We start from the raw sequence: 71,405 nt of genomic DNA, 5'->3' as shown, positions 1-71,405 counted from the left end.
CTCTGGTATGCTGTTTTCTACACTATATGGTGTATCACACACACTTCAATCTATTTTTTCAGTGTAGTACTCATGGGCAAATCAAGTGTTTGAAATAGCTGGAAGTAAATACATTGCTTGACATTGTTTTTCTAGCTAACAATAAACAATGGCTTGCTCGGGGAATACTGGGACAGTAATTTAATTTAAGGGTAAGGACTTGGCGTTAGCATTTTCTGAATCGTAGGCTAGCAAGCCAGCTGGCTAACGTTAGGTGGTGAACATGACGTTATCGCCACAATAAATTTAAAAAAGCTAGCTAGCGTTACCTCGATTGAGTTTACTTAACAAACACCAGATACATAAAATAAAACATTCGCTTTTGGAATGAACCACTAGGTAGGTGAAATTGGCGCAAGCAATTCGTGATGAGGGACAAAATAACTACACAGGAAATGCCTAAGCTAATGCTAACCTGCTAGCAACTCATCCAACAACTGGTGGGGGGACGACTGGGCGTTGGTTACTCAGACAACTAAAAAGCCACGAACAACCATTACTTTAAAATAGCCATTCTGATACAACAAGTTATGAATGTAATTTCCAAAGCAGTTTTCTGACATTTTTGATACAGTAAGTAGGCTCACCCATAATGTTGACGTTTGCTGCCGCTCAGAAACCGATCATTCACAACCCGACATTCCCCTTCTCACTAGCGCATACCTACGTACTATGGCCGACGTAATGTCACACCTGAACGACGGAGAGTACGTCAGATACAATGCGTACTGAGATTATGAATAGCAAAAATTAAGGACCCAACGTCTCGCGGTAGTTTGTTCATTGCCTGAGTTATCCACATGCTATCGCGACAACATTCTTACATTTTTGCTAAAAATTTAGATAATCTCTGTTTTCATCTTGTTTATTTTCCATCAACAGAAACCTGACAGAAACTCTGCATCTACTTAAGTTTCCAAAATCGGAAGTTTATTTTGCATATAGATAGATGCACACAGGTTAGTAGTGTATGAAAAATAAATATTTATCAAAATGAGAGTTATAAACCTACTTGTTAATTTACAGTTATTTAGTATTAATGTGTTTATTTATGCACTTGGTGAAACTGGAACAACCACTAAGCTATAATAACAGGAGAACAACAAACAACTACATTCCAAAGACACAATTATCTGGTGACGGAATGCGAAAAGGCGTCAGTTGTATCCATAGAAACTACCACATAATAATGTTGCTTCCACCTATTGGTTAAAACTATCATCAATTTCAGTATGACCTTTTCCAATTCGGGCACATACTTTCCCATAATATGTCCATGAATAAACTGCAACCTTGAGGGGGAAAACAAGCTTGAAAAATAATAATAAAATAACAGGTGTATCCTACATATTTGCCATGGTGAAGGAGGGTAAGGGACTGCTCAGTGGCTCAAAGGAAACATGTTTGTCATTTGTTTTGTGTTCCCTTGTAGTGGATGGCTGCATTATTCCTGAACTATGTCGCACCTGTTGTTGTTCAGTGTTACTAGCTACCGCTAGGCTAATGTTTCTAAAACAGACTATGTTTATTTGTATATTGAGAGCAGGTACAATGTACCAAATGCCATGATATTGAATGCATTGTTATATATTGTCAATTACTGGAAGTTGTACCTCAGGTATGACCCATGGAAGCAGAAGGGAATTTGTATAATGCCCAACCCAGTTAAAAAGGTGAGAAGAGCAGACAAACTAGTCCAGAAGTTAAAGGGACCAGACAACAAGTAAGTTGTATTGAAGTAATTTCAGTTTCAGTCAATTCAGATACTGCACATACATAATGTCAAAATAGGCCTAGTTTTTTTGGGACATTTTCAACTAAAATATTCACACACAACTGATGTCCTGTTATGACTGGAATAAAAGGATTGACCAAAATGTATCATTTTTAGAGAATCACATGATCTCAGGAAACTACTGTCCCTGCTTGAAACTAATGCTCACAGATACCAGGTAAGGACATGTCAATTCAGCTGAATGTCGAAACCTCTATTTTGTGTTGTACAGTTGTGGCCAAAAGTTTTGAGAATGACACAAATATTAATTTTCACAAAGTCTGCTGCCTCAGTGTCTTTAGATATTTTTGTCAGATGTTACTATGGAATATTGAAGTATAATTACAAGCATTTCATAAGTGTCAAAGGCTTTTATTGACAATTACATGAAGTTGATACAAAGAGTCAATATTTGCAGTGTTGACCCTTCTTTTTCAAGACCTCTGCAATCCGCCCTGGCATGCTGTCAATGAACTTCTGGGCCACATTCTGACTGATGGCAGCCCATTCTTGCATAATCAATGCTTGGAGTTTGTCAGAATTTGTGGGTTTTTGTTTGTCCACCCGCCTCTTGAGGTTTGACCACAAGTTCACAATGGGATTAAGGTCTGGGGAGTTTCCTGGCCATGCACCCAAAATATGTTTTGTTCCACGAGCCACTTAGTTATCACTTTTGCCTTATGGCAAGGTGCTCCATCATGCTGGAAAAGGCATTGTTCGTCACCAAACTGTTCCTGGATGGTTGGGAGAAGTAGCTCTCGGAGGATGTGTTGGTACCATTCTTTATTCGTGGTGGTGTTCTTAGGCAAAATTGTGAGTGAGCCCACTCACTTGACTGAGAAGCAACCCCACACACATGAATGGTCTCAGGATGCTTTACTGTTGCCATGACACAGGACTGATGGTAGCGCTCTCCTTGTCTTCTCCGGACAAGCTTTTTTCCAGATGCCCCAAACAATCGGAAAGGGGATTCATCAGAGAAAATGACTTTACCCCAGTCCTCAGCAGTCCAATCCCTGTACCTTTTGCAGAATATCAGTCTGTCCCTGATGTTTTTCCTGGAGAGAAGTGGCTTCTTTGCTGCCCTTCTTGACACCAGGCCATCCTCCAAAAGTCTTTGCCTCACTGTGCGTGCAGATGCGCTCACACCTGCCTGCTGCCATTCCTGAGCAAGCTCTGTACTGGTGGTGCCCCGATCCCGCAGCTGAATCAACTTTAGGAGACGGTCCTGGCGCTTGCTGGACTTTCTTGGGCACCCTGAAGCCTTCTCAAAAATTGAACCGCTCTCCTTGAAGTTCTTGATGATCCGATAAATGGTTGATTTAGGTGCAATCTTACTGGCAGCAATATCCTTGCCTGTGAAGCCCTTTTTGTGCAAAGCAATGATGACGGCACGTGTTTCCTTGCAGGTAACCATGGTTCCAAGCACCACCCGCCTTTTGAAGCTTCCAGTCTGTTATTCAAACTCAATCAGCATGACAGAGTGATCTCCAGCCTTGTCCTTGTCAACACTCACACCTGTGTTAACGAGAGAATCACTGACATGATGTCAGCTGGTCCTTTTGTGGCAGGGCTGAAATGCAGTGGAAATGTTTTTGGGGGATTCAGTTCATTTGCATGGCAAAGAGGGACTTTGCAATTCATCTGATCACTCTTCATAACATTCTGGAGTATATGCAAATTGCCATCATACAAACTGAGGCAGCAGACTTTGTGAAAATGAATATTTGTGCCATTCTCAAAACTTTTGGCCACGACTGTACAGTATGATGTGATCAGGTTTGTCTGCCTGACATTCCAGGTGGCAGTATTGAGTCAGTCATGTAAGGTCCGCAACAGTGGAGGAAGATCTCAGACCACTCTCCAGCTAAATACTGCCAGCAACAATAGGAGTCAGATTCACATAACCTCTGAAGATCCTGAGCTGGAGAAATTCAGGTATATCCCTAAATAATGCATTTAGGATTCCTTGAATATGATTGATCACATAATTTACTTTTCTTACACATCTTTCCTTCTAACAGTGCAACATACAGAAACCAACATTGTTTCAACAGTCATCCTCAACATAAGCTTTTTTTGGAGATCCTTACCTCTTTGGTCAAGAACAGGCTGTGCAGGTAGTCTCATATGGTTTCAACAATTTCTGTGCAGCTGATGAAGGTCTTGAAAGTTGCTCAGTTGTGTGTGTACTTCCTTTGTAGTGACTGGGTCGACCATGCACCACCTGAGTCTGTCCTTAGAGTGCTCATCTGTCTACGATTGCTTGTAAGAGAACCACTTTATCAGGTAAAACGAATGACGGGCCTTTTCTTCCTTCAACTTCGTATGATGTAAAATAGATATGACTCGTGCTGCCTTTCTCTTTTGACTTGTTGACAAAAACCTGACAAGCAAGCAGGACAATTCAACACTCTGATTTCAGTTATCTTTTTCATTCTCGTCATACCCTATCTTTTCAGAGAGTTTTTCATCAACTCCAAGGTGTTGATCTTCTCGCAAGGGTAAATGTACTTTAAATCTATTTAAAAAACCTTCTAGTCTGACAGTCCTGTGTTGCTTTTTATAGCTGTCACTTTCTATCCCTTTCCCTCCCTCTTTAGTACATGGAGTCGGTGTGCAGCAGTTATCTGGGGTGTGGAGAGCAGACATTTGTCATGGAGAAGTTGGTCACCATGACGTGTGAGTTATCAAATCCCCCCTAAAAAGTAGCCTGTATTTCCCTCAATGTCCTTCCTTATTGTTCCTTGTCTCTTCATTCCTGAATAGATATGTTTCAGAAACTGTCTGCAGTGGAGGACCAAAGGCAGTGGGTTATTGAGAGTGGCGCTCATAAGGTAAACAATTGTACAAATTTCACTGCCTCATACTGTAGGATTGTGTTAAATGAAGAACTGTACTCCTAACTGACTGTTAGTCCAATGTCTGCTCCCCATTACTTGTGGATAGGTTTTTGTTTTTTTCTGTCTTGGAAAGTAGTAACTAATGAGCATATAATGATGTAAGATTTCATGCTCATGCTCAGACCCTGGTAAAGCTCCTATCAACACGTGACAGCAGTGTATTACTAGGTGCCCTCCTAGCACTCACCTCATTGGCTGAGAGGTAACTGCTCTTATAAAGGGACCTTGGGACATCATGCATACCTTTAGTAAAAGTATACACTGTAGCTAACACTTAAATACATCACTTGATCTATCCCCTAGTTCAGAATGCAAGAAGAAGATAGGAGAGTTGTCAATCGTGGAGAATCTTCTTGTTATACTACAAGATTATGACTTACTGTCCAAAAGGTACGGTACCTACCTCCCTAATCAGTCACACTCTATGCGTTCATCTTTGCACAACAAAGTTGCCTCAAAATAACAGTTTGCCTTACACCCCCATCAACAGCATGACTATATCACTAGCAATAACATGCATCTTCCAATGTCTTGCTTTGATATGTGTTTTGCGTATCCATTTTTCTTTGTGTCCCTTTCAGGATGAGTGCAGAGTTGCTGCGGCTGCTTTCCCCGGTGCGGCAGGTGCGGGAACAGGTGAGGGAGTGCGAGGGACTGCCGGTGCTGCTCAGCCTGCTGCACGGCGAGCACCTGAAGCTGCTGTGGAGCGTAGTGTGGGTCCTGGTCCAGCTGTGTGAGGAGCCAGACACCAGCGCCGAGATACGCACCTGGGGAGGGGTGCAACAGCTGCTCCACATCCTCAACAGGTGAGAGGCTGCCTCTGGATAGACTAAAGAAGTATCATAAAAGGTCATGGAAAGCATAGACTACTCAGGAGTTCACTGGGTCAAATGCAGTATATTGGGTGAGGCCTAGGTTAGTGTATATTATGACCTTGAGAAAATTGTGATTATGGGAAAATGGTATGCAACCTCTGGTTAAGCTAATATAGTATTGTCAAGAGTTACTCGAGAGTTTAGTGGGTCAAAGACAGTGGTTGAAACATTGGTTAGTGATTATTATGACCATGAGGAAATTCTGATGATGAGAAAGTGGTATGCAACCCAGACCAGTAGGGTTCCGTAATGTACTGTATGCTGTCTGTTCCAGTGAGCGGGCGTACTTTTCGGACCGCTCCTCTATCGAGGCCCTCTGCAGCGCCAATGCAGCGGGACGCATCCAGAGACAGCACGTCAGTGAGGAGCTCAGTCCACAGGAGGATGTGGACGACAACATGTCTCTACAGTCAGGTAGGAACATACACTGGACATGTTGGATATTTTGACTATAGATCATATAGATTGATCTACGTTCAACATGATCTTGTGTAAATGTCTGTCTTTATTGCAGCATGCTGTGCGGCTCTGACTGAGCTCGTTTTGGATGACACCACTGCACATCAGGTGGTTCAGGTAAAGGCACCTAGCCACAAACAGAAACAGAGTTTTGGCTGCCATTAGAACGGTCAATGAACTGGACAATATATAGCACTATGATATTGATTCAGAATTGTGTTAGTGGAAAGGGCATTTTTGAAATGTGTTCTCTTTGCTTCGTCAGGAGAATGGGGTCTATGTAATTGCGAAATTGATTCTGCCACAAAGCTTTCTCAATGGACCAAAAGCAATATCCCTACAGGTATTACACATGCATTACATAATGGTGTAATTACAATTATCATGTCATGTGTGTCCTTATACTACAATGATAGTCATTATGTTATTGTTGATGTTGATAGTGCTATGCATTTCGGACCCTACGTTTCCTCTTCAGCATGGAATGTAACCGGCATCTGTTTAAAAGGTGATGACATAAGACATTGTTTCTTAAAGTCAATGTACATATTTATTTATTTCAGAAAATGTATTTAAAAAAAATTATGTTTCAGGCTTTTTCCTACAGATTTATTTGAGCTGTTCATTGATGTTGGACATTATGTGAGAGACATCACTGTCTATGAAGCACTTCAAGCAAAAGTTTCTCTCTACACTGTGAGAAAACTGCTATACTGTAAAAACGACTATACGTAACATATAGGTAACTGCCAAAATAAAGGAAACACCAACATATAGCGTCTTTAAAGGGTGTTGGGCCACCAGGAGCCAAAACAGCTTCAATGCATCTTGGCATAGATTCTACAAGTGTCTGGAACCATATTGTGGAAGCATCTGCTTTCAATAGAGTTTTTATCCCTCATTTACTCAAGTGTTTTCATTATTTTGGCAGTTACCTGTACATTCAAGGGCCCTCTCCTGTCTCCTTTTAGATTGTAATGTAAAGCCCCGTATAATCAGAATAATGATTAATTTACTATTTTCATGAACTATTCTCTGCCGTCATTACTAACCTACTCCACTCTGTGAGGATTGTTTATTGGCGTGTGTTGGCTTGCCTTTAGCAGGAGGAATTGGACAGCCTGAGGGAGAATATTGAGACTGTCGACCAGAACCGCCCTCCTCTGAGAGTGATCAATGGCTACTCCATACTGGACCATCTAGGCACTGGGGCCTTCGGCAGTGTGTTCAAGGTAGAGCCTCCCACTGAGCCATTCCTCAGTGCCAACCTTAACGTGCATGAATGAGTGGACACATGACAACCATTACAATGTGGTTGTGATTGATGTGGCATGTCTGATTGTGCTTTAATTTCAAGGACTCATGATCACTAGAATGTTGCTACCTCTACATGCTTGAATTTGAATTTGTACCATTTGGCATGACCATGGAGTGATTTTAGTGCCAAAAGAATTTGAATCCGAAGTGTATTTTGGCAGTAATATCACTCCACACATTTCTTCAACATTCTTTCTGGTATATTTTCTACCTATTTGGTTTTGATTGTTGTGTGCGGTTGTGCTGAGAGGTGAGGAAACAGAGTGGTCAGAACCTTCTGGCTCTGAAGGAAGTGAATCTCCACAACCCTGCCTTTGGTAAAGATAAGAAGTCCAGAGACAGCAACGTGGAGAAGATAGTGTCGGAGCTCACCATCATTAAGGAACAGGTTAGCATTGGTTTACTATCGGCCAGATACAGTAGTTCATGTCTCACACGTAGCTTTTGATTGTTGATATTCTACCATGTGGTTATATACAATATTACCTACAACACACCAGTCAGTACTTCTTTTTGAATGATGAGCACTCATGCTTTTTTTCTCTGTTCCCTGGAGATGACCCATCCAAATGTTGTGAAATATTACAAGACATTCTTGAAAGGTAAGTATCAGACACACACCACTATTTTTTCAATTTCTGTATTTTTTATTTAACATTTATTTAACTAGGCAAGTCAGTTAAGCATAAATTCTTATTTACAATGACGATCTACCAAAAGGCAAAAGGCCTCCTGCGGGGACGGGGGCCTGTGATTAAAAATGAAAATAAATACAATATAAATATAGAACCAAACACACATCACAACAAAAGAGACAACACAACACTACATAAAGAGAGACCTAAGACGACAACATAGCAAGGCAGCAACACAACATGGTAGCAGAACAAAACATGGTACAAACATTATTGGGCACAGACAACAGCACAAAGGGAAAGAAGGTAGAGACAACAATACATCACACAAAGCAGCGTGTTAACATTATTAAGATACCAGCTTTTTAAATGGCTATGAACACCGTTTCAGGTGACAGGCTGTACATTGTCATGGAGTTGATAGAAGGTGTTCCCCTCTGGGACCATTTCAACTCTCTGAAAGAGAAGGAGCAGCAATTCACAGAGGAGAGACTTTGGAACATATTCATCCAGGTAAGTATCGGCCTCCATTGCTTTGCACTGACAACAAAGCTACTGTGACCGTGAATTCTCTCTTGGATAATTGCTATGAATGAATGAATCAATCAATGCTATGATGTTGTTTACTAAAGAATGCATATCCCTGTTTTTTTTTCTCCCGATGAAATTCCTCAGATGTGTCTGGCTTTAAGGTACCTGCACAAGGAGAAGAGGATCGTCCACCGAGACCTCACTCCTAATAACGTCATGCTGGGAGAGAGGGACAAAGTCACTATCAGTCAGTCAATCACAGTTGTCCTTTTCATGCTCTATTTCTCTCTCCTCATGGCATCTTCTACTAAAACCAGAGGCACACGTAAATATGAATGAGTCAAATTCTTCCGCAAACCACTTATCATTCGTTTTACGTACATCATGTCCTTATGCCTGAGGATGTACGTGTCGGTAAAACATTTGACCTGAATCCATTTCAGCTGACTTTGGGCTGGCTAAACAGAAACAGGAGAACAGCAAGCTAACGTCAGTGGTTGGGACCATACTGTACTCCTGGTGAGTTATGTGTATAATAGTTACTCATACTCAGGGGAGATTTCAGGTAGATCTGTCCTGATGATGAAGTAGGTCGTCTCTAAGGTACGACTGCCTTTAGCAAGCTTCATGACTGACACTCCAATATCATTTGAATGATCTCTACAACTGCCCCTTATTGTGTGTGTGTATATGTGTGAGTGTAGTCCAGAGATAGTGAAGAGTGAGCCGTATGGGGAAAAGGCTGATGTCTGGGCTAGCGGATGTATCCTCTACCAGATGGCCACACTGGGCTCCATTCTACGCGCAACATGCTCTCCTCGCCACCAATGGGACATGCAAACCACATAGACACACACATACTCACATAGGTTTCTCTATGTATCTAGGGCTATTGTTGCTAAATCTGTGTTGTGTTTGGTAGATTGTGGAGGCAGTCTATGACCAGTGGAGGAAGGCATTTTTCTCAGAGAGAGTCCAAGACATGATTAAATGGTAAGTATAAATATAGGATAAAAGTATACAAATATAAAGTTAATTAATTATGTTTCACTGAAATATCTTGATGTGGATAGCAAAGAATCAAATCAATTCGAAGTTATTTTGTCACTGCGCCCGAATACAACAGGTGACCTTACAGTGAAATGCTTACTTACCTTTTTTGCACTATTGGTTAGAGCCTGTATTAGGTGAACAATAGTAGGTAAAGAAATAAACAACAAGTAAAAAGACAGTGCATATACAAAGCGAGGCTATAAAGTAGCGAGGCTACATACAGACACCGGTTAGTCAGGCTGATTGAGTAGTATGTACATGTAGATATGGTTAAAGTGACTATGCATATAGTGATGAACAGAGAGTAGCAGTAGCGTAAAGAGCGGTTGCGGGTGGTGAAGTGGACACAGTGCAGATAGCCCAGTTAGCCAATGTGCAAGGAGAACTGGTGGTCGCGCCAATTGAGGTAGTATGTACATGAAATGTATAGTTAAAGTGACTATGCATATATGAATAAACAGAGAGTAGCAGCAGCGTAAAAAAGAGGGTTGGCGGGTGGGACACAGTGCAGATAGCCGGTTAGCCAATGTGCAGGAGCACTGGTGGTCGGCCCAATTGAGGTAGTATGTAACATGAATGTAATAGTTAAAGTGACTATGCATATATGATAAACAAAGAGTAGCAGCAGCGTAAAAGGGGGGGTGGGGGGAGGGCACACTATGCAAATAGTGCCGGGGAGGCCATTTGATTACCTGTTCAGGAGTCTTATGGCTTGGGGGTAAAAACTGTTGAGAAGCCTTTTTGTCCTCGACTTGGCACTCCGGTACCGCTTGCCATGCGGTAGTACAGAGAACAGTCTATGACTGGGGTGGCTGGGGTCTTTGACAATTTTTAGGGCCTTCCTCTGACACCGCCTGGTGTAGAGGTCCTGGATGGCAGGCAGCTTAGCCCCAGTGATGTACTGGGCCGTACGCACTACCCTCTGTAGTGCCTTGCGGTAGGAGGCCGAGCAATTGCCGTACCAGGCAGTGATCACACATTGCATCACACAAATCAATGATGGGCAATTCTTGATAAGATGCTACATTGTCTGATTACTACCTTTTATAACTCCCATAATACCCCTCAGGTGCCTGACAACTGACGCAGACTTGCGTCCAGACATCGTGGAAGTCAGCTCCAAGATCTCTGACATCATGATGAGGTTCATGGACAGTTTGTATACTTCCCAGAATGCTTTGGAGAGGAGGGCAGAGCGAGACAGGAAGCGAGCACAGAAGTACTTCCTGGAGAGCCATCGGGGCAGGGTCAGCTGCTGCCACTCCTCTAAAGACCAGGAGAAAACCACTAGTAGGACTGATGAGTCCATGGTACCATACTTCTCTTTAGGCCACAGCTCAAACCAAAGCAAAAAAATACACAGCCAAGGTAAATCTTCCTTGAATTATATGGCCGTAATTAATGTTTCTCATAAAACATTTGCTACCATGTTGATTATGATCTATGTGTTTATATAGATAATGGCTCAGATAAAGATCTAGATCCCTTTCATACCCACATCTCCACTGTCTCGGGGTATAAAGACGCTGGTGAGCACTTGAATTCAAAATGCTCACTTGAATTTTGATCATTCAATTACTAGGAGTATTTCCAAGTGTAATGTTTGGATTGGAATCAATGTATCTTTTTTTATTGTTAAAGGGCTGATAAAGAGCAGCGTCAGTGTTTCTGTGGTAGATGAACCAAACTTAGCTGGGTGAGTCTATATACGATCATACTCTGATATATTATATGTTGTTGAATGTTACCCATATCATCATTTAATCTGAAGAGTGCCTATACTGTTTGTGTCATGACAACAGTTTGTCAGTCAAGTGATAAAATAACCATCCTGTTTTCCTCAGTGGTGAGTTTGCTGTTCCGAATCCAAAACCTCGACCAGGTAAATTGGGTCATTTTGAAGGATGTTCTTCTTTCCTCCTTCAACTTTGGTTAAGTAGGATCAACTCAACTGATAAACATGTGGGTTTCGTAGTGTCAGCAGGAATCTGTGTGTCTCAGAGGAAGGTTCGGCAGATCGATGATCCCGTCCAAAGACTCCTGGTACAACTGCATAAAATCATTTACATCACTCAGGTAAGTCTATATGTACTTTAGATTTTCATTTGATTTAGAGTTCCGGTAATAATAATGAGAACTATGTACCAGTTGGTTGGTGTATACAGTATGTCTAGACATTTGAGCCATTATATTTTAAATCGTACTGTTTTTAAACCATTTTATGTTCAGCTTCCCCCAGCTCTTCAGCACAGTGTCAAACGGCGGGCGATTGAGAGATTCAAAAAGTCCCTGTTCCACTACGAAAGCAGTCCCTACAATCTCAAGGTGGAGCTTAACAAGGTAAATACAAGACACCAGGAACTTACAACAACGTTAGAGCGGTCTGCCTCAACTATGGAGTTGCGCTGCGGTAGTCAACGTGGCATTGTAAGCCTATATACCAGTCTAGTTCATCTAACGGGTTAAATCCGTATGTGTTGATCTCCATTTTGTTTCCAGCTGCTCCAGGGGTCTCCAGAGCTAATGGAGTCAGGCTCTGCCAGCTCAGACTGGTGGTCTCTGGTCCAGTCTTTTGGAGGAGACCATCTAGGTGCTGCCAAGCAAGCAGGGTTGGGTAGGTTACTTTCTAAATGTAATCCGTTACAGTTACTAGTTACCTGTCCCAAATTGTAATCAGTAACGTAATCTGATTACATTCGGTTACTTTTAGATTACTTTCCCCTTAAGAGCCATTAGAAGAAGACAAAAATGTATGTTACCAATTGAACCACATCTATTGCAGGATAAATCAATGTTAAAGTTGACATAGCTGGCCATATATGGATGTTACATTTTACTTTATGGGTTGGTTATGTAGGCTTCTTCTAACCCATCGCTTTCTACTACATATAATAATACCATTAAATTATATCTAAAAACCAAAGTCTATCAGAATTCCAGTCATTCCAATAAATGTTTTACACCCTGGATCTTCAAGAATAGGACTTGGAAATGTGTAAGTATAGGTTAGCCTAATTGTTTTACCTATTTTACCTATTAGCCAGCCCTACTCTGTTGTTTATGATTTATGATTGTTATCATGGAGGACTGATTGGGCTTATTGATTCGAGTTGAAAAATAAATTCTGCTCTCATGGAATGGCATGCTTTGAGCACTACTGAAAAGTGCTATTTACATGTGAAAAATGAATGCCATATGCTACATTTGCTATAGGCCTATTGTTTACCTTTTTGTTGGTGACACTTTGATATCTTGATAATATGCAGCTGTTTAAATCCACAGATGAAACATTAACAAAACGGGCGCTCCCGCCTCTGTTTTGGTAAAAAGCTGAGGGATGGGCCTGGAGAAATGTAACCACTCTCAGATTAATAGACAGAGCTATGGATGCAAGGACTGACCATCCATGATATCAAAAGTATTGTTTTAACCATGTTATGAGGCTATACAGTGTTTGTTTACAAACAATGGAGTAAAACAAGCTTATATTTTGGGTTCTCATGGAGTGTGACAGTTGAACTAAGCTCATGAGGCATTTATATGTTTTTTCATTGGCTGTCCACTGGTTTCAAAAATAATGATTGATAGGCATCTTAAACTTCTTAAATTCAACCATTATTGGGTTCAAATACACATTTAGGTTTGTGAACAGCCATCCACAATAACCACAATCCGTACGGCACAAATAGCTAGATGAGAGAGCAGCAGTGTGATTCACATCAATGCGCTATGTAGATATCAATAACAAGTGATATCCGTATCGCCGTAGACTAAACAGCTACTGTCATCCTTTCCTTCAAGTTGGATAATCTTTGGATGCCGACAGCAGTCGCACCATTGGAAGACATAGCTTGGACTGTGGCCTAAAAAAGCTTATTCCTGCTCTTTTCCCACGATCCATCAAACACATTTGGAGTGTCATCATAGTGGTCTCTGTCTTGTGGTCAGGTTCGCTCAGGTGGAACAAACTTAAACTTGCACCTTTTTTCAATGCTGATTTGAACGTCATTGAGAAAACAGAGAAGTGTCAAAGATTTTGTTTTTTCACAAACATCCTTTCTGAATTTAAAAGTAATCCTTGAAGTAATTATCTAGTTTTTTCAAAGTATCTGTAATCTGATTACAATATTTTTGCTCGTAACGTAATGGATTACAGTTACCGTTTTTTTTTAAATCCCTTACATGTAATCCATTACTCCCCAACCCTGCAAGCAAGGTACCCTAACCTCAGTGCTAGTGCATACTGGTTAACGTAGCAATCTAACAGAATACTGAGCCAAGAACCAAAGCTAAGTGATGAGTGTTGTGTTCTCACGTTGTCTCCCATGGGGGTTGCTATAACTCTTGTCTAGGTGTTTAGAAGCCTAAAATGTAACTTTGTGCTACAGGTGATATGGAAAATGGTGATCTCAAGGAGGGAATCACCTATGAGCAGATGCAGGTTAGTATCAGTTTTTAATGTATAGAAATAAATACAGTAGGATAGCCTGTTGTAGTTGATATATTTCTGGACATGTGGATGTCTATGTCTGGCTGAAACTGAGAAACTCGTTAGGAAATATGAATGCTATAAGTGATCTTTCATTTCAGGCCATTATAGAGGAGGTTCTGGAGGAGAATGGATACTACAACGCAATGAGGATTGACCAGGGTGCAACAGGGACAAACAAGTGACCTTCATCCTTATAAATCATATCTTTATTAGCATGCTAGTGTTTTCCAGTCACACCGTCGAAATGGGCTAGCATTGCATTTCTTTGAGAGGCTGATAACCTTGAGAAGGAAGTAGATCAATGATACACAGTCTGCATAAAGGGGAAGTGTTTCACGACAGGCTCAAACAGACAAACAGGGTAAGAGTACTGATTTCGGGTCAAAGAAAGCAGTCATCCTTCTTCAACACATATGCATATTAGACTATTTATGGCCTAAGAAATTGAAGCTGTATGGTCACTTGGAGTTTTTCCTCTTTGAGTTTGCACTGAGCTAATGTACTCATGCGTTGATCATATGTACAAATCTATACAGTTTCTAGGGTCTTTCTCAGTGTTGTGTGCTTGTGTGAGGTTTGTGTGGTTATTTTGTGATCTCTCTCTCTCTCTCTCTCTCTCTCAGGTTACACTTTCTTTAACTCTAAGTAGACTCAGGATAGGGATTTTACTGCTTTATCTCTGGTATTGTCTGACCTGCATCAGACGGCATGTTCGTAATGTCGCTATAAAATGACTTGTTTGTTGTTGTTGTCGAGGCGTTTTGCACAGTTAGAATATCATCTGGATGTAGACTATTTATGTTAAACGTTAGTAATTGTACATTTTAATTTGTTTCTAAACAGCTATGCTTTGAGGAAAGCTCAGGTGAAGCTAGATGCACTTTCTACCTATGTTTAACTTTCGTCAGACAGGTATTCGTGTCCTCAGGTCTGTGTGTTAATAGAAACTATTGCATGTATTTCCATTACATGGGAAATAAATCTATTGCTGTGGAGAATTCTGTGTGTGTCCGGCTTTAGATTATTCAATCAAATGTATTTATAAAGCCCTTCTTACATCTGCTGATGTCACAAAGTGCTGTACAGAAACCCAGCCTAAAACCCCAAACAGCAAGCAATGCAGGTGTAGAAGCACGGTGGCTAGGAAAAACTCCCTAGATAGGTCAGAACCTAGGAAGAAACCTAGAGAGGAATCAGGCTATGAGGGGTGGCCCGTCCTCTTCTGGCTGTGCCGGGTGGAGATTATAATAGAACATGGTCAAGATGTTCAAATGTTCATAGATGACCAGCAGGGTCAAAAAATAATAATCACAGTGGTTGTCGAGGGTGCAACAGGTCAGCACCTCAGGAGTAAATGTCAGTTGGCTTTTCATAGCTGAGCATTCAGAGTATCTCTACCGCTCCTGCTGTCTCTAGAGAGTTGAAAACAGCAGGTCTGGAACAGGTAGCATGTCCGGTGAACAGGTCAGGGTTCCATAGCCGCAGGTAGAACAGTTGAAACTGGAGCAGCAGCACGACCAGGTGGACTGGGGACAGCAAGGAGTCATCTGGCCAGGTAGCCCCGAGGCATGGTCCTATGGCTCAGGTCCTCAGAGAGAAAGAAAGAAAGAAAGAGAGAGAATTAGAGAGAGCATACTTAAATTATCACAGGACACCGGATAAGACAGGAGAAATACTCCAGATATAACAGACTGACCCTAGCCCCCCGACACAAACTATTGCAGCATAAATACTGGCGGCTGAGACAGGAGGGGTCGGGAGACACTGTGGCCCCATCCGACGATACCCCCGGACAGGGCCAAACAGGCAGGATATAACCCCACCCACTTTGCCAAAGCACAGCCCCCGCACCACTAGAGGGATATCTTCAACCACCAACTTACCATCCTGAGACAAGGCAGAGTATAACCCACAAAGATCTCCGCCACGGCACGAACCCAAGGGGGGGCGCCAACCCGGAAAGGAAGATCACGTCAGTCACTCAACCCACTCAAGTGATGCACCCCTCCTAGGGACGGCATGGAAGAGCACCAGCAAGCCAGTGACTCAGTCCCTGTAATAGGGTTAGAGGCAGAGAATCCCAGTGGAGAGAGGGGAACCGGCCAGGCAGAGACAGTAAGAGTGGTTCGTTGCTCCAGTGCCTTTCCGTTCACCTTCACACTCCTGGGCCAGACTACACTCAGTTATAGGACCTACTGAAGAAATGAGTCTTCAATAAAGACTTAAAGGTTGAGACCGAGTCTGCGTCTCTCACATGGATAGGCAGACCATTCCATTAAAATGGAGCTCCACAGGAGAAAGCCCTGCCTCCAGCTGTTTGCTTAGAAATTCTAAGGACAGCAAGGAGGCCTGCGTCTTGTGACCGTAACGTACGTGTAGGTATGTACAGCAGGACCAAATCGGAAAGATAGGTAGGAGTAAGCCCATGTAATGATTTGTAGGTTAGCAGTAAAACCTTGAAATCAGCCCTTGCCTTAACAGGAAGCCAGTGTAGGGAGGCTAGCACTGGAGTAATATTATAAAAAAAATTGTTTCTAGTCAAGATTCTAGCAGCCGTATTTAGCACTAACTGAAGTTTATTTAGTGCTTTATCCGGGTAGCCGGAAAGTATAGCATTGCAGTAGTCTAACCTAGAAGTGACAAAAGCATGGATTAATTTTTCTGCATAATTTTTTGACAGAAATGTTCAGAGTTTTGAAATGTTACGTAGATGAAAAAAAGCTGTCCTTCAAACAGTCTTGATATGTTCGTCAAAAGAGAGATCAGGGTCCAGAGTAACGCCGAGGTCTTTCACAGTTTTATTTGAGACGACTGTACAACCATCAGGATTAATTGTCAGATTCAACAGAAGATATCTTTGTTTCTTGGGAACTAAAACAAGCATCTGTGTTTTGTCCAAGATTAAAAGTAGAACATTTGCAGCTATCCACTTCCTTATGTCTGAAACACAGGCTTCCAAGGAGGGCAATTTTGGGGCTTCACCATATTTCATCAAAATGTACACCTGTGTGTCATCTGCATAGCAGTGAAAGTTAACATTATGTTTCCGAATGACATCACCAAGAGGTAAAATATATAGTGAAAACAATAGTGGTCCTAAAATGGAACCTTGAGGAACATCGAAATTTACATTTGATTTGTCAGAGGACAAACCATTCACAGAGACAAACTGATATCTTTCCGACAGATAAGATCTAAACCAGGCCAGAACTTGTCCGTGTAGACCAATTTGGGTTTCCAATCTCTCCAAAAGAATGTGGTGATCGATGGTATCAAAAGCAGCACTAAGGTCTAGGAGCATGAGGACAGATGCAGAGCCTCGGTCTAACGCCATTAAAAGGTCATTTACCACCTTCACAAGTGCAGTCTCAGTGCTATGATGGGGTCTAAAACCAGACTGAAGCGTTTCGTATACATTGTTTGTCTTCAAAAAGGCAGCTTTTTCAATGGGAGATTCGATATAGGCCGATAGTTTTTTATATTTTCTGGGTCAAGGTTTGGCTTTTTCAAGAGAGGCTTTATTACTGCCACCTTTAGTGAGTTTGGTGGATAGAGAGCAATTTATTATGTTCAACATAGGAGGGCCAAGCACAGGAAGCAGCTCTTTCAGTAGTTTAGTTGAAGTTTTAGAGGCCATGATTATTTTCATCAATGTGTCAAGAGATATAGTACTAACAAACTTGAGTGTCTCCCTTGATCCTAGGTCTTGGCAGAGTTGTGCAGACTCAGGACAACTGAGCTCTGGAGGAATACGCAGATTTAAAGAGGAGTCCGTCATTTGCTTTCTAATGATCATGATCATGATCTTTTCCTCAAAGAAGTTCATGAATTTATCACTGCTGCAGTGAAAGCCATCCTCTCTTGGGGAATGCTGCTTTTTAGTTAGCTTTGCGACAGAATCAAAAATACATTTTGGATTGTTCTTATTTTCCTCAATTAAGTTGGAAAAATAGGATGATCGAGCAGCAGTGAGGCTCTTCGATATTGCACGGTACTGTCTTTCCAAGCTAATCGGAAGACTTACAGTTTGGTGTAGCGCCATTTCTGTTCCAATTTTCTGGAAGCTTGCTCCAGAGTTCGGGTATTTTCTGTATACCAGGGAGCTAGTTTCTTATGACAAATGTTTTTTGTTTTTAGGGGTGCGACTGCATCTAGGGTATTGCTCAAGGTTAAATTGAGTTCCTCAGTTAGGTGGTTAAGTGATTTTTGTACTCTGACGTCCTTGGGTAGGCGGAGGGAGACTGGAAGGGCATCTAGGAGTCTTTGGGTTGTCCGAGAATTTATAGCACGGCTTTTGATGATCCTTGGTTGGGGTCTGAGCAGATTATTTATTGCGATTGCAAACGTAATAAAATGGTGGTCCGATAGTCCAGGATTATGAGGAAAAAGATTAAGATCCACAACATTTATTCCACGGGACAAAACTAGGTCCAGAGTATGACTGTGGCAGTGAGTAGGTCCGGAGACATGTTGGACAAAACCCACTGAGTCGACGATGGCTCCGAAAGCCTTTTGGAGTGGGTCTGTGGACTTTTCCATTTGAATATTAAAGTCACCAAAAATTTGAAAATGATCTGCCATGACTACAAGGTCCGATAGGAATTCAGGGAACTCAGTGAAGAACAGTAGCTATAAAAAGTGATTGAGTAGGCTGCATAGATTTCATGACTAGAAGCTCAAAAGACGAAATCGTCATTTTTTTGTTTTTGTAAATTGAAATTTGCTATCTTTGCGGGATGCGCGGGGGATATGGTCACTAGTGTAACCAGGAGGTGAGGCTTAATTTAACACAGTAAATTCATCAGGCTTAAGCCATGTTTCAGTCAGGCCAATAACATCAAGATTATGATTAGTGATTAGTTCATTGACTATAACTGCCTTGGAAGTGAGTGATCTAACATTAAGTAGCCCTATTTTGAGATGTGAGGTATCACAATCTTTTTCAATAATGGCAGGAATGGAGGTCTTTATTCCAGTGAGATTGCTAAGGCAAACACCGCCATGTTTAGTTTTGCTCTACCTAGGTCGAGGGACAGACACGGTCTCAATGGGGATAGCTGAGCTGACTACACTGACTGTGCTAGTGGCAGACTCCACTAAGCTGGCAGGCTGGCTGGCTAACAGCCTGCTGCCTGGCCTGCACCCTATCTCATTGTGGAGCTAAGGGAGTTAGAGCCCTGTCTATGTTGGTAGATAAGATGAGAGCACCCCTCCAGCTAGGATGGAGTCCGTCACTCCTCAACAGGCCAGGCTTGGTCCTGTTTGTGGGTGAGTCCCAGAAAGAGGGCCAATTATCTACAAATTCTTTCTTTTAGGAGGGACAGAAAAGTTTTCAACCAGCAATTGAGTTGTGAGACTCTGCTGTAGAGCTTATCACTCCCCCTAACTGGGAGGGAGCCAGAGACAATTACTCGATGCCGACACATCTTTCTAGCTGATTTACACGCTGAAGCTATGTTGCGCCACTCTTGAATCTTTCATATTATTGTGTTTATACAGTAGTTTTTCCACTGAGGCAATGAGTGTAATTCTCTACAGAGACCACAGGGGGCAGTATCAACCTTTGTATGGAGCACTGGATCGTGTAAATATTTTTGGGGTTTTGTTTAAATGAGTCAGACACACCCAGGGTATATATAGTTTCAAGACTTTAGTAGACCAATAACTATCTGAAATATGATCATAATCAATATCACAAAAAAAGCACCATGCCGTTCATCATAGAGATAAACATAACCATACAATGGTATGTAGAATACATGTTGACATGGTGAGAGTAATAGCACTTACTTAACAAAGCCAATCATGCAAGACTTGAAATAATGGAAACGTGAAGCCCCTTACTTTAGAATAGGAACCTGTTTTAAAACTTCTTGTACATTTGAGACCCACACACATCCAGTAATGGCCTCTGAAAAATGCATTGTCATGCCCTTGCCCCTGTGTCGCACCACAATGGAATGTCTATTCACAATTCACATGAATTCCACTCCCATCCGTATAGAACGGCTCTGTGTGAGGTTAATACGTTAAGCTACTCTCTAGTACTGCAATGCACTGTATGTAGTCAAACCATCTTCTAAGCACCTTATGATACTGACCAACACACAGGCTAGTCCTGTTATATCTCCAGTCACATCCAGTTATGATTATTCTCTTTTTCTCTCTGTATGTACATCACAACTAAGTACTGTAGCATGATTCTATTTACAATTCCCTTTATATATTCAACTCTGAATACACTGTTTTCACTTGTATTGTTCACATTTGACCATCCTCATCATTTCCTTCCCGGGACATCCCATTGGAGGTATATATTTTCTTTCTCGTAAGGTTTTCAAGCAAACAGGCCAGTGTCTATGTACTCTGTGGACATGGCGAGTGTGGGTGTGTGGGTGTGATGTTCTTGTCTGCTCTCTGCTCCTCCTCAGACTGCTTCTGCTTCTCCAGGTTCTCCATCTCCTCCAGCATCTCCTGGATAAGAGGAGGCATGGAACCTGGGATCTCCATCTTCAACGTCACCACGCGCTCAGCTCCTGTGTAATTAGAAGGGAAAATGTCAATGACACTTTATAGAGTAGTCGAAGTGTCTCTTAACTATATCACTCTCATCAGAGGCAGATTTTCTTTATTTTTCCCTATTTAACCCACCTCCACCCAGCATGTCTTAAAGGGTTTTTACACTGACTAGACTTGTTGCCCACATCGACATCCACAGGTCACCCGATTTTCTACTTTTCTCTTTACACTGCATCCTTAAATTAGCCTTGGATGTGGTTGGATGTGCACTGGTGTTGTAAAATCACAATATGCCATAACACCTGGTTATAACAGTCATGAAGCCAAGCCAAGAGGTTTGTAGTTCAGCTCAAAGTAAGTGTCATGGCCGATAGGGAGTTGACCTCTAACCTTTGGCGCTGATGCTGCGCAGGTCGGTTATCTTCATGAGGACCTTGGGGAACATGAGGGGCATGCTGGGCCGGCGTTTACGGGAGTAGATCTTCAAGGCCTCCAGTAAGGGCTCTTGCAGGACCTCCACCTTAGACGGCTCCTCCAGGTCCTGGCGGTCTGAAACAGGAGAGACATTGTCAGTGTGACACGACACATCATTCATCTACTGCTAATTCAGCTCGTCTATTTTGTTTGTGTGACTCCTCTACGTGGCCTATATGTATATACACAAAAATGACAATGAGGTTAATTTATTGGAATAAATATTGGAGTAAATACTAAAAGTACATCCATTCATAAAACAACAAAAAAGATTGTTCACGTTCCATATTAAACATTCTGCCTGTACTGAAGCTATGGCTAGTTGCAGTACCTCCAGACACCAGGCAGATGGCGCTGAGTAGACCACTTTCTGTGTCATCCATCTCCAAGGGCAGAAGCTGGCCGGCGAAGGTGAACACCTGGTCTGTGAGCGGGCCAAAGCCAGCGTTGTGGATCTGTGTACGGGTCAAGGTCAGCCCGTCTGAGAAGGTCATAGTGTCCTGGTCAGGTGTGTACCTCGTACAGATCCGCAGAATCTACAGGAGAGAGGAGACAGAGGGGACATGAGGGGTAGTACAGAAAGTCTCGAAAGGGACAGTATAGTCAGTATAGAAAAAGGTGATGGTGAGATGCATGTTCAAGAAGAGGGGGATGGTAATTAAAACACTAAAAGACATGAAAGACAGTTCAGGCAAAGAGAAAGAGAGAGAGAGAGAGAAGTATAGAGGTTAAACACAAACCTACATGGAGTCTGCATAAGAAAAAAGAGACCGAGAGAGATAGAGAAAGACAGATCAGGTAGAGAGAAAGAGATAGACAGATCAGGAAGAGAGAGATAGAGAGAGACAGATCAAGCTGAGAGAGATAGAGAAAGAGATAGACTGATCAGGTCGAGAGAGATAGAGAAAGAGACAGACAGATCAGTTAGAGAGAGATTGAGAAATAGAAAGAGATAGAGGGATCAGGTAGAGAGAGATAGATAGAAAAAGAGATAGAGAGAACGAGATAGACAGATCAGGTAGAGAGAGATAGAGAAAGAGATAGACAGAACAGGTAGAGAGAGATAGAGAACGAGATAGACAGATCAGGTAGAGAGAGTTAGAGAAAGAGATAGACAGATCAGGTAGAGAGAGAAAGAGAAAGAGAGAGAGTGATCAGGTAGAGAGAGATAGAGGGATCAGGTAGAGAGAGATAGAGAAAGAGATAGAGGGATCAGGTAGAGAGAGATAGAGAAAGAGATTGAGGGATCAGGTAGAGAGAGAGAGGGATCAGGTAAAGAGAGATAGAGAAAAAGATAGAGGGATCAGGTAGAGAGAGATAGAGGGATCAGGTAAAGAGAGATAGAGAACGAGATAGACAGATCAAGAGTGAGATCTTCCAAAACTCCTTAAAAAAACATCTGTAGATTAAATAACGACCATCACAGCAAGGCACTGAGTCAAGTTTCACAAACGGCCTAAATCACCATCAATCTGCACAGTAATTACCCCTGCACGCCTCATTAGAAACCACCTCAGTAATGTAAAATAAACATGATAACGCTTTGATTTCAGATTAAAGCGTTCCCATCGAGAAAATAAAGCTGTGAGTGAATCACCATGGTGCAGCTAGTGAGAATCTACCAACCTTTGATGGTGCACCGAGTTGACAATGAAAACCAGAAGATATGGGGAGATGAAAGAGAATAAAACATGCCTTCAGCGGTAACACTCTGTCTGAACCCACCACCACTGTGTCTGTCTTCAGCACAAACGTATGCTGAGACAATGGAACAGCAGATCCATAGCGTCTGCACCAAACACCACACTTTGGCTGATAGACAATGGAACAGCAGATCCATAGCGTCTGCACCAAACAGCACACTGTGGCTGATAGACAATGGAACAGCAGATCCATAGCGTCTGCCACCAAACACACACTGTGGCTGATAGACAATGGAACAGCAGATCCATAGTGTCTGCACCAAACAGCACACTGTGGCTGATAGACAATGGAACAGCAGATCCATAGCGTCTGCACCAAACAGCACACTGTGGCTGATAGACAATGGAACAGACAGATCCATAGCGTCTGCACCAAACAGCACACTGTTGGCTGATAGACAATGGAACAAGCAGATCCATAGCGTCTGCACCAAACAGCACACTGTGGCTGATAGACAATGGAACAGCAGATCCATAGTGTCTGCCACCAAAACAGCACACTGTGGCTGATAGACAATGGAACAGCAGATCCATAGCGTCTGCTCCAAACAGCACACTGTGGCTGATAGACAATGAACAGCAGTCCATAGCGTCTGCACCAAACAGCACACTGTGGCTGATAGACAATGTAACAGCAGATCCATAGCTCTGCACCAAACAGCACACTGTGGCTGATAGACAATGGAACAACAGATCCATAGCGTCTGCACCAAACAGCACACTGTGGCTGATAGACAATGGAACAGCAGATCCATAGCGTCTGCATCCATAGCGTTCTGCCACCACCTGTGCTGAACCCTTCTAACTCCACACAGGACAGTTGATGAGCGTGCGAGATGTGCTTTTGGAGATGATGACGTGGACGTACACACATCATATATCCCCTCACGCATACAGTATACACACACATACGTACAGTACACAACACACACCGCCTCACCCAGAATGTCCAGACAGGCCGCTTTGAGGAGGGTGATCTGGTCAGTTATAGTCAGGCCGGTGAAGCCAGGAACCCGTTTGGCAAACTCCACAACCTTGATGATCACATTTGGTGGCCAGCTCACTGAACTTACCCATCAGCCCCAGGGTCCAAACTGGATCCTAGTGTCTGAGCTTGAGTTCTACAGAGAGAGGGAGGGGGTAAAGGAGAGATGAGAGATAGAGAATAGGGGATAGACAGAGGGACGGGAGTAGCCACACGGGGGGGGGGCAGAGAGAGAGGGATGGGGATGAAGAGAGAAAATCACGAGAAAACAAAAAGAGAATTACTTGACACATTGGAAAGAATTTACAACAAAAAACTGAGCAAACTAGAATGCCATTTGGCCCTAAACAGAGAGTGCACAGTGGCAGAATACCTAACCATTCTGACTGACCAAAACTTAAGGAAATCTTTGACTATGTACAGACTCAGTGAGCATAGCCTTGCTACTGAGAAAGGCTGCCGAAGGCTGACCTCGCTCTCAAGAGAAGACAGGCTAAGTGCACACTGCCCACAAAATGAGGTGGACCTGAGCTGCACTTCCTAACCTCCGGCCCAATGTATGACAATATTGTCATTTTTATTTTTTATTGTCTATTTCACTCGCTTTGGCAATGTAAACATGTTTCCCATGCCAATAAATTGAATTGAAAAGAAAGAAAGGAAATGAAAAATATATAGAGAGAGAAAGAGCAATTAGTTCCGAGTATTATCTCAACAATACAACCAGTATGATCTATTGAGATTAATGGATTATGGTACAGGGATAGTGTTTCTGAGCCTCAACAGAGACAGGCTTAAATGGATCACTATCCATGCCGCATGTAATTTATATCTATGGTGCTAACACGGCAGTGGTTGTTACTCACTGTAGTGTATTTGCCCAACTGGCAGAGGGAAGGGAAGGTCTCTCTATGAGCCCTACAGATATTCTCCACTACACAGCCCAGTTCGGCTGTCAGCTCATATGTCTCGATCATGGTCATCTTGGGAGTCTCCTTCTTCTCCTTCTTCTTGCTCCGGTCATTCCTGACAGCTGGGAAGAGAGGATGAAATATGAACGGAGATAACTCCAGAAGAAAAAAAAAATGAAATTGAATTGGTTGCAATAGCTAAGTTGGTTGGATCATGGTGCTTGTAACACAATACCTCTGGTGTGATTTCCCTTGTGGGCAACACCTGCAGAATATATAGTAGGTGTTAACAGTAAAGAGTCTGTTAAAATGACCATATTTTTCTAAAACAAGCCGTGCACATTTACCAATGAGTGTGTAAGTAATGTAAGATAGTCACGTTACCTTCCAACTGATCTATAAATCACGCCAACGTACTTCAACCATTGGTTTTCAACACCGGCCACTCGTTTTACTGAGCCAGATCTCAGGGAGAGATCCATCTTTATGCACCTGGTCTCCTCAGACAGACACATGGCTCGGACGGATCTGTGCAGTCAATGGATAGTCTAGTCTAGTCTGCCCTACTTCCTGCAATCACTGTGTAAACCCTTCACTCTGGGCTGCATTACACACCAATCGGTGACAACGGCAGACGATGGCGCAGCAATAGTAGCCGTTACATTCCAGCCACGAGGCCACAAGGCTGATACGTGTGCTGATGGATGTATGGAATGCTGACATGCTGGGTAGAAGCGATGAATGACATTCAGAATAGCAGGCATCCATCACCATGACACCACCCCCTACCCACAACAGAGATTGTATCTGGGTCAGTGCGCCTTGTGGGCAATGGTGTTTGAAGTGCTTTCATGTGTTTGGACAGCGGCGGTGGAATTAGTTTTCTTGGAAAACGTTCGGACAGCAGAAGCATTGACATGATTAGACAGGTTTGAAGGTACAGTGCCTTCCGAAACGTTTCACACCCTTTGACGTTTTCCACATTTTGTTGAGTTAAAACTAACTCTGTGTGCAATAATGGTGTTTAACATGATTTTTGAATGACTACCCCATCTCTTTACCCAACACATTACAATTATCTGTAAGGTCCCTTAGTCGAGCACTGAATTTCAAGCACATATTCAACCTCAAAGACCAGGGAGGTTTTCCAATGCCTTGCAAAGGGCACCTATTGGTAGATGTGTTTAAAAAAAGCAGACATTGAATATCCCTTTGAGCATAGTGAAGTTATTCATTACACTTTGGATGAATCAATACACCCAGTCACCCAGTCAAAAAGTGACATTTAAAGATGCAGTATGCAGAAATCGACACTCCATTTCCTGGTTGCTAGAACTCTAATAGTTCGCTTAATTTCAGTTTATGTGACAAAATAAGCTACTATAGTGTAGAGAATCATTGTACCATCTAAACCGCTGTGAAATATATTTTCCATGACCAGAAATATTCTTTGTTCAGCTGTTTGAAGCTGGTGTACAAAACCGAAAGTAAAAGACGCACAAACAAAATTTAAGAACGGGAAGCATAGAAATAGCGCACATAGAACAGATCTACCACTTCTTAGACTTGCTTTCAAGTGGAATGATAGATCTAGAACCCATATTTCTATGTGAATTTGTTCGGCTCGCCCAAAAAGTTACATATTGTCACAATCAATTTTAATCCCACTTTGTAACACACCAAAATGTGGAAAAAGTCAAGGGGTGTGAACACTTTCTGAAGGCACTGAGTACTTTGGGTAAGAGTTTTATGAAAAAGTTTGGGAATGTTGCATAGCAGTGTTTTGCAGTTTTGGCGTATATTACAGAGGAGTTGGACGTTGTTTAGAAATGTTGCTCGTCAGTGGTTGAATGGAGACACTCTGAAATATTATTGACACTTACACTCCTTGGACATGCCCGCGGCGAAACACCTCTGTAGCCGGCAGTACTGACAGCGGTTCCTGGTGATCTTATTGATGATGCAGTTATTGTCCCGGTGGCACGTGTAAACCATGTTCTTCTGGACACTTCGACGGAAGAAACCCTGGGAGACACCAACGGAAAGGATAATATGTTTTCAATAGAGAAGACATCTCCCTTGTACTTTCAGCTACCAGCAGTTAACATTCTATAGACATTCTATGCTGTGTGATCCCGAAACATGAGCTGTGTATCAGGGCCAAGATTCAGGCCCTTTAGTGATACTCGTGTTTGCTCTGGGTAAACACGGCAGTCAAACAGTCCCTATTGGCCTTGAGTCTACTCTTTAGGGTTAAATACAGTAGGTTGAGTAACGTTATATAGTTATATTGTAAGTTGGGTTACTTCTGGGTAACAGAAGTTGTATTTTTTATTTGTAATCCCAGCCCCCGTCCCCGCAGGAGGCCTTTTGCCTTTTGGTAGGCCGTCATTGTAAATAAGAATTACGTTCTTAACTGACTTGCCTAGTTAAATAAAGGTTAAATACAAATTAAAATACATCTATATGCTATATTTCTTTTAGAGTAAGAAAAAAAAAWTTTTTTTTTAATTTGAACATCTAAATAGATATGCCAGGTCAGATCAACATGTGTATCAACAGACACCAACTGATATTTCTAAAGTATGCCATTTCCACTTTTGACCTGCTACAGTTGGGAAAACGGACAATCGACAAATCTCTTTCATGCAGCTCCTTATATGAGGTCCCCCTCCGGGGCAGGCTTGTGGAGGTGATAAGAGAGATAAGCTCCATGCTCACTTTCTGCATTAAACAGTCAGCGAGACAACTCTGTAACTAACGCCACTTCTCATCTCTAACACAGATGTGATCTCACACTTAATCTATAGTTACGATCATTGCCTTTCATCTTATTCCGAAAGACGCTGAGGAGAGAATGTCATCTGTAGTCATGGTCTCCTCCACGCTCTTGGTCTTGTTCACTGTGCTGCCCATCAATTATTTACCTTCTCTTTGTGGAGCCTTCTGTTGCCCGAGCATTCAGCTAAAGCGGAGGGCCAATCGGCCTAACTTTCATGAACAATTGTGATTACACCTACTCACTATAGCTCACTGCCATGTACCATCAAAGGATGATAGAGGGGGGACATTTGAGAACCACAGAGAATAGTGGGAATCGTGTGTGTGTGTGGTGTTTGTTGCAGTTTCTCGCATTACATATCCACATCACAGGTAAATTAGGTCTGGGATTGAACTCCAAAGTAGAAATGAACATGGTGAATACGTTGAAACCGCTGATGAAAAAAAGGTGGAATTATTCATCATTTGAGCAGTCAGATGGGTTTCTCGGGACATGTACATGATCAGTCTGGTCCCTTACCTTACAGCCCTCACAAGCACTGACGCCATAGTGGTAGCCTGAAGACTTGTCTTGGCACACGAAGCAGGGTTTGTAGGTGCGAGGAGGGGGCGGAGGTGAGAGAGGGCTGGCGAACAGGTCCTCTGAGCTGGAGCTCTGGGTTTCCACAGCTGCTGACACACAGGAGGGATAAAGGGAGAGAGGGAGAGGGGGAGGAAGAGAGGGAGAGAGGGATGATGAGGTGCTGGGAAGAAAGACAGGCACTGAGTGTTGGGAGTGAGATGAGGGCTGCCACTGCATAAACTCTGAAATGGTCTCCTTTCCTTATCGTCTTTCTATCATAAGCTGTTTCTGAGTTTTCATCATTTTTCTGTCACTTTAATTCGCAAAATTCTCTAACGTGAAGACAAGGAGGAGTGGAAAGTAATATTAGGACAAAGCTAGGAGACGGAGAAAATTCCAATGCAGCTGCTGAAAATGCAGTCATACATCGAATTTATGTAGCTTCATGTTCTTCAAACAGTAATGTGTTGAAGTAAAACAGTATTAAATCCCTAAAAACTGTAGAAATATCAAACAAATTGGATTATGTCTTTGGGCCTCCTCTTTTATTCGAGGACCAATAGTTATTTCTATGGTCAGTAAACATTCTGCAAAGCGACTACGCAACATAGCATTCAATCTTTTTTTTTGTTTTACCAAACAGAAAGTGCTTGGGCTTCTTTTATTGGAGAAGTACTAATTTTCTATGGCCAGTAAACATTGTACTGAGTGACTCAGCAATAGAATTATCTCTATGGAAAACGATTCACTAATTTACTGTAGATGAGTTGAAAACATATGTAATGTCAGCCCATGGTTCCAAGTCCACTTGTGTTCCCAAGGACATGTTGAGGCCTTGTGTTGATCGGCATATCTGACTGAGATAATGTTCAGCTATTCTTTTAAGATTTCTGTGTCGTCATTTTCACAGAGAGTGCAAGGGTGAAGAAGAGGCAAGATACAGCCATACTATTCCAATGCCATACTTTGTGGGAAAATGACGACAGCAGACACTCTTAAGACATCTCTTCAGTTTTATAGAGAGCCTCCACTGCGACAGGGCAAGCATCCCTGCTGGCTTCTTATCACCTCCACCGTTAAAGCACATAGGGCCAGTGACAGATAACTAAAAAAGCCAAATTGAGGGAACAAAAATAGAAAAATAGCTTATATCCATCCCCTTGAACCCATGGCCTCCAGTTGAACCTACCCTCGCCGGGTCAAACAAGAGGACACACCCATTAGCAAGTATTCTCTCCACTGCAAAACAATGGCGGAGGATGCCACAAGATCAACTGACTGATGATGAAGCAGTGGAATATTAAGCTAGACTAAGTGGTTTGGAATGGGGAGGGAGGCGCTCACCAACATTTAAGAGAGAAACTGGTAAAGAGTAAAGTTTTAAGATGTGTGCCACGATCTGCTTCCACTATGTGGAATGTTCACGCTATCACAATGCTATCACAATGCTATCACAATGCTATCACAATACTATCACAATGCTGTCACACTCTCACTGAGGTCTTTTGGGGGACTTTTGGGGCTAGATGCTGAAAGTAAAGGCAATCTGTGGTGATGGAATTTCTGTGGTTGTGAGTAGGCTACTCAACATGAGGCTAATTGCTCAGTGAGATCCAAATACCCTTAACATTACACTTGTAAACAGGAACAATACGTATAGTTATTAGGATATCATCACTGGCTCATACAACATTAATGTGCTTATAGAATAGCCTACGTGATGAATGAGGTAAATATATTATTAGGCTTTGCTTGCAGAGTTTCCCAAAAACGACTTTGCTGTGAGGGAGACAAGCCAAGCAGTCTGGGTCTCGTCTGACCTCCTGTTGGTGACCGTTCAATGAACCCTCGGTGACCCCCAGTGACCGTCCTGACCACTGACCACATTGGCTGGGCTTTGGTCGACATGCTCCTCCATCTCAAAACACTGAGAGCTGCCAGAGAAGGTCTAATGTTGTAGCAGGCTTTGGTGCTGCCTTCGATACGCCTTTGATATCAGATAGAGGAAACCAAAGGTATCTGAATGGATTTTGACTTCCTAATCTGATCTGTAAATATCAACAACTAGTTGAAGAAATGGGCTCCCGAGTGGCGCAGCGGCCTAAGGCACTGATTCTCAGTGTTAGAGGCGTCACTACAGACCCTGGTTCGATTCCAGGCTGTATCACAACCGGACGTGATTAGGAGTCCCATAGGGTGATGCACAATTGGCCCAGCGTTTGGCCGGGGTAGGCCGTCATTGTAAATAACAATTTGTTCTTAACAGACACGCCTAGTTAAATTAAATATATAATAAAGAGGAGCAGTGAGTGTAGTAGGTGACAACAGAGGTGTGACGAGTCAAATAGGAGTGCAGATTTTATGGCCAAATTCATTATCAATGGGTTCACAGTAATAATCCATGTATTATTGATTTAGGATAACAAGTAAATATACTGATTGATTGCACAACGGTGAATTCATTCCATAAACCAGGAGGTAGGCATACGAATACTAAATAAATGCAATCATCAGTTGCAACAAAGCAAACAATGTGCACATGTAAAATAACAACAATATTGACCCTATTCCAAAGCTTTAAAGACACAATCTGTCATTCCCTTTTCAGCCAAATGGCAGCCCTGTCACTTGGTTTGCTATAAAGCTGAGGGATTGGGCTGGAGAAATGTAACCACAGTCCAATTATCAATGAAGCTATGGATGCAAGGACTAACAGTTATATCAACATTATAGTTTGAAACATATTTTGACGCTATATATTGTTTACAAAGGCATTATTTACAAACGTAAAAGTAAAAAAAAGAAACCTTAAATTTTGGGTTATAGTGGTGTAATACACTTGTACTAAATGCATTAGGCATTTTTAAGTTATTCTTCAAGATTCAATGGGTATCATTAACTGAAATGACCATGAAAAGCAGTAAATATTGCAGATTGCACCTTTAACATAAACTTTCATGTGTAGGCCTACATAAATGCTGTTGGGTGTTATTTTTAGTTTAAGCTTGATTTTACTGTGCAGGCTTATATATTGCATTTGATGTAAACCCTATATCTGAAATAATATTATAATTTTAGTTCATTTGAACTAGATATATGACATCAATCACATATTCAGAAAGATATATGAAGAAATGCCTTCGAACTACAGCCTCTGAAAAAAAGATGGTAACGTTAGCCTACATACAACATGACCTAAATAAATATGTTTACATTGTCTTTGGATTAAATATGCAATGATACAGGACTGCACAGGGAACAGTTTAGGCTACAATGTACGAACAATTGACGCGCAAGGAATAGACTATATTATAAATAGTGCATCAAAGGTGTGAGAAGAATACAACTGGATGTATCATGTCAAGTCCCACGTTTAGTATTTCCTGGTGTAACATGATCACAACAAATATTTCGATTTAGTGTAGAGTAAAACAGTTGGCAACTAAGGGATAATTACTTAAATCCTCAAATAGACCAAATAAAAATAAAGCTTCACCTACATTGCGCGATCCGATGAATTTGCCAATCCGTTTCTGTTAGTCCAGTGAAGCATGCGGTTAGAGATGGTTCCTGGAGCATACAAGGACTTGCAGTATAGAAGTCCAGCGTTTCTCCTGGACCAACTGCGAGAAAATCCATATAGTCAAACATGTTTGTTTTTTTATAACATAAGCGTAAGGCCGAGTCCTTATCAAGATGCGTCAGGATCTAATGAAATGGGACAAATGGAACAAATGGAATGCAACTGTCCTTAATTCGCACGCCCAAGTAGGATTCTGTTTTCCCTCTCAGTCAAGCGTATGATGGACATTTTTGTTAAAAGTTTGTAATTGACCAAAATTATATTTTATTAATTTGAGTCGATGCAAAAAAATATCTACAGCTGTATGCGCGAGATGATTTCCATCGACGCATTTATCAAAAAATATTTGCGTCCATCGCGCGCAGGGAGCACAGCAAAATAGTCAGTCCTTGTGAAAACCCGATAAAACAGAATAGTAGGCTATTTTACATAACAACGTCTGTTTTGGAGTTCTTAGCTCCCATTTATTGACGAATGGGTTACGCTGTGTCTACACAACCACTTCATACTAGTTATGTCACAGGGACCGATTGAATTACCTAATATATGCTGGTGAACTTTCCATGAACCTATTTGGCGGCCGCTAACCTTCAAATGACCCAAACACTGTCTGACATCACCAAGTACAAGGATTCCCTCACCAGACGTGATGGACGTCAATATTTTGTGCACGCTTGGGTAGAATGTTGGGTAGAATGTTCAAATGGTGGTAGAAATACAGTGTGCGAGCAAGTTGTAGAATTCTGAATTTTTTCATTGATTTCACACTTTTTACTGACAATAGAAATGACATGTATTTTAGAAGTCTGATACGATAGAATATAATGAAATAGAACAGAACAGAAACGAATGAAATAAAACAGATACTTGTAAACACATACTTTTCAAAATGTAAGCTATCTAGCAACCATCTGCAATCATCTACATCTCAGCCTGTGAATAAGTGGAAGTTAGGCTGCCTTTCATATCTGGAAAGTAGGCCTAATATTAATGACCTAGGCCCTACTCTTTTTCCACAGTAAAGCCAATTGTGTCATCTATAACTAAAAATGGAACTAAATGTTTCTGTAAGTGTAAATCTTGGGTGGGTGAGATAGATAAGCAGTTCAAAGATTGAACAGTGTTATAACAAAGACTTCAAAGGCTATTTTCTAAGCTCTCATATCAGCAGAAAATATACGATAAGAAAATGATAGAGCTCTGAGCTAAAGATAGCGATACTGTAATTAGAAAGGAAAGGTCTGTATAGGTATGTTGATTCTAATTTGAAATATGTAGAATTCTTCTGCTTTAAGAAAAACCTAAAATAACAAGGCATTCTCAGATAAGGAACCTTAAAGTCCCAGTCTGTAAGATTTACATTAATTTCAACTGAAGAATTGTTACCATTTGATTTCAAAGGACAGATATGACACGTTAAATAGTTAAATGAGAGTAGTATAACTGCCTTTCCTAACCAAAAAGACTGCACACCTTTGGCACACCATTACATTATTATGCATCTCACAGTGTGTGACTTTAAAGCTGATTTGCATAGTTGTTTTTAAGAATATATTTTCCCTGAGAATGTGTGGTTTTGTAAGCAAAAAGGTGGTTAAAGCAAATTCAGAACCTGTAACTGTCAGAAAAGGCCACTTCAACTGTCGCTTTTAAAGGGACGCTCGGAATTCAATAAAATTACATTAGTCTAAAATTAAATGAATATGGAGGATGTCACAGTATTAGCATTTTGTTATCTAAACTACCATGTCTCTGGAAAATCGATACTCTTTAGCTTCCGTTTTTCTTAATCCATGTCTTCTTCCATTTCTCATTCCTGACATAAGGAAGACAAATTCACTGAGAGAGAGCACCATAATTAAATCTAGTGCAGGAGAGATAAACTAGGCCATCAAGATGGGGGGAAAAAGGGAAAAAAATCTGCTAAATTTCAACATAACAGCACCAACTGCAGCGTACATCAACTGGAAATGAAACCAAAGAAAATAGGAGGAGTGGGGGATTAACTCAGAAATATCAACTGGGAATGAATATAAACCGGATGGGGGTTGACTGAGAGAACAAATATAAAAATATTAGAATGTGGGTGTTTTACACTGTAAATACACTTAATAGTTTCCTCAATGCCACTGCTAACCCCATTCACGGGACCATAGCTCCAATGTTAAAGGAGGCTAATTACCCAGTATCTCCCACACTCCAGGGAGGAGGGGTCATTCAGAGGACAGGCATGCAGAGCATTCCTGCTGGCCCCCACCACCCAGCCCAGGCAGCCTCACTCCCTCTCCCTTTACAGTATCAGTATCTCTCTCTCTCTCTCTCTCTCTCTCTCTCTCTCTCTCTCTCTCTCTCGAAGTTTCAAGTTTCCCTTACTTTTACCAGGTAAATTGACTGAGAACATATCTTTTAGAGCAACAACTGGGCTCCCGAGTGGCGCAGCGGTCTAAGGCATTGCATCTCAGTGCAAAAGGCGTCACTACAGTGCATGGTTTGAATCCAGGCTGTATCACATCCGGCCGTGATTGGGAGTCCCATAGGGCGGCGCACAATTGGCCCAGCGTTGTCCAGGTTTGGCTGGGGTAGGCCATCATTGTAAGTAAGAATTTGTTCTTAATAACTGACTTGCCTAGTTAAATAAAATATAATTGAAAAAAATAAAAGCACCTGGGGAAGAGTTTACAGTGGGAGGAGAGGGGATGAATGAGCCAATTGGAAGTTGGGGGTGGTTAGGTGGCCAAGTTGGTATGAGAACCAGATTGGGAATTTAGCCAGGACACCAGGGTTAACACCCCTACTCTTACAGTAAGTGCTATGGGATCTTCAGTGACAACAGATTCAGGACACCCGTTTTAATGTCCCATCCGAAAGACGGCACCTGCCCTATGGCATTGTATGTGACAATTAAAACATCTATTATTTGTATTGTCGCCTTAGACCTGAAGAAAGAGTGCCCCCTACTGGACCTCCAACACCACTTCTAGCAGCATCTGATCTCCCATCCAGGGACAGACTCAGGACCGACCCTGCTTAGCTTCAGAGACCAACAGTGGGATGCAGGGTGGTATGCTGCTGGTATGTACTCCCTTGCCTTCAATCTGTCCATTTCCATCATACATCCCCGTTCACTCTCTTTCTCTGTAAAAATGTTTCAGCGCCACCGAACCACGGACATGGTACAGGACCTGAGCTCTGTCTGTCTGTTGGTCATTCAGTCTACCTGTCGGTCTGCCTGTCTGTTCGTCTATTCGTCACTTATATATTAAAATGCCATATGTTTCTGTGGCATGTTATCTACCAATGGATGAGCGTAAAAAAACAAATTTCATTTCTTTCTACCAAGATAAGGACTGTCTTCCCACGCATGTGAAATAGCTGTGAAATTTCATCTCAAAGGAGTGCAGTAGTGCAGATTACTAGCAAATCCGCACTGATTGGATAACGATACCCTAATATGGGAAGCAGCTTTCCATACCTTAACAGCATAGTTAGATTGTCACAATGCACCCTCCCCCAGTGCTACTCATATCCCAGTGAAACATTGATACCACAGTACATTTATTTGTGATGAATCAGTTATTATTGTTGTATGACTATATGGCACTGTGACTGTCCTCTTTCTCTTCCCACAATATCCAATACATCTGTTCCAATTACACAAACTCATTACCCACATGAACTACATCATCAATGAACTAGTATAATTGACTAAATATTGGCATGTTATTGCTGTTCAACATCAGACTACATTACACCCATCCAGTGACGATTTTAGCATGTAAATCTTGGTGGGGCAAACTCAAAAGCCACTACACAACACGACACTAAACAATACATTAATTGCACTATAACGGCGACAAGCGGTGCCCACAAACTGTTAGGGGCTACATATAGCTGTCCCAACAGCAGAGCTTTCTTTCCAGCACAATGGAGTGAATCTTTACCACTGCTACACCTGGCTATCAGCGGAGCCTTGTCTGGCAGTAAAACAATACATTCAGCCTCGTTTACTGCCTTTTTCAAAAACATAGCTGATATGGCTGACTTGCTTAAACAAATGTCGTTTCTACTGACAATCGAGATGTACAACCTAAGGCATAAGGGAACGATGATGGGATAAGAGGCATTCCTTAATTTTGATTAAGACATTAATGAGCAAGCTAAGACTATAACTGTGTGTTCAGCACTTTTGAAATGTACAGCGACAGAATGCAGAACATGGGCTGCTCTTAAAGTATTTTCCCTGTACACCAAGTCAGAACCGTAGGATAAATAAAGGGGGCATATAAGCAAACAATGAAAGCTGTTACAATGTTAGATGATGACATTTCTCAAAAACAGGTTATAGGCTACATGTGCACCACTGAGTCAGAACAGTAACGTTAGGCGAAATTAAGAGGTGAAAATAGACCAAGTTATTAGGGTGAGGCACATGGGCTACTAACAGTTTACTACACAACATACACTTAGTATTACTTTCTTATGTACAGTATACATATCTTCCTGGCATATTACATAATTTATGCAACAGCATATAAGACATGGACTCACCTTGTTGTGCTGTGCTCACTTGAACAGGAAGGTGGTGGGGCGGTCCAATTCCGAGTTGGATGACCGTTCAAAATGTATTTTACCAGTCTGAGCTCGTTTATTCCCGACTTCCCAGTTGCAATGCTTGCGGTTAGCCACTGTCACGATTCCTTCCAAACCACTCATTGTTGAATTTGCGATTTCCAACTTGTTGTGTAATGTTTATGTCCAATGGCCGATGAGCACCGATACGTTTTATCTATAATTTCTCTTCATCATTTCTCTTCATATGACAAGGATTAAAAAGGATTTGCCTGTAGATTGTCGACTTAATTCATGATGATGACTGCTAGCTAAGACTTTGAAAGTAAGATGTTGACATGAACAGTCCAATCAAAGCTACTGTACATATAACGTGATTTGAAGTCATTTTATCTGTGGCCAATGACCTTGAGCCTTCTTGGAAGGGCACTTGTAATATAACTCTATGGCAGGACCCAAAGGGCTGACATTTTGGATGTGTTATGTGCCTCCTAAGAAGAGGTAGGTGCAGGAATCAGGAGCAGGAGAGCAAGGAAGTCCCAGTAGCACAATGTTTATTTGAAAGTCCTAACACAACAACAACAGGTGGGGAAACACACCCAATGAAGTCGCCACACACAGGGAAAAATAGGTAACACACGGAAGAGAAACCTCTACTCCTAATTACAGTCCAAACGGTACAACGACCGCGAGAAAAAAAACCCTGTGGCGCAAACACGCACCCCTAACAGAGCAAACAGCAAATAATCCCGCACAAAGCATAGCAGGCAGCAGAGATTAATAAACCCACCGAAATTAACTAATAGGACACAGTTGTAAACAAAACAGACAGACACAAACGAAAAAGAAAAATGGATCGGTGGCAGCTAGTAGGCCGGCGACGACGACCGCCGAGCACCGCCCGAACAGGGAGAGGAGCCACCTTCGGTCACGATGACGTAGTATTCCCATGAGTGACAGAAAACTGAGCCAATCACGGCGCAATGCTCCAAAACCCAGCAAAAAAAGAAACGTCCCTTTTTCAGGACCCCGTCTTTCAAAGATAATTTGTAAAAATCTAAATAACTTCACAGATCTTCATTGTAAAGGGTTTAAACACTGTTTTCCATGCTTGTTCAATGAACCATAAACAATTAATGAACATGCACCTGTGGAACGGTCGTTAAGACACTAACAGCTTACAGACGGTAGGCAATTAAGGTCACAGTTATGAAAACTTAGGACACTAAAGAGGCCTTTCTACTGACTCTGAAAAACACCAAAAGGAAGATGCCCAGGGTCCCTGCTCATCTGCGTGTACGTGCCTTATGCATGCTGCAATGAGGCATGAGGACTGCAGATGTGGCCAGGGCAATAAATTGCAATGTCCGTACTGTGAGACGCCTAAGACAGCGAGACAGGACGGACAGCTGATCGTCCTCGCAGTGGCAGATCACGTGTAACAACACCTGCACAGGATCGGTACATCCGAACATCACACCTGCGGGGCAGGTACAGGATGGCAACAACAACTGCCCGAGTTACACCAGGAATGCACAATCCCTCCATCAATGCTCAGACTGTCCGCAATAGGCTGAGAGAGGCTGGACTGAAGACTTGTAGGTCTGTTGTAAGGCAGGTCCTCACCAGACAGGACTGGCAAAAAGTGCTCTTCACTGACGAGTCGCGGTTTTGTCTCACCAGGGGTGATGGTCTGAATGAGCGTTACACCGAGGCCTGTACTCTGGAGCGGGATCGATTTGGAAGTGGAGGGTCTGTCATGGTCTGGGGCGGTGTGTCACAGCATCATCGGACTGAACTTGTTGTCATTGCAGGCAATCTCAACTCTGTGCGTTACAGGGAAGACATCCTCCTCCCTCATTTGGTACCCTTCCAGCAGGCTCATCTTGACATGACCCTCCAGCATGACAATGCCACCAGCCATACTGCTCATCCTGTGCGTGATTTCATGCAAGACAGGAATGTCAGTGTTCTGCCATGGCCAGTGAAGAGCCCGGATCTCAATCCCACTGAGCACGTCTGGGACCTGTTGGATTAGAGGGTGAGGACTAGGGCCATTCCCCCCATAAATGTCCGGGAACTTGCAGGTGCCTTGGTGGAAGAGTGGGGTAACATCTCACAGCAAGAACTGGCAAATCTGGTGCAGTCCATGAGGAGGAGATGCACTGCAGTACTTAATGCAGCTGGTGGCCACACCAGATACTGACTGTTACTTTGATTTTGATCCCCCCTTTGTTCAGGGACACTTTATTCAATTTCTGATAGTCACATGTCTGTTGAATCTTGTTATATTCATACAAATATTTACACATGTTAAGTTAAATAAACGCAGTTGACAGTGAGAGGACGTTTCTTTTTTTGCTGAGTTTATTTTCTGCTGGCTCACTCCACCACCACAGAAAGCACTGAGCTAGGCTGAAACACCTGCATTTTGGAGCTGCCTTACTCAATAAAACATGTTTGTATGGGGCTTTTAGTTAACTCAATGATAGACTGTATATATTTTTTACATTGTTTGAATGATGGGTCCCACAGCACCCATCCCATTCCAAAGCCTAGGGCATATCCTTATAGCTTAGTTCTGGAAGGAATGACAGATACTCACTCTTCTTCCCACCCTTAAAAAGGGAAGAATTGGAAAAGAGATACTATGAGTGAAGGCAACATTTTCTTTACTATTAGCTTTGCTTTTTAGCTGTTTACAGCCTGTTGTTAGCCCTCACTCAGCTCATCACATCTTTAAAGAGTTATTTATTGGAGTTATATATCTTTTATACAGGCTGTTACACAACCAGCAACAGGATGATAGGGACAAAGTGGCTTTAAAACTGCCGACATTCAATCAAACTCTTTTTAAATGGGTGTTTGATTTTCTAAAGGGATAGTGTCAGGCCTATTAAGAAGCGAACAAAGGAAAACCATCTTCTTGATTGATGTATGGTTGCCATGGTTATTCAAAATGGGGCATCTATGGCCAATGGGGATTGAGGACATTCATACTGTCTCTGTTTTGGTACCATGTTGTAACTAATCTATGTGGAATTAAGACTGGAAGCTGACATTCATCTGCACTTGCCCCATATTTGTAAAAGACAATTCATTCAGTTGTAGGATCTACATTTGACTGGTATTGCCACGGCAAAATAATTCTGCAGCAACAGGATTTGAACGTTTAGTCCATAATGTTGGTTGATGGGTGGTTAGGCTATTAGCCACCTAAAAAGTGCAATGCTGTTAATATAACCATGTGTTAGTGCAGGTTTTCAGTGAATTTATGTAAATTACGAAGCCCATCTGCATTTCCTGTGGTGCAGGAAAGAAAAAAACTGATCAAATGAAGATCCTACACCAGTAGATAGATGAGTTGCATGGATTATACCATGGGTCATGTGACACAGAGCAGAGTATTCAAAGGATGTTTCCAAAGTGTGTCTGACACAATTGTTTCATTGAAAATGGCTAAGCTATATTATCATTGTCCAACATTGTAATGAACCAGAAACATTTAAAAAATATATTAAAAAATTACTCAAAATACTGAGCATCTTCAAAGCAGCTGTACAAACTACATAATTACTTACACAAATTATTAAATGCAACACAAGTTAACAACAATCTGCAGATTACACTTGAGAAACCACTGCACACATCAATTTTAGTATTTAGATTTTGTTACCAAACCTCTGCACACATTTTGCTTGTTTTATGTATACAGTGAGATAAACATTATACTCTTACTGTAAAACGAACAATAAAATGAAATTCCTTAAATGACACAGTAGGACATTCAATCCCAACCACAATCCCGTCTCATCCCAATACAATGTATAATTTCCATAGTGGAAACCATTCCGAAGTTGCTGTTGATTTGAAGGAGCCGTTTGTGTATGGCTCTGACCATCATAGCAGACAAAGGATTTTCGATCACTAGAGGGCACATCATTCCAGTCTCGACTATACCCATTTTCCTCTCTATCGTTACACAGTGCTGATCGCTATGCTTATTATTCGGTTGACCGGTCCACCAGTTTAGAAACCTTGTGTTTAGAAACCTTGTATCTTTCTCACCAGTGCTATTAGCCAATGACCATGTCCAGTTGGTAATGGTATCATACACTCCTATCCAGGCCAAGTCAGTATAATCAGCTGTAATGTTATTCAATATAGTCATATCGTCCATGTTGTCTAAGGTGGCCAGGTCAATATACTTCTCTCTGCAGTAGCTCTGTCCTTAGACCCAGGTCATGGGCAAGTTCACATAGTAATAGTAATAGGGAAGGCATGCTCTGGGATGAACCCTGAAAAGGGAGGACTTGTTTATGATGTATGTTTTCCTGTAGAAAAGCTACAAACCACAAGAGGGAGGACGGTTCATTATAATGACTGGAATGGAGTGAATGGAATGGTATCAAACACATGGAAACCATGTGTTTGATGAGTTCGATACCAATCCATAAACTCCGTTCCATGCTATTACTTTGAGCCCGTCCTCCACAATTAAGGTACCAACAACCTCCTGTGTTGCATACCTGGGCATAATCAAACAGGTACACACCCCAAAAATTAGGGTTCTTCAAGGGTTTTTTGGAAAGCGGTGATGGTTCTGTGTGGAACCATACTGACTCAAATAACCCTTTGAGCCCTTCAATGGTTATTTTCTTTTCAAAAAAGGGTTATTTCCTCTTTTAGTGGTAATTAAAATGTAGAAGCGTCTCATTAAAATATTTTGGGGCGTGGTTTGTTCACAGCTCTTTTTGTGCAACCGTGAGTGAGTGTCATTCCAGTTGATCTAATCTGTTGTTTTATGCTAGTACATGTTATTTATGATTACGTCCAGTGACGGTGTCTCCTGAAAGATTATTGTATGGCCTTGTGTCATTTGAGAACAGTTGACTAAGTCAGTAGTTCTCAATTCTCTCCTCGGGGATCCGCAGCCTTTCCAGAGCTAGCACACCTGATTCAACTTGTTAATTAACACAATATTAAAACCTACAGAAGTTTTACAATATAATATGGCTATTAAACCAGAATAAAAAAACCTATATGGTTCTACAAAGAACCTTTGAATTTGAGATTGGTTCTATGAAGAACCATTCTCCATAAAGGTTCTATAAATAACCATAAAAAGGGTTCTATATACAGTTGAAGTTGGAAGTTTACATACACCTTAGCCAAATACATTTAAACTCAGTTTTTCACAATTCCTGACATTTAATCCTAGTAAAAATTCCCTGTTTTAGGTCAGTTAGGATCACCACTTTATTTTAAGAATGTGAAATGTCAGAATAATAGGAGAGAGAATGATTTATTTCAGCTTTTATTTCTTTCATCACATTCCCTGTGGGTCAGAAGTTTACATACACTCAATTAGTATTTGGTAGCATTGCTTTTAAATTGTTTAACTTGGGTCAAATGTTTCGGGTAGCCTTCCACAAGCTTCCCACAATAAGTTGGGTGAATTATGGCCCATTCCTTCTGACAGAGCTGGTGTAACTGAGTCAGGTTTGTAGGCCTCCTTGCTCGCACACGCTTTTTCAGTTCTGCCCACAACATTTCTATATGATTTAGGTCAGGGCTTTGTGATGGCCACTCCAATACCTTGACTTTGTTGTCCTTAAGCCATTTTGCCACAACTTTGGAAGTATGCTTGGGGTCATTGTCCATTTGGAAGACCCATTTGCGACCAATCTTTAACTTCCTGACTGATGTCTTGAGATGTTGCTTCAATATATCCACATCATTTTCCTCCCTCATGATGCCATCTATTTTGTGAAGTGCACCAGTCCCTCCTGCAGCAAAATACTATTTACACACTATTCATATATACATATTTATATTCTTATATACAATTAATTTAAATTAGATCTTTAATAAGAGGAGAGGTTCTGTGATACAATATGTTTTTTTTTATCAGATGTATTGCTTTTTGCAGTAACTTCTGGTTGCAGAGCATTCCATGATGACATGGCTCTATACATAACTGAGCGACGCATTAAATCTGTTTTTGGTTGGGTACCGGTCAGGTGAGGTGAGGACTGAGGATGGGTGGGGTGCATTATGGGAAAGCGTTCTTAGAAGAGTTCTTTGAAAACCAGCAGTCTATATAGTGCCAAATAAGGGTTATTTGGCTCGTAACCATAGCAGATCCCTTTTTTGTGCTACGTATAACCTTTTTTTTAAAGGTTCTATGAAGAACTTTGTTCATTTAGTATTTAGTAGGTTCTCCATTAGCTGCCGCCAAGGCAGCAGCTACTCTTCCTGGGATCCCAACAGGGTTAAAACAGTTACAGCTCAACAAAACACAACAACCGCCATATATAAAACAATACATCATACAATACATTATTACACTATTATTACACATTTACAATATAAAATCCACAATACCACAGTAGAATGCATGTTAGAGTGTGAGTGCGTTTGTGTGTGTGTGTGTGTGTCTCTCTCTTCACAGTCCGCCTTGTGCCGTGAGGTGTTGTTTGATCTGTTTTTACTGCTCACTTGAGTTACTTTATGTGGAAGAGAGTTCCATATAGTCATGGCTCTATGTAGTACTGTGTGTTTCCCAGAGTCTTTTTTGGACTTGGGGGGCTGTGAAGAGACCCCTGGTGGCATGTCTTGTGGGGTATGTATGGGTGTCTGAGCTGTGTGTTAGCTGTTTGAACATGTGCTTTCAACACCTCCCACAAAGACATTTAGCTCTCCGTGTACATTTTAGGGCCAGTCGTGCTGCTCCGTTCTAGGTCAACTGTAATTTGCCTGTGTTCTTCTTTGTGGCACTTGACCATACAACTACAATGTTTCAAGATACTTTGAGGTTGTAACATACATTGTTTTAGCCCAATAATGCTAATGCCGGTATTTTTTTTCTTTAAGTATCCCTTTAATTCAACAGTGGTGAGGGGAAACTCTAGGAAAGCCTGTATGTCCATGATCTAGCTAGCTGGTGCTGGACAACTATTCAGGACACCAAACAAATGAAAAACCAAAGTCAACCAATAGCGCTCTAGAATTTGGTAGACCTTTACGCTCAAACCTTTACACTAAAAATCAGCACTTGCCTTTTGTTTGATCAGACAGTGTTTGTTTAATCTTTATTTGATAAGGCAAGTCAATTAAGTACACATTCATACTTACAATGGCAGCCTGACTGACGGTGTGTGTGTGTTGGGGGCACAATCCCTGTTGATACTATGTGTAAAACATCATTCTCTGAGCACACTGACATGAAATGTGTTATTCTAGGAAGGAATTGATGATCATTGTGCCGGAGTCTGGCGTAATGGTTGGCCTTTCAGACTCCGAAACACATATATCCCTGGCGACTTGGGTATGAATCCCATCTCAGCTCTTCCTGTCTCCCTTCTACATTCTAACTATCACTGTCCATAAAACGATACAAATATTAAATATCAAAAAATTATTTATGCTCATTATTGCTTCTTCGGGGCATTTTAATGCAAGGTCTTACATCCATTAAGATACAAGCCATAACTTATTCATAAGTCAGAACTGTATTGAATTGAGTGTACTTTTCTACTTACACTCACGCATCCGTTAACCTGGCTAGCGTATAAACCAGCTACAAAGACTCCACTTCTGTCGGTCTCTGGGCAGCTCCTCTGCTGAAATACACATCTGGACATTTCCAGCTGTACTGAAATCAGTTTACACCATGGAAATAGTGGTACGACATAACAATGTCGACAGCGCGCCCTTGTGGAGGAACCTTAGTCATTGCATTTCAGGTCCACATTTTGGTTACAGAGTTGGGGGGTCACTTTAAGCGAGGGTTGTTAAACTCATTCTATGGAGGGCCTAGTGTCTGCAGGTTTTTGGTTCTTCCTTTCAATTCAGCCCTAGACGAACAGATGTGTGGAGTTCCTTACTAATTAGTGACCTTAATTCATCAATCAATAGCAGACACTCGGCCCTCCTTGGAATGAGTTTGACGCCTGTGCTTTAAGCCAATTAATTGGACCTGGTTTGTAATATGGAAAATCACTGTACAATACAGTACCCCCTACAAATGATATCGCAATGTAACTAACCACAAACCTACAGTTCTTAATGCTTTACCCCTCATAGACGCTCATATTAGATCACCAAATGAGTTCAAACATATTGCACACAAAAAACTCAAGACCGTAAATAATTTCACTTGTATTTATTTATACTACTTATATATATATGATAGATATAGCATAACTATTTATTTACAAACTGCAATCTTGTCAGTAAAAGGAGACAAATACAGACATTCCCAAAAAAACAACAGATGGGAAACAATATCAGTTTTAAAGTCAGTGCTGTGCTGAAATCCCAGGAGGTAAAGTCAAAACCACCCAGTAACTCCTCACTGTGAGGAAGGTGGGGAATCAGTTCAGGAACACTTCAGTATCATCGTGTTCACATCATGCGCACATGATGTGGGTCTGTGGTGGCATGTGAGATTTTGGAGGTTGACAGTCCACAACACAATGTGCAAAGTTGTGTTGCTGAAATAGTGTACTATCAACAACTCCCCAGAAGGAGGCGTGGTAGAAGCAGCTGAGACAAAGACAGGCAAAAATAAAATATTCAAAATATTCAGACAAATGAAATACCCAATGTACACAAAGGACAGTAAAGATGATAATGCAGTTGAACAATTCAAAAATAAAGAAATGACGCCTTCCTCGGAGGGTTGGGAGCGACAACGTCAAGTTGTTCACTTAAGGATAGCCATGCAATTGCAGCAATTATCTGATTAATCAAGCATTCTTTTTTGATATAGATGCTTACATTGAGTCTTGAGGGCTTTAATCAAACATATTGGGTCGAAAACAGTGACCAATTGATATTGCGCGTCGTTTGACACATCCAATAGATAGCATAATCATCACATTCACATTGCTCGTGAGCAATACACATTGGAATTAAATGGCTTTAACAAACAAAACCAAGTAGTTCTGCACTTCATCATTTCAAAAAGCCGGTATAGTATTTCTTCATCTGTTAAATTTAAAAATAGAAAGGAAAGGTGCCTCTAACTTGGTAAAACAACAAGCCTCTCACACAGTGTCTGTGCAATAGCTCAGTTCCCAAGCCTTCTCCTATGACTAGAGTACAGTATCTTCTCTTCTTTGACCTTTGTCCCTATCAACATAGTCCAAAAGAAGAACTTCTCAATACATTCTGGAGAAATACACTGAGTTGGTTGTCTGCAAACCAAGGTCTCCCCTTGGTCCTGGTATAGGAGTGGCAGAGGAAGTCAGTCCTGGTTTTAAAGTGTGGAAGGAGGGTATTAGGAGTCAGATGAGCCCTATTGTGAGTGCCCCATTACGAGTGCACTTTGAAGGCCAGCAGTTCTTCAGAGTGTACGTTGTTGAGGGAGCGCAGCTCGGGCAGCTTCAGCAGCAGCTTGGTGAAGGTGGTAGTCTCGTTGGCGTGGTTCTTCATAATCAGACTCCGCAGCGCTCGGATCAGTGTGTCCTGCAGCGCCTCCACTGACTTCAAGTCCTGGATCCCCGAACGATCTGATCACAGAACAGAGCATAAGAACAGTCTGTATCAAAGAAGGCTTTACGTTTCATCGTACACATAAGTATTGTGTGTTAACACCAGTGGCTGAATGGTATGTACAGGACTGCGTTTTAAATGGCACTTTTGACCAAAGTAGTGCACTATATAGGGAATAGGGTGTCATTTTAAACACAGGACCATAATACAGTCAGCCAGCCTGCCAGCCAACCAGTCAGCGAGAGGACAGCCAGCCAACCAGTCAGCCAGATGACAGCCAGCCAGTCAGCCAGAGGACAGCCAGCCAGACAACCAGAGGACAGCCAGCCAACCAGTCAGCCAGAGGACAGCCAGCCAGCCAACCAGTCAGCCAGAGTACAGAGTACAGTGATATGAGGACAGTGTGTTTACAATTACAGTGTGTATAAAAGGACACTGTGTTTTACAAGGACACTGTTTACAGGGACAGTGTTATTTACCGGCGGAGACGAGGACGACGGCAATGAAGAGGCTCATCTCATCCTTGTCCAGCTGCAGAGCGGCCAGCTTCTCGCTGAAGTCACACATGGAGGTGAGCAGCTGCCCGGCCCGCAGCGAGCGCAGCAGCTCCAAGCTGTAACACTTCCCCGTCAGGAAGGTCACGGTGCGCTCGGCCACGTCGAACAGAGAAGCGAAGCGCACCATAAGCACCTGGAGAGAGAGAGGTGGGAGAGAGGGTGTGTTAGAACAGGGGTTTATGGTGACTAGCACTGGGCAACACACCTAACTGGGTTAGAGAGAATTCAATTTTGAGTTAAAATACACTGATACTCTGTCATAACATATCTACAGACTGTAATATATTTAGCCAATTCAACACTCAGAGTTAAAGAGAGTGCAATGTTCAGTTGGAACACGACAGCCAGAGTTGGGAAAGATCTATTTTTGGTATCAGAGAGTCCAGGGATTCTTACCTCAAACGTTCCGTTTTTGAGCAGGCTGACTTGGTCGTACTCGGAGAGGTCTCGGAAGCCCGGGATCCTCTTGGCAAACCCCACCACCTCGCGCACGGCCGGGATGAAACTCAGGGAGAACTCCTCCCAGATCTCCTGGCTGCGCTGGCTGGGGTCCACATAGAGACTAGGAGTGACCTGGGGTGACAAGAGTCGAGAACAGGGCCCTCAGTTATGGAAAACAGAATACTGGAGTAATAATGCAGAAGAAACAAAATGGAGGGGATTTAGAGGATAGGCCTTTTTAGGTCTTTTCCATGTGTGCTTTAGGCATGGTTATGGGGTAATTTCAGGTGTGCAGTATACAATGCATTTCTACTGTAACATTTTATAAAGAGACCTTCAATCTCCTCAATGTTTCAACGAAGAATAATTAACTGATAAAAGGACACTCACCATGTTTGTCTTGTGGTCCTGTAAGCTGTATGATGGTCCACTGTAACCACTGGAGACGGTCTGTACGTTGTGCATTGTGTTGTGGCTCCTGTGATGGAGGCTGTAGGAGTCCTCTGGCATTCTACCACTGGGGGCGCCGTTTAGCTGCGCAGGCTGCTGCTGGTAAACAACTCTCTCTTCCCGGTAGGGACCGTTGGTGACGTGTTGATGGCTGTTGCAACTAGGTTGGTAACCCCTGGCGTCTTTGTTGCAGCGTTTCCAGCTCTCCTGCAGTTCCTCAATGCGGCTGTCTCTCCTGTCTTTTACAGTTTCCCTGGCGACCGGCGAAGGTGACTCCTCCGGTTCCTCTTTGATGGACTGTTGCTGCTCACGGCGGTACGTGAATGTGCCCTGGTGACACACCCTGGAATGAGGAACCTCGTCATCGCCGCTATCCGATGAACAGGAAGAGGCGGAGCTAGAGCTGGTCTCCATGGAGTCTTGAGCGGAACAGGGTGAGGAAGGGTTGGAGCCTGATGAAGACGAGATAGATGAGGAAGAAGAGGCGGATGAAGCGGAGCTGCCGTCATTGGGGAGCCCTTCCGTGGGACAGGGTGGACTCTGGATGCCGTGGAGCATACTGTGGAGCTGGCTGTTGTTGTTCATCACCATGTTGTTCATGGCGTTCTGCATCTCCAGCAGCATGCGCTGCTTCTCTCTCTTTGGGATGCGGCCAAACCTCACAGCTGGAGAAGGAAATCAAATATAACACACATTCGTACATATATCACTAATAAGGGCTTAGATATCCCTACAGTCAGTCAATCCATCCAACTTGTAAAAGGAAACCCCTCACACCATTAACCACTGTATTTCCCTGTGGGAAAAATTCCGTTATAATTTTCTATGTACATTTAAAAGTGGAGACTCACAATCTCTAGACATGCCCACAGCCAGACACTTCTTGAAGCGGCACTGCTGACAGCGGTTCCTGTTGATCCTTATGACGGTGCAGTTCTCCATCTTCAGGCACTTCTTATACCGGATGCTATGCTGGATGCTCCTCCTGAAGAAACCCTGAGAACAATCACAGAAAACATTGTTTGTGCGCGGTCATTACCTAGTTTAAACACGAATGAGACTGTCAAAACACTTACGACACAGAGCCGTTGAATAACATGAATGAAACCTTGGACTGGCAGTGTGGCATTCCGTGAGAAGCAGTCAGGACTAGTCTTACCTTACAGCCCTCGCAGGCGTGGACGCCATAGTGGAACCCCGAGGCCACGTCGCCGCACACCTTACACAACAACACCATGCCGTTGATCTCTGTAAGGAGAAACACACAGCAATGTTACTACTAATTCACACCTCTCTAACAAATGTACTATTCCACCTGTCATTGATGATGACTCATGTAGACTTGAGAATACGAAATGCACCTATTACCTGGATTAGTGTGGCAACTCATACAATGCATTTCCTATCCATTCTGAATAAATCTAGTATCCTTGCCATACTGAATGTATTTCCAGGGCTGAAATGCACTCACTGGTGATGCTGCTCTTGGTGGAGGTGGATCGCCCAGTCTTGTCTGTGCCGTGGCTACGTGGGTGCTTGGCTGTGGTAGGGCGGGCGATGTCCACCATGATTCCTACTGCCCGGCTTGGCAGTGAGGGATGAGGCGAAGAGGAGCACAGGTAGCCGCTGCTGCAGCTGTCACTCAAACAGGACTCCGGACTGGAGGCGGAGCCAGAAGAGATGTAGGCTATTACACCACCTGAGGGGAGAAGGGGAAAAAAGACAAAAGGTTAGTGGAATATAAGTCAAATATACGTCATATCAAAAACATAATATTGACGTCATAATCTTGATGTCGTAATATTTTGTTACAACTAAGAGGGACACAAAATATTATTCTAAGTTTTTACCCCATTGTAAGTCAGAGTAAGGTTATAATAGTGATGGAAATGGACCGACTAGGTCAAAGGTAAATGATAAACCATATATAAACATAATATAAGCCATAAAATCTGATAAAGCATCTGCCTGTTTGCCCTTGCCACACCCACTACAGAGCAGGACTTATGCCAGACCGTTTCCCCCCTTCGTTCATTCATCCTGGTGTTTGACCTGTTTTTACTACCTCATTCCTGGCAATTGAATAACACCACTGTTACATAACAAGTTGGCTCTATGGGTGTGTACAGTTATACCAAATAGTACAGCAAAGCCTGCAGTCCAAGTCAGGGTCATACATGTCACCACTATGGAAGAAAATGTTTGAACAAAAACACTAATAATCACAAAAATACTTGATTTAAAGACTTTTGGGCACAGGGTGATAAGGTGTGTTACATGATACCCCGAAACCTAATCAAAATCGCAAATATCTTCCATTTGACCTAAATGACTTAATGGTGTACCTTCAAAACGTGACATTTTACAGTGTAATGTGAAAACGAATGTGTTTCTGTAATCATTTGTTCACTTTAACATTTCTTTTCCATCTAGGTTGGGGTTGGGTGTCTCAGTTCTTCTGTACTATATTATATTGAATAATACTGCCATCTACAAAACAAAAGAGCAGTAACTGCACTCTTGGTCAAAAATGTGTTGACATTTTTTATACATTAAATACACGATTTATCATGTGGACAAAATGTGTTTCAGATAAAATGGGATGTCATGTTTGCAGTAGCTGGAAAAAGTTAGTGAAACCAAGGAAAAAAGCAGTAAATGCAATAGCTCACCTCAGTTATTGCTTTTGACCCTGAATCACTAAGCTTTGGGCTGCAGTTACTGTGGTTTAACATGGCATGATTTATTGTTGTTTGTTGAAACAAGTATCAAACTATATGACACTGACAGCCACATACAAATAAATGTATGAACACAAGTTTGTGTTAAAAAGAAATCATTAGGAAATATCTGGGCATTTCCTCCCAAATATGTTCTCACTCGCCTATAGTAGGCAACCCAGACTTGCCAAAAACCCTGAGGGATGCCAACTTTAATCTTTGGCATACTCTAGGAATCAGGACCTTTTCAGACCTATTTCATCAGAAAACCATTACACTGAAATCCTTTCAAGAGCTCTGCAGTGAATTCAATGTGCCAAGATCCCATTTTTTAAAATATCTTCAAATTAGACATGTCATTTCCTCATTTACTTCCAAGAGGAGGTTTAGAACTCAGTTGAATGAAGTTGAAACCCTTCTTGTCACAGCACAATCCATTAAAGGCAAAATATCTTATATCTATAGACTCCTTTCTGAGAAAGGAGGCTCCTCCTTTACTCCTTTGAAAATAATCTGTGAAAAAGACCTTGGTCTGACTATCAGTGATGAGTTATGGGCGAAGGTTTGCGACAGGGTATACTGCTCCTTTACTAATGTAAAAATGAAAGAATCTAATTACAAATTTTTGTACAAATTGTATTACATTCCCTTGAGACTCCATAGAATGAAAACAGACATTTCTCCTAACTGTAAAATATGTACCTCTGAAAGTGGAAACTATATGCATGTATTTTGGAGCTGTAGAGAGATTGCCAGATTTTAGCAATCTATACATACTGCTGCACAGAAAATACTAGATGTACAGTTTGATATGACCCCGTGTATCTATCTTCTTAATGCCCAGCAGGACTTTGCTTATGACCATTACATACTTTGCTAAGAAATGTATTATTCTATTGTGGGCCTCTAATACCTCTCCTACATTTAAAATGTGGATTGACCAGATTGTTGACTTTTCTCCCTCTTGAAAAGCTCACTTATGACCTCCGCAAGAGACAGCCCAAGTTTGATAGACTCTGGTCTCCACTACTCAACTATATTTCAAGTTGGACAGAGTGAATGGGGTGATTAGGGAGATGAACAGATGCATGTTGTGTAAGGTGCTGTAAAATCAAAAAACTAATTATTTGCTCATTGTCTCAGCTAAGGCTGAAAATAGCTAATAAGAACTTTTTAAATGTTGTAATAATTATTATTTGTGTGTATGTGTATATATATATATATATATTACTATTTTTATTTTATTTTTATTATTCTTATTTATTTTTATATATTATTTTTAAAGTCTGTCACATATGTGAATGTGGAATGTGTTTTGTTGGTTGATTGAAAAACAAGAAAACTTAATAAAACTTTAAATTGAAAACGAAAAAATAAATCGTAATTCCAGTCAAGACAGGGCTGATTTCAAGGTTTTACTGCTAACCTACAACGCATTACATGGGCTTGCTCGTACCTATCTTTCCGATTTGGTCCTGCCGTACATACCTACATGTACGCTACGGTCACAAGATGCAGGCCTCCTTACTGTCCTTAGAATGTCTAAGCAAACAGAGGCAGGGCTTTCTCCTATAGAGCTCCATTTTTATGGAATGGTCTGCCTATCCATGTGAGAGACGCAGACTCGGTCTCGACCTTTAAGTCTTTATTGAAGACTCATCTCTTCAGTAGGTCCTATGATTGAGTGTAGTTTGGCCCAGGAGTGTGAAGGTGAACGGAAAGGCACTGGAGCAACGAACCACCCTTGCTGTCTCTGCCTGGCCGGTTCCCACTCTCCACTGGGATTCTCTGCCTCTAACCCTATTACAGGGGCTGAGTCACTGGCTTACTGGTCCTCTTCCATGCTGTCACTAGGAGCGGTGCGTCACTTGAGTGGGTTGAGTCACTGACATGATCTTCCTGTCCAGGTTGGTGCCCCCCCTTGGGTTCGTGCCGTGAGGGAGATCTTCGTGGGCTATACTCGGCCTTGTCTCAGGATGGTAAGTTGGTGGTTGAAGATATCCCTCTAGTGGTGTGGGGGCTGTGCTTTGGCAAAGTGGGTGGGGTTATTTCCTGCCTGTTTGGCCTTGTCCGGGGGTATCGTCGGACGGGGCCACAGTGTCTCCCGACCCCTCCTGTCTCAGCCTCCAGTATTTATGCTGCAATAGTTTGTGTCGGGGGGCTAGGGTCAGTCTGTATATCTGGAGTATTTCTCCTGTCTTATCTGGTGTCCTGTGAGAATTTAAGTATGCTCTCTCTAATTCTCTCTCTCTTTCTTTCTTTCTCTTGGAGGACCTGAGCCCTAGGACCATGCCTCAGGGCTACCTGGCCAGATGACTCCTTGCTGTCCCCAGTCTACCTGGTTGTGCTGCTGCTCCAGTTTCAACTGTTCTGCCTGCGGCTATGGAACATTGACCTGTTCACCGGACGTGCTACCTTGTCCCAGACCTGCTGTTTTCAACTCTCTAGAGACAGCAAGAGTGGTAGAGATACTCTGAATGATTGGCTATGAAAAGCCAACTGACATTTACTCCTGAGGTGCTGACTTGTTGCACCCTCTATAACCACTGTGATTATTATTATTTGACCCTGCTGGTCATCTATGAACATTTGAACATCTTGGCCATGTTCTGTTATAATCTCCACCCGGCACAGCCAGAAGAGGACTGGCCACCCCTCATAGCCTGGATCCTCTCTAGGTTTCTTCCTAGGTTCCGGCCTTTCTAGGGAGTTTTTCCAAGCCACCGTGCTTCTACACCTGCGTTGCTTGCTGTTTGGGGTTTTAGGCTGAGTTTCACTTTGTGACATCAGCTGATGTAAGAAGGGCTTTATAAATAAATGTGATTGATATGAATACAAAATAAACGGGAAAAAGACAACAGTTAACATCTCCAATGATCTGACTACAATTAATTTGGCTCGACAATTCAAAAACGCTGAAGTCATTTTTCAAAGTTTCCATTTATGAGCAGTTACTGCTCTTTTGCTTGAAATGGCAGAATAATATATTGTATTTTAGTTTCTGTCAAAAGTAAAGTTATTCTTGTAGTCATTTGGTGTTAAACCACATTATTACATAAAAATGTTGACATTATTAAGCCAAATGCTTAAATATGGGCTAAATAAGCCCAGCTAGGAAAATACTTCACCTGTTGTTTGGTGTACAGGAGGCTCAGACACAAAATCAACATAAATTAATATATTATACTAAATGTAGTTAATGGTCTCGAAGACCTGGCCATGATTACCTAACCAGCTATGACTATTCGCTTCCAAAACCCACCCACATGTGGAGCTGTCATGTCTAAGAGAGCAAATCTAGGTCACCAAAATTGTTTCCTTCAGTTTCACGTGGACCTGCATACAGCCCTCGAGCTTGGACTCAGCGCAGAATTATGCAATGATTGCGTCACAGCCTCTTCTCGGCCAATGAGCAGTGAGAGTCGAGAAGCATTGGCACATGGCTAGGCAGCTTGGTCCATGTGAGGTGAAGCAAAGCAGAACATTGTAGTGTCAAAACAAAAAACCCCGTAGCACAGTGGCATTCCTAACCAATATACATGGCTTGACAATAAGCAGACCAGAAAAGCTAAATAATCTATTAGGTTTCTAATTGTGGTCCATATATAACTTATAAAAATCACACAACTAAATAAAATGTGGACAGATATTAGCCAGATTTTACAAGCTTTTTCCTAGAACAGATGCTTAGAACGACACATTAATTCTTGACAGCAACAGTAACACTAGATTTGTAACAAAGTAACACATTTGCAACAAAGTAACTGGTCAATGTAGCGAGAGGTGGACACTTTCAATTACATGACAAGATACATTGTAACATTGTAATAGCACGGATAATAAAGCCGGTCTTACCAGGCTTGATTGAGCCCATGTCTGCAGGCACCTCGATTCTGAGAATCTTTAGAGAAAGCAACCTATACTAACTAAATGTCTTGTCAATAACTCGCCTGTTTCACAATGTCAACTGGATGTTTTCTGTAAGGATCGCAAAGTGCTATTATCCTTAGTAGCACAGCCGTTAAACTCAAATTCAAAGCGTCGATCATCTAAAGCTCAACACTGTTTCTTATTTTAGTCTCAACTACATTACTGTAGTAAATATTTGTGGCATTAATATAATTATCTGCACTCCACTGTCAGTATCCTGAACAAAACAAATTCTGCTCTTCTTTCAGCCAAAATGTTCCCGCGACTTTTCAATGGCATCTAATACAACCCGAATAGTTTTTATATATTTAAAGATCTGTAACAAGATGAGAAACGCCGGACGAACTCCCTTGTTGGATGACTCTTCTGTACGATGACTCTTCAGTACTCAATGTTCTAAATAGTGTGTTAACCATGTGACCCAGTTGTCAGCCACTCCCACTTGCGTGGGCGCTTGAAAGTCACTTTAACCCAGTGACACACTTTTACAGACCAGAGGCAGACTTAAAGGCTCAGTGCATTCAAAAACGTGAATTGTCCGTGTATACACACAAACACTGTATATCCACACTATGAGCATGGAATAATACTGTGAAAATGATAATGCCCTTTTAGTGTAAGAGCTGTTTGAAAAGACCACCTGACATTTCAGCCTGTTTTGGTGGGATAGACTTTTGGCCTGCCTGGTGACATCACCAGGCTGTAAATTAGTCAATATACAAATAAGAGTTTCAAACCTCTCTGCCAATAACAACTAGTTTTCCATTTTCATCTCCCCACTCAGACCACACCCAAACAGTCCTAGCAATATTACTGCTTGAGAAATTGCGATTTTCTGAGAAGTTGTTTGTTTTTGTCCATTACAAATGAAAAACAATCACAGTAAAATACTTAATTGTTACCCAGAAATGATTTGATAGAGATAAACAAATAATGGCTGCATTGGACCTTTAACACAATGATAAACATAATCGTGACTGCTCCAAGCCAATCTCTGGACTGCTCTCACGTTGACTGCCTCGCATAACGTGAATCCATAGGCAGTGCATTGTGATATATCCATCCTCCATTGGATTACATCGAGGTTGTACAGAAGGAATGCAACATGCAGTTCAGAAATATAACTGAAACGCTACACAAACTCATAACGGTACATGGAGGGTCTACTATTAAGGTCTTATGTCAATAATTAAGAATATGCTAGAAAGCTATGTCCCTACTGGAAAGTTACAATCTGTGTGTCTACAAATTTGAGCACTGACGTCATCAACATTAAAAAGCATGTATCGTTCCTATCATAGACCTACTGCTCTAGTAGTTAAGTACCACACTGCAGGTAAAAGTCTGTCAACCTCAAATGCCAGATCTATTTTGACAGGCAAGAGTTCATTTGATTAAAAGTCATGTGGCTAATACTACTGATGAGTGAGTGTACTTGGACTTTAAATGACTGTCTAGGGTCCATGTGAGATGGAAATAGATATTTGTTATTATTGGAATGACTTGCATAAGTAGTAAATATTTTGGTAAAAGTATTGTTTTTATGTATATTCATGCAGCTTAAAATCATTGTCCAATGGAGCATCTAAAACACTGTCCAACAGAGATTGCTTCTAAAATGCTTATGTCCATTTTCAACAAAAATAATAAACACAAACCTAGAGTTATTCCTAATCAGATATTGCCATACCGGTTATTCATTTCATGGTTAAAACCTCAGGGCCCAAGTTACTGTAGTTTCATTCAAATAATTTCACGTCCATTTAAAACAGCTGTTCTTTGTAAAGGGTAAAACAGGCACTTATTGGACTGCTGCAAAGCCACATTGGCATGTTGTAAATACAGTGCATTCGGAAAGTATTCAGACCCCTTCACTTTTTCAACATTATGTTACGTTACAGCCTTATTCTATAATGGATTTTTTTTTAACGATTTGGAAAGGCACACACCTGTCTATACAAAAGATCCCACAGTTGACAGTGCATGTGAGAGCAAAAACCAAGCCATGAGGTCAAAGGAATTGTCCATAGAACTCAGACAGGATTGTGTCAAGGCACAGATCAGGAGAAGTGTACCAAAAAATGTCTGCAGCATTGAAGGTCCCCAAGAACACAGTGGCCTCCATCATTCTTAAATGGAAGAAGTTTGGAACCACCAAGACTCTTCCTAGAGCTGGCCCGCCCAGCCAAACTGAGCAATCTGGGGAGAAGGGCCTTGGTCAGGGAGGTGACCAAGAACCCGATGGTCACTCTGGCAGAGTTCCAGAGATCCTCTGTGGAGCTGGTTGTTCTTTTGGAAGGTTCTCCCATCTCTGCAGCACTCCACCAATAAGGCCTTTATGGTAGAGTGGCCAGACAGAAACCACTCCTGAGTAAAAAGCACATGACAGCCCGCTTGGAGTATGCCAAAAGGACCCTGAAGGACTCTCAGACCATGAGAAACAAGATTCTCTGGTCTGATGAAACTAAGATTGAACTCTTTGGCTTGAATGCCAAGCATCACATCTGGAGGAAACCTGGCTCCCTACGGTGAAGCATGGTGGTGGGAGCATCCTGCTGTGGGGATGTTTTTCAGGGGCAAGGACTGGGAGACTAGTCAGGATTGAGGGAAAGATGAGCGGCGCAAAGTGCAGAGTAGAGGTCGACCGATTAATCGGAATGATTTCAAGTTTTCATAACAATCGGAAATCGGTATATACAGTGGGGAGAACAAGTATTTGATACACTGTCAATTTTGCAGGTTTTCCTACTTACAAAGCATGTAGAGGTCTGTACTTTTTATCATATGTAKACTTCAACTGTGAGAGATGGAATCTAAAACAAAAATCCAGAAAATCACATTGTATGATTTTTAAGTAATTAATTTGCATTTTATTGCATGACATAAGTATTTGATCACCTACCAAACCAGTAAGAATTCCGGCTCTCACACCTGTTAGTTTTTCTTTGAGAAGCCTTCCTGTTCTCCACTCATTACCTGTATTAACTCCACCTGTTTGAACTCGTTACCTGTATAAAGACACCTGTCCACACACTCAATCAAACAGACTCCAACCTCTCCACAATGGCCAAGACCAGAGAGCTGTGTAAGGACATCAGGGATAAAATTGTAGACCTGCACAAGGCTGGATGGGCTACAGGACAATAGAAAAACAGCTTTGGTGAGAAGGCAACAACTGTTGGCGCAATTATTAGAAAATGGAAGACGTTCAAGATGACGGTCAATCACCCTCGTCTGGGCTCCATGCAAGATCTCACCTCGTGGGGCATCAATGATCATGAAGAAGGTGAGGGATCAGCCCAAAACTACACGGCAGGACCTGGTCAATGACCTGAAGAGAGCTGGGACCACAATCTCAAAGAAAACCATTAGTAACACACCACGCCGTCATGGATTAAAATCCTGCAGTGCACGCAAGGTCCCCCTGCTCAAGCCAGTGCATGTCCAGGCCCGTCTGAAGTTTGCCAATGACCATCTGGATGATCCAGAGGAGGAATGGGAGAAGGTCATGTGGTCTGATGAGACAAAAATATAGCTTTTTGGTCTAAACTCCACTCGCCGTGTTTGGAGGAAGAAGAAGGATGAGTACAACCCCAAGAAAACACCATCCCAACCGTGAAGCATGGAGGTGGAAAATCATTCTTGGGGATGCTTTTCTGCAAAGGGCAGGACGACTGCACTGTATTGAGGGAAGGATGGATTTGCCATGTATCGCGAGATCTTGGCCAACAACCTCCTTCCCTCAGTAAGAGCATTGAAGATGGGTCGTGGCTGGGTCTTCCAGCATGACAACGACCCGAACACACAGCCAGGGCAACTAAGGAGTGGCTCCGTAAGAAGCATTTCAAGGTCCTGGAGTGGCCTAGACAGTCTCCAGACCTGAACCCAATAGAAAATCTTTGGAGGGAGCTGAAAGTCCGTATTGCCCAGCGACAGCCCCGAAACCTGAAGGATCTGGAGAAGGTCTGTATGGAGGAGTGGGCCAAATCCTGCTGCAGTGTGTGCAAACCTGGTCAAGAACTACAGGAAACGTATGAACTCTGTAATTGCAAAAAAGGTTTCTGTACCAAATATTAAGTTCTGCTTTTCTGATGTATCAAATACTTATGTCATGCAATAAAATGCAAATTAAATACTTAAAAATCATACAATGTGATTTTCTGGATTTGTTTTAGATTCTCTCTCACAGTTGAAGTGTACCTATGATAAAAATGACAGACCTCTACATGCTTTGTAAGTAGGAAAACCTGCAAAATGACAGTGTATCAAATACTTGTTCTCCCCACTTGTATATATTTTTTTACACCTTTATTTAACTAGGCAAGTCAGTTAAGACACATTCTTATTTTCAATGACGGCCTAGGAACGTGGTTAACTGCCTTGTTCAGGGGCAGAATGACAGATGTTTACCTTGTCAGCTCGGGATTCAATCTTGCAACCTTACAGTTAACTAGTCCAATGCTCTAACCACCTGCCTCTCATTGGCCTGCCTGTTACGCGAATGCAGTAGCTAGCATTAAACTTATCTTATAAAAAACATTCAATCAATCATAATCACTAGTTAACTACACTATCTCTAGTTTATCTAGCGTGTCCTGCGTTGAATATAATCGATGCAGTGTGCATTCGCGGAAAAAGGATGTCGTTGCTCCAACGTGTACCTAACCATAAACATCAATGCCTTTCTTAAAATCAATACACAGAGGTATATATTTTTAAACCTGCATATTTAGCTAAAGAAACCAGTTAGCAGGCAATATTAATCAGGTGGATTTGCGTCACTTCTCTTGCGTTCATTGCACGCAGAGTCAGGGTACATGCGATAATAATAAACGTTTGTTTTCGAAATGATAGTTTCCGGATTCGACCATATTAATGACAACGGCTCGTATTTCTGGGGTTATTATGTTATAATTAAGTCTATGATTTGATATTTGATAGAGCAGTCTGACTGAGCGATGGTAGGCAGCAGCAGGCTCGTATGCATTCATTCAAACGACACTTTCGTGCGTTGCGCCGTTTATGACTTCAAGCCTATCAACTCCCGAGATTAGGCTGGTGTAACCGATGTGAAATGGCTAGCTAGTTAGCGGGGTGCGCGCTAATAGCGTTCAAATTGTCCATCGCTCTGAGACTTGGAGTAGTTGTTCCCCTTGCTCTGCATGGGTAACGCTGCTTCGAGGATGGCTGTTGTCGATGTGTTCCTCGTTTGAGCCCAGGTAGGAGCGAGGAGTGGGACGGAAGCTATACTGTTACACTGGCAATACTAAAGTGCCTATAAGAACATCCAATAGTCAAAGGTATATGGAATACAAATGGTATAGAGAGAAATAGTCCTATAAATACTATATTAACTACAACCTAAAACCTCTTACCTTGGAATATTGAAGTCTCATGTTAAAAGGAACCACCAGCTTTCATATGTTCTCATGTTCTGAGCAAGGAACTTAAATGTTAGCTTTCTTACATGGCACATATTGCACTTTTACTTTCTTCTCCAACACTTTGTTTTTGCATTATTTAAACCAAATTGAACATGTTTCATTATTTATTTGAGGCTAAATTGATTTTTATTGATGTATTATATTAAGTTAAAATAAGTGTTCATTCAGTATTGTTGTAATTGTCATTATTAAAACAAACAAACAAACAAAAAAACAAAAACGGCCGATTAATCGGTATCGGCTTTTTTTGGTCCTCCAATAATCGGTATCCGTTGAAAAATCATAAATCGATCGACCTCTAGTACAGAGATCCTTGATGAAAACCTGCTCAGGACCTCAGACTGGGTTGAAGGTTCCCTTAACAGGACAACCCTAAGCACACAGCCAAGACAATGCAGGAGTGGCTTCGGGACAAGTCTCTGAATGTCCTTCAGTTGCCCAGCCAGAGCCAGGACCCGATCGAACATCTCTGGATTGACCTGAAAATAGCTGTGCAGTGATGCTCCCCATCCAATCTGACTGAGCTTGAGAGGATTTGCAGAGAAGAATGGGAGAAACTCCCCAAAAACATGTGCCAAGCTTGTAGCGTCATACCCAAGAAGAACCGAGGCTGTAATCCGGACTAACCGGTGTCTGTATATAGCCTTGCTACTCTTATTTTCAATTGTCTTTTTACTGTTGTTTTATTTCTTTACTTACCTACACACACACATACTTTTTTTTCTCCTCACTATTGGTTAGAGCCTGTAAGTAAGCATTTCACTGTAAGGTCTACACCTGTTGTATTCGGCGCACTTGACAAACTTTGATTTGATTAATCACTGCCAAAAGGTACTTTAACAAAGTACTGAGTAAAGGGTCTGAATACTGATACAAATGTGATATTTATTTATTTTCATAAAAAGTTAAAGTCTAAAAACCTGTTTTTACTTTGAAAATATGGGGTATTGTGTGTAGATTGATGAGGGTGGGAAAAAAATGTAATCCATTTTAGAATAAGGCTGTAAGGTAACAAAATGGGGAAACAGGCAAGGGGTCTGAATACTTTCTGAATGCACTGTAGTCGAGGCAATTTATCACTAATCCTTCATCTGACCATAACCAAGCACGCTCGGTATGTATATGAGCTTGCACTGTTACTTTAGCACCAAATTCCATTGGCTTTTCAAATTAGAGATTAGTTATTGCAAAATAACATGGTAAACGCTATTCAAAGTATAAGCATGGACAACAGAACTGTGTAAAAAAGTACTTCGATTTGTAGCTATTGTGGTACAACTGTACTGTAGTTCTATATTAAAAGGTGAATTGTCGAAAGGTGAAATCCATGTTTTTAATGGCACTGTTTATGCATTATATTTGAGGGATAGCCTACTAAATTTCAGGAGATTAGCTAAGCAGTGGAGTATCCTACGGAGAGTAATAAAATATATGACATTACATATTGTTTAATTGTTTTTCTTTATTTTCATATTTGCACAGATAACTTAAAATCAGGAACCAAAAAATAAACCAGACAATAAAGTACTAAAAATCTGAAATAGAAATCCCCCCCACACGGCTGTGCTCTATGGGCCTATGTGGCGTACCGCTTCGTCCACTGTTTGGCTGTTCTATCATGCTCGGCTCTGTTTGTCGTGTACTGGGTGGCGATGCTTCCAACCAGGGGATCAGCTGAAAGTGAAAAACAACATGAGGGAAATAACAGTTAGAGGGTGGTGAATCTTGAAACAATTCCTCTGCTTCAAGTGATGAATTCTAAGCCTTTTATAACTACTTATGAGTTATGCCAGCTTATTTATAGTGGTATCATAAGGAATTATAAATGCAATATAAGGCATTTTGTGTGGGCCTCAAAGTGAAACCCATAATAAAAAGTAATCCACATCTGAGCACAAAATTAAACCAAATAAATGGACCAATATTTGTTATTTACCATGTTACCTGCGGATTTAATTTGACCCTTCTCAGGAGTCAGGAACACTAATATTTGTTCTGGTATCATATTTCCAGCCTGGGACAGGTGCAGATCTGAAGAGAAACAAGTAAAAGGGGACAAGGAAGCCAGTTAGGCTCCCCGATGGATATCTTACCTGGGTTACAGTCTGTGAGCAGAGAGCAGATGGACAGCAGCACCTTGGAGATGGTGAGGGCAGGGCTCCAGTTGTCCTTCAGGATGTCCAGACAGATCACCCCCTGACTGTTGATGTTACAGTGGTAGATCCTTGTCCGAAACGTTACCTTGAGGAAAAACAAAAGTAGAAAACGTACATGCTATAGGCATATTTAACATAACAAGGCTAGAGACTCTAAATCAAAATCTATACTGAACATAAATATAAACGCAACATGTAAAGTGTTGGTCCCATGTTTCATGGGGTGAAATAAAAGATCCCAGACATTCTCCACAGGCACAAAAGCTTATTTTGTTTTTTTACAAATTGGTTTACATCCCTGTTAGTGAGCATTGCTCATTTGCCAAGATAAATCAATCCACCTGACAGGTGTGGCATATCAAGAATCTGACTAAACAGCATGATCATTATTACACAGGTGCACCTTGTGCTGGGGACATTAAAATGCCACTATTATTTCAATTGACTGATTTCCTTATATGAACTGTAACTCAGTAAAATCATTGAAGTTGTTGCATGTTGAGTTTATATTTTTGTTCAGTGTAACTATTTATTAAAGTGGATCAACATTTATTGGGGCAGAAGACAAAGCACGTAAGGCCGGGATGATACCAGTATTGCAATACTTGTTAGTATCGTGGCAAGGACACAAAACACGAAGCAGATTTTACTTCTTTAGGAAAACAGCTCTAATGTTGGAAACAAACATCACGTTGTCATCCAGAGTCACATTTATTTATTTATTTTGCAAGCTATATCACACAATATTTTACATACAGCAGGTTTATTGGCTACATTTTTTGTTGTTATCATGATATTACGATCTTGCCTCATCGCTGCAACTCTCCAACGGGCTCGGGAGAGGTGAAGGTCGAGTCATGTGCCCTCCGAAACATGACCCACCAAACCTCGCTTCTTAACACCCGCCTACTTAACTGGGAAGCCAGACGCACCAATGTGTCGGAAGGAAACACCATTCAACTGACAACCGAGTGTCAGCCGGCAGGCGCACTGCCTGCCACAAGGAGTTGCTAGAGTGCGATGAGGACCAAAGAGGACCAAAGAGTTTGGTCTGCTTCGCGTTTTCATTTTTGCCATGGATAAATTGCGATACTGGTATCGTCGCTGACTTTATTCAAGCGTCAACTACTGAGGCTCAATATGGGACTAACCTATATTCACAGAATCATTTAAACACACAAGGCAGAAAATATCTAAAGAAAAATCACATCTATAGACTGTTCTGGCACCCAAGTGGAGGTGTCAAATGCCCTCTGTTGGTTAATGAGAGTACTTCAACATGTCAACAGGGAAATCCTGGCAAAACGCAGGGATGGTAAGCACTGTACATATGCTGCCTTCTGTGTTCTAGAAACTGGAGGAAATTCAGTCATCCTCATTTCACCATTCTCAAAGAGAAATTCCATATTGTAATGAAATTGTCAAATGTGACAAAACAATCCAAATATAATAGAATTTCATTTGAGCACATTTTTATGAAATGTTTGGATTTGTTTTTAGCAAATGAAATTAAACTAGCGAACTAACTAGTGAGCTAACTAGCCAAGCTATGTTTCAAATTGGATATTTAGTTAGTGTTGTTTGTTATGTATCAAATTGCATAGGCTACCTTACGGTCCCTCCTTCTCTGGCAATGACCCGACTCTCTCTCTCTCACACACACACACACACACACACACACACACACACACACACACACACACACACACACACACACACACACACACACACACACACACACACACACACACACACACACACACACACACACAGCATCTGGAAAGTAAGTCTCGTTTTTTGTTTTCTTTTTTGCTGTGGTGGCAACAATTTACCAGCAGCACAATATGACAAACACTGTGATCATCGCCGGTCGCATGTTTTGCTGTGTATACCCTTAAGAACACGAAAATTAATGCTAAGTAAATCTGTCCCATTTATTGCGTGGGACTAAACCAAGATGACCGTTTTGTAGTGTAGAGGGTAAGTAGTGACTGGTAGCTGACGATTGCCCAGTACCTTGGGTGGTTTGAAGGGGTAGTCGGGTGTGAAGGCGATGTCCAGGAAAAAGACCCCTCCCTCGTAAACAGAGCCCGGTGGTCCCAGGATGGTTGACCTCCACTCATAGATGTTGTCTCCTTTGGGACCAGCGCTGGAATTAAATGAGATAAAGTTACAGATTATGTTATACTATTAGCCTGGCCACAGATCTGTAAGTGCTCTAGCCAACTCCTTTGTCGTTACCCACCCGGAAAACCAAAGGAGAACAGTCTCCCTAATTGGTGTAAACTGGACCACGTTCTTTGTTATTGTTATGGCTCGGGTCATGTGTGTGTGTGTGTACTTCGTCTCATTGCCACAAGGGACAAATACCTTAAAGCATTCTCCTCATCCGTTTAGGTAAATGGCTGAGGGATAGGGCTAGAGAAATGTAACCACGTAAATTCATAGACCATCCATGATTTCAAAACATTAGTTTTAACCATGTTTTGAGGCTATATAGTGCTTGTTAACATTTACTTTGTTTACAAACATCAGAGAAAGAAGCTTATATATATATATATTTTTTTTTGGGGGGGGTTTATGATGTGGTACAACAGTTGAACTAAGCTCATAAGGTTATAGAATAAGTTATGGATACATTTATTTAATTTAGAAGTCCCAAAATGGATGAATCAATTGTCCCTTTAAAACTACTGCACCTGCAAAAAACCTGTCTGAAACTGTTTAGAGCCTATTATCCCTTGGGTTTGTACTCACTTGGTGACCACACAGCTTTATATTGCTTGAGAGAACAGTACATTCTCTCTCAAGCTTCAAAGAAGCCTCCATTCACAACCAATCCCTGATGACGTGCCTCTGTATAGCGACCCAAATTGATTTCCTCAGAGCAGATCAGCCTTCATCCTTGGTACATGCTGAACACGTAGTGGAAATGATCTAGAGTGATGACTACAAGGCTGATCCAACACAATGTGGGAGACGTAAAATTCTGCTTCATGTAGATTTATAAACACCACCAGCATTTCAAGTCAAAACATTTTGATCAAAATAGGTGCAGCTGTATTTTATCAGCATATGGGACATGAGAAATCAGAAAGTAAAGCAAGCCTTTATGAATAAGTGGTAAAATCATTATTGTTTGTAGTCGCCTGTAGGTATTGACCATGGCAATACGCAAGACACTGGGGGCGGATTGGAAAAGAGAAGATGAGCTCAAATAAAACCAACCTGCAGTTTGGCGGAGGGTCCAGCGTGATATCTGCCAGCTCTTTCTGAATCCTGCAGAAACAAACATGCCTTCAGATCAATCATTGATTGCCCAGCCATACCTTACACATCTTTGTTTTCTCAGCCATGGACTTCCAAAGGTAAACAAATGGCACAGATATTTTGGTCCAATACAGTGAGGCTAGAATATTTTGAAACAAATAAAGTACAGAGAATATCTTAGTGCTAGCTACAATCATCTAGGAGATTAACCCACCCCTCTGACTAAATGTCACATTGTTGGTGTTGTGTGTGACAACATTTCATGAGGTTTGGGTGTGTTACCTCTTTGCGCTGGTGGATAGCAGCTTGGAGGTCTTGCTCATACTGGCTTTGCTCTCCCGTTTCTTGCAAGGTGTGTCCTTCGGTTTGTTTTGATTAGAGGAAGAAGACGAAGAGCTGGTGCTGACACACGAATCCTTATCCGACATACCGGTTTGGACAAGAAATTAGAAGGAACCTATAATGTGATTGTGATGCAGCAGTTGAAGAAAAAAAAACAGTAGCTTAGACAAATCTAATTGCTTTCAAGGTATTGCAAAATTAAGTAACGTTACAGTTATGACAGAGCACCTTTGACGTTCTAGGAAAAATAGCTACCTCAACATAGCTTGCTGAGATTACCTAAAAACAAGCCACTTCAACACAGCTACGACCAGAAGTGACTTTTTCGTAGCAGGTTAGGAGAACGTACGCAGTAGGTTAGGAGAATTAACATAGCCGGTTAGGAGAATTAGGTTAAGGTTAGGAAAAGGTTTAGTGAAAATGCTCTCCTAACATGCTAGGAAAAGTCACTTCCGGTCGTAGCTGTATCGAAGTGGCATGTTTTTAGGGAGTCCCTAGGCTTAGCGGAGATGCCAACAACCTGATGCATCTGGTTTTCGGGGATACAGCTTACTCAACCTAGCTTCCTTTTCTGCTGAAAACCGGATGTGGGAAGTGCACCCAGGCGTGTTCTTTTACACCTGCTACGTTAGGTTACGGCAGTGGTTTCCAACCTTTTTCGGTCACTGTACCACCAACAGAATTTTGCTCTGCCCAGAGTACCCCCTCATGTGCATTTTACCAGTAGGCCTATGGTCTCATGAGTCTTCAAGTACCCTCTGTGGATAGGCCAAGTACCCCTGGTTGGGAACCACTGGGTTAGGGAGTCCCATACAGCTTGCTGCTTGGCTAGTGCTCAGTTGAAATAAAGGTAACTGGCTAGCTGCCACCCCCATCCCTCCTCTGGCAATAATGTTGTGATTATGGATGGTTGAGCAAACAATGTTGGACAGCCCTGATATGGCAAGCCTCCATTATTCCCCAAATGTAATATATCATGAATGATGTGAAAATGTAGCTAACTTACCGTCAGCTAATACTAAAAGCGCCCAGAAGGAACAAATGGATCCATGGTCGTGAACAACAGCTAGTTAGTTAGTCTGTGTGGCCAACCACCATTTGATGGGAACATTCTCAGGCCTTCTTCACAGTAATTAATGTTAGCTTGTTAGCTAATATCTCTGGTCTGGAGTTACTTGCTATGGCCTCTTCGCTCCTGGAGTCCTGAAACGTTAAAACAATAATCTCACACATTGATTTGTGTGTAAATTAACGTTACAGGTCTCCCGGAGCAAATAGGCTATAGCAGTTTGCTAGTGGTTCGCCTACAGTAGTTTACGTTTGCAATTGCTTGTGCCAAGTCAAGCTGGTTGGACTAGGTTTGGTTAACTAAGTCGACATTAACAGCTGGCTAGCATAACTATTTTAGCTAGTTAACGCTAGTCAAAAACGTCCGACCTGCTGATTTTCTCGCCCCCCGTTATTAACCGACCGTTTGACTGCCCAGACCTTAGCCAACGTTAAGCTAGAAAGTTCGCAAAAATACTGTAGTTACATCAACGTTTACGCCTACCTCAACCTTTCAACATTGACATATTTAACTTAGCTAACGTTAGTTGGCTAGCTATTTGGCAAACAACGTTACACCATAGTGAAACTAGCTTAGTTACTACTAGCTTGAGCTAGCTAACGTTAGATTTATTTCCTGAGCCAGGCAGTGCCACCACAAATGTGTCTGTTGAGTCGTTAACTAGCCGTCTTTTCCAATACAAAACAAGTTGAATACACTCAGAGAACGTCAATGTATTTTATAAATCATGAGACCTATTCAATATTAAAAGTAACGTCAGCCAAGTAGCAAATTACCTCCTTTGTGTCTGAATCACCCCACTGCCGGAGCTAGTGCGTATCGCCTTCTGTGGAACGGAAGTGCCGCGGGTGCAGTGGAATCATATCGCGCACTCACAATAATGAAGGCAAATCGGCGCACAGGGATCATTCAACATTAGGCCATCGTAGACTGATATGACATTTTGATATCATACATTAAAAAAAGATGCACGAAAAAGCACGTCGGACGAGGGCCATGATAAAATTTGGAGTACCACTGAATATGGTGTCACCAAGTCAGAGTGAGAGAGAGGTTCATATATGGTCTATGGTTCATGRCCACCTCTAACCTAGACCTGTGATGCAGTTTCTTCTTCTGTAGTCTATTTTACACTGATTCCCTGGATTTCCCAGTTCATTTTATGCTCAGGCACAGGTGTGTGTGTGTCAGTCATGAGGCAGAAGGCTGATAGGTCCAGAGATTAACATCTTAACGCCTGTCACAGACCACAGAGGGTTCACAGGTACAGAACAGAAGAGTATAGTCACAAGCCAACCAGTGTTTTATTGGGTGCTTCATTAATACAAGTGCACAACAAAACCACCCTGCCATGCCAGAGTAGCCAGTAAATGTACAAGTCCTGCCTCTTTCACAAGCAGACCTATATTTCTGTGGTCTGCCTCAAAAGCGTTTGAAAAAATACATACAGTACAAACAAAACCAGAGAGCGTAGAAGAGCATGACATGTCATTTGATGCAAATCTTCCTCCTGTTCCATGCAGATAKCATTGATYACTGGAATAGGAAATTAAAAAACACACAAGAACCTAGAGTAAAGTAAAAAGAGTATATAATCTGCATTTTGTTCCTGGAGCCACTATGAAAACAAGGATACKTACTGTATAGTTGAGGGACAATGCTTATCAGAATAATAGTCTTTTTTCAATACAATAATTCCAACATTCAGATATTGGAAAATACAATCCCAATCTACTCTTTGTATAAAAAAAAGAAGCTTTCAAGTCAACAAGGAACAAAGGACAGTTCTTTACAAAGAAAAGGTAGATACAAAGTTTGGGGGGGGGGGATTACAGGTATACCATTGCACTTAGTGAGTGTGCTTTGAAAGGCTGGGGAGAGAGGTAGAGAAGTACAGTGGGGGGGAAAGGGTAACAGTGGAAAAGTTAGACAGGAGGATCTATGTGGCGTATCTCTTCGTCCACTGCTTGGCTATTCTGTCATGTTCCGTTCTGTTTGTCAGGTATTGTGTGGCAATGCTCCCCACCAGAGGGTCCGCTGCAATGACAACAAAAAAAGGATGCAGATCAAAGCATGCATTAATGAATAGCATTTCACAGGTGTATGTTTTTTGGGAGTTTAGAGCATATTATTACATTTTATTAAAAGATGAATAAGGGCTTTTTTTTTTTCAAGATCATTTAAATTCCATCAACAGGTTCAACAGCAACAGAGCTACTGTCCCTGGGGAAGGGAACGCTGGAACTCCGCTAGTAGAGCTGCAGACAGTTCAAAGTATGAAACATTATCACCATCTCTGTGTGTAGATGTTTCATGCTGAGAGTTTACATTATCTACACACAGAGATGGTGATAATGCTTCATGCTGTGAGTCTACACTATCTACACAGAGATGGTGATAATTCGTCATGCGGTGAGTTTACACTACCGCCATCTGTGTGTGTAGATGGTGTCAACTCAAAAATGTCATTTAAAATCAGTCATGAATTACCAACTGAAATGAGAACACTGCAGCTCATGATATGGACATTGACAGGTCTCTTTCTTACCTGGGTTACAGTCTGTGAGCAGAGAGCAGATGGACAGCAGCACCTTGGAGATGGTGAGGGCGGGYCTCCAGTTGTCCTTCAGGATGTCCAGACAGATCACCCCCTGACTGTTGATGTTACAGTGGTAGATCCTCGTCCGAAATGTTACCTGGCGAGTACAGGAAAAGACAGCATTTATAGTTTAGAACCCTGCTTCAGCAGCAATACTGGCAGTGGAATAGTCTAAATTGGACAAAATATAATGTAACAAACAGCAATATGTCATTTCTTTGTTGAGAAGATGGTGACAACCCTTATAACACGGCTGTAGAGTTTTGATATACCATAAAAAATACCCGAATAGGCTTTGATATAGCCAACACTAAACCTTTTCCATGGTGCATTTACCAATATGCAGAAAACCTTTATAATTGTCATGAAATGCCCCCGAAAAAAAACATGCCTATCTCTAATCTCACTATAACCATTACATATTAGTTTGAGAAGAAAACAATCATTCCTATAAGACTTCACAGGGATTCAAATAAGGGGTCAACATTACTTTATTTGCTTAGGTCAAACCTTTGTACAACAACCATCCCTGTTAAGTTTACTACCGTGTTTCTGATTGACCGTGAGTCTGACATCTGTTTAGGCCTGACACCTGACACCGGCCCAGTCCTCCAATCACCAACATCTGGACAGACTGACCCTGACCTTGCAGAGGAAACTTCTAATGAGCCTTGGTATTTTGAACACACCGAGAACAGGACATGATAAATAACCCCACAATGGTGCACTCTCTGCCCCACTAACCCTAACAACCAAATCTTATACTTCCAATCTGTCCAACAAGCTTGTCAAACTGGAGTTTCAGTTAAGGGCTTGAAAAAAGCTCTGGTAAGAGTCTATAGTATACAGCAAAACTCCAATGGAGCATGTATTGTGCGCTACAGTGACGGAAGGACTGGCTACAGATCACAGTGGGACAAAACACTTGAGCCCTCTGGCTACACTGAGCAGAGCTTGAGCCTGTCTATTTGTTTGAGTCTGCTGTCAAACAGTAGAGCTGGTTCTTACACAGCTCAGAGAGAATGAAAGAAGGGGGGAGAAAACAGACAAAATGAGAGAGAGAGAGAGAGAGTCAGAACTCAAAATGAAAGCAAGTGAGAGGGAAATTGGGTTCCAAGAAGCACAAAGAGATATCCAAAAGCACATTTCATACACTTGATAATGACATCCACTCAACAACCGAAAATACTCCACAGGGTACATTTCATGAAAAGGCTAATAAAGAATGAATTGAAAATATGGACAGTGAACTGGTAAAGGCTTGAAGGAGCACACCAGATTTCCAGAAAATTATGTTAGCTGTTGAAATTACATTAAAGCAAGAGTTTTCCACAGAGGAAGAGAACAGCACAATGGCACTAAAGCTATAAAACATTTGTGGTCAGTGTGGCAAGGGGTGCTGACCTTGGGTGGTTTGAAGGGGTAGTCGGGTGTGAAGGCGATGTCCAGGAAAAAGACCCCTCCCTCGTAAACAGAGCCCGGTGGTCCCAGGATGGTTGACCTCCACTCATAGATGTTGTCTCCTTTGGGGCCGGCGCTGAAACAGAAACATGTCAATATGTTTAGCAACTCAGGGCATTGGAATTGACAACCGGCTACTGACAGGGTAGCCTAAAGTATACAAAGTCTGAGTCCAAGTGAGCAAGAGAGTGAGGAGGAAATGCTTGTTTCTGACAAGTTAAAGAAGCAGAGATTGGAGATTCTCAGTCTGCTCTTTTTAGCCTGAGGTTTAGTTCTGTTCAATGATTATCACTCAAGCTATCTAGGTTGTGCTGCCAAAGCAAATCTGAAACATTCTTAACCCCCCCCCCCCCAAAAGTGCAACATTCAATGGCTAATATCATCATCCATCCATTGAAATAAACAGTTTGTCAGTTGGATTGAGGAATCTCATTTCACAAATAGAGAATTTAAAAAAAACTGTCAATTCATACAATATATACACAAACACGTAATTGTCTCTTGAATGTTCTTTATTAGATGAGTAGTTATGTTGAATGGGGTGAGGGTCACATCTGTTGGATAGTCTGGTAATTCATGTAATTTCCATATTATTGTCTCCACCCTCCCCCAACAGAAGACTGTCTGGAACACAGATCAGATCTGAAAGCCCAGGACAATGAGGAATTCCTCAGATTTCATGGCATTTCTGTACATGAACTTTAACATCGACCAAACCCACAGGCGCACCAGAGCACACAAACAACTACACACACACACTTAGAGATTGGGAGCAGGATTGCAGCAGCACAGAAAATGCATGACTATCAAAGTCACCAGTAGCTTTGTTCATGTTGACAAGCTCCAATAATCTGTGACTGACGTTTCCAAATGGCCATGTCAGAATGAAATGACTAGCAAGTTATGCTTTCTCCGCAACATAATAACCTCAAATAGCACGACTTGAGTATCAAACAAGTGTCTGGCTCAGTGCATGCCCATGAGAATGGATCAGTCTCCACAAATAGAATGAAAGGACTAGACACTTCCTCTTTCCTGTAGTGTCAACACATGCAGATTTCACTCATCTTCTTGTTCGAAGCCTTCTTTAATTAGTTCATTATGATCCATTCTTCCCCAGGGACTTGAATATTTTTCAATAGCTGTTTTGTGCCCATAAGAGCAATGCGAATCTGGACTTATCTTGATGAGGCACAAAGGAAATCTGTTTTATACTGGTATGATTTGGAAATTACCTAAGCATAGCATCTGGAGACCATGTTGAGCAATATTCAATATCAGTGCATTGCAACAGGCCAGA

At 41.8% G+C, this 71,405-nt stretch overlaps 5 protein-coding genes and 1 pseudogene across 9 annotated transcripts in view; 1 reads left to right on the top strand and 5 right to left on the bottom strand.

Annotated features, from left to right (window-relative positions):
• Positions 1 to 709, bottom strand: part of LOC111958841 (septin-7) — a 13,263-nt gene extending 12,554 nt beyond the window's left edge. For both annotated transcript variants that reach the window (XM_070437465.1, XM_070437467.1), the window contains exon 1: positions 621 to 709. In XM_070437465.1, the coding sequence (XP_070293566.1) occupies positions 621 to 630 (10 nt within the window). In that variant the 5' untranslated portion in view covers positions 631 to 709. The remainder of the gene's footprint in view (positions 1 to 620) is intronic.
• Positions 710 to 1,651: 942 nt separating this feature from the next.
• Positions 1,652 to 15,118, top strand: nek10 (NIMA-related kinase 10). Its single transcript, XM_070437464.1, is given in 34 exon segments — positions 1,652 to 1,762; positions 1,931 to 1,991; positions 3,615 to 3,751; positions 3,838 to 3,933; positions 4,018 to 4,102; positions 4,276 to 4,317; positions 4,417 to 4,495; positions 4,583 to 4,650; positions 4,839 to 4,918; positions 5,020 to 5,106; positions 5,298 to 5,522; positions 5,866 to 6,005; positions 6,106 to 6,167; positions 6,316 to 6,393; positions 6,494 to 6,558; positions 6,644 to 6,746; positions 7,154 to 7,282; positions 7,618 to 7,755; positions 7,924 to 7,969; positions 8,394 to 8,515; positions 8,678 to 8,780; positions 8,977 to 9,052; positions 9,238 to 9,324; positions 9,326 to 9,360; positions 9,454 to 9,526; positions 10,656 to 10,954; positions 11,044 to 11,115; positions 11,228 to 11,282; positions 11,431 to 11,468; positions 11,562 to 11,662; positions 11,816 to 11,926; positions 12,086 to 12,200; positions 13,975 to 14,027; positions 14,177 to 15,118. Coding segments are annotated over 34 exon segments (3,216 nt in total). The 5' UTR covers positions 1,652 to 1,691; the 3' UTR covers positions 14,261 to 15,118.
• A 4,595-nt stretch (positions 15,119 to 19,713) lies between these two features.
• Positions 19,714 to 32,098, bottom strand: LOC111958839 (retinoic acid receptor beta-like; annotated as a pseudogene).
• A 12,835-nt stretch (positions 32,099 to 44,933) lies between these two features.
• On the bottom strand, positions 44,934 to 54,156 carry nr1d2a (nuclear receptor subfamily 1, group D, member 2a). Its single transcript, XM_023980124.2, has 8 exons — positions 53,690 to 54,156; positions 48,586 to 48,813; positions 48,274 to 48,362; positions 47,966 to 48,110; positions 47,055 to 47,779; positions 46,620 to 46,796; positions 46,146 to 46,356; positions 44,934 to 45,683 (listed from the first exon to the last, which is right to left on the bottom strand). The coding sequence occupies exons 1-8, from the start codon at positions 53,706 to 53,708 to the stop codon at positions 45,487 to 45,489; spliced, it is 1,791 nt and encodes a 596-aa protein (XP_023835892.1). The 5' UTR covers positions 53,709 to 54,156; the 3' UTR covers positions 44,934 to 45,486.
• A 6,494-nt stretch (positions 54,157 to 60,650) lies between these two features.
• On the bottom strand, positions 60,651 to 67,180 carry LOC111958833 (ubiquitin-conjugating enzyme E2 E1). Of its 4 annotated transcripts, XM_070437357.1 has the most exons (7): positions 66,822 to 66,865; positions 65,983 to 66,179; positions 64,917 to 65,091; positions 64,593 to 64,643; positions 63,381 to 63,513; positions 61,302 to 61,449; positions 60,651 to 60,882 (listed from the first exon to the last, which is right to left on the bottom strand). In XM_070437357.1, exons 3-7 carry the CDS (start codon positions 65,060 to 65,062, stop codon positions 60,785 to 60,787), a joined length of 576 nt encoding a protein of 191 aa, XP_070293458.1. In that variant the 5' UTR covers positions 65,063 to 65,091; positions 65,983 to 66,179; positions 66,822 to 66,865; the 3' UTR covers positions 60,651 to 60,784. The 4 variants fall into 4 exon arrangements, with proteins under 4 accessions (XP_070293458.1, XP_023835891.1, XP_023835889.1 ...); XM_023980123.2 differs by lacking the exon at positions 65,983 to 66,179 and having other exon boundaries at positions 66,822 to 67,180; XM_023980121.2 differs by lacking the exon at positions 65,983 to 66,179 and having other exon boundaries at positions 64,593 to 64,661; positions 66,822 to 66,910.
• A 703-nt stretch (positions 67,181 to 67,883) lies between these two features.
• ube2e2 (ubiquitin-conjugating enzyme E2E 2) overlaps positions 67,884 to 71,405 on the bottom strand; it is a 30,464-nt gene continuing 26,942 nt past the window's right edge. The window contains exons 4-6 of the mRNA XM_023980119.2: positions 70,049 to 70,181; positions 68,594 to 68,741; positions 67,884 to 68,082 (exon numbers count right to left, since the gene is read on the bottom strand). Coding sequence (XP_023835887.1) covers positions 67,985 to 68,082; positions 68,594 to 68,741; positions 70,049 to 70,181 — 379 coding nt within the window. The 3' untranslated portion in view covers positions 67,884 to 67,984. The remainder of the gene's footprint in view (positions 68,083 to 68,593; positions 68,742 to 70,048; positions 70,182 to 71,405) is intronic.

Source organism: Salvelinus sp. IW2-2015, linkage group LG35 (genome assembly GCF_002910315.2).
Source record: "Salvelinus sp. IW2-2015 linkage group LG35, ASM291031v2, whole genome shotgun sequence".
Lineage (NCBI taxonomy): Eukaryota > Metazoa > Chordata > Actinopteri > Salmoniformes > Salmonidae > Salvelinus > Salvelinus sp. IW2-2015.
Note: the sequence above shows the minus strand (reverse complement) of the source record. Positions and strands in the feature narration are given on the sequence as shown.

What these genes read in the sequence shown, in the direction of transcription:
- nr1d2a (XM_023980124.2), bottom strand. An exon ending in ACGCCTGCGAGGGCTGTAAG is followed by an intron (nt 48,111 to 48,273) that starts GTAAGACTAGTC and finishes GATTGTTCTCAG; the next exon opens with GGTTTCTTCAGGAGGAGCAT. An exon ending in TCAAAAACGGAACGTTTGAG is followed by an intron (nt 46,357 to 46,619) that starts GTAAGAATCCCT and finishes CTCTCTCTCCAG; the next exon opens with GTGCTTATGGTGCGCTTCGC.
- LOC111958833 (XM_023980121.2), bottom strand. Translation starts at nt 65,062, where the DNA reads ATGTCGGATAAGGATTCGTGTGTCAGCACCAGCTCTTCGTCTTCTTCC. An exon ending in GACCCTCCGCCAAACTGCAG is followed by an intron (nt 63,514 to 64,592) that starts GTTGGTTTTATT and finishes ATTTAATTCCAG; the next exon opens with CGCTGGTCCCAAAGGAGACA. An exon ending in ACCCCTTCAAACCACCCAAG is followed by an intron (nt 61,450 to 63,380) that starts GTACTGGGCAAT and finishes TTTTTCCTCAAG; the next exon opens with GTAACGTTTCGGACAAGGAT.